Source organism: Mchenga conophoros, linkage group LG19, assembly GCF_057382185.1.
Source record: "Mchenga conophoros isolate Kocher_MC1m ecotype Shallow Benthic linkage group LG19, M_conophoros_male_GT1.1, whole genome shotgun sequence".
In the NCBI taxonomy this organism is placed as follows: domain Eukaryota; kingdom Metazoa; phylum Chordata; class Actinopteri; order Cichliformes; family Cichlidae; genus Mchenga; species Mchenga conophoros.
This window is the reverse complement of record NC_140544.1, coordinates 10,330,774-10,401,606: the sequence shown is the minus strand read 5'-3', so window position 1 is coordinate 10,401,606 and position 70,833 is coordinate 10,330,774. Positions and strand designations below refer to the sequence as shown.

At 41.7% G+C, this 70,833-nt stretch overlaps 5 protein-coding genes across 5 annotated transcripts; 2 read left to right on the top strand and 3 right to left on the bottom strand.

The window, feature by feature from the left end:
* Positions 1-684: 684 nt before the first annotated feature.
* Positions 685-18,521, top strand: LOC146551774 (uncharacterized). The gene is made up of 7 exons (XM_085258273.1): positions 685-1,858; positions 2,054-2,151; positions 2,392-2,710; positions 2,819-2,897; positions 2,973-3,120; positions 17,279-17,337; positions 18,416-18,521. Exons 1-7 carry the CDS (start codon positions 685-687, stop codon positions 18,519-18,521), a joined length of 1,983 nt encoding a protein of 660 aa, XP_085114399.1.
* Positions 18,522-23,068: 4,547 nt separating this feature from the next.
* Positions 23,069-25,339, bottom strand: LOC146551773 (interferon-inducible GTPase 5-like). Its single transcript, XM_085257283.1, has 3 exons — positions 25,246-25,339; positions 24,579-25,143; positions 23,069-23,887 (listed from the first exon to the last, which is right to left on the bottom strand). The coding sequence occupies exons 1-3, from the start codon at positions 25,306-25,308 to the stop codon at positions 23,268-23,270; spliced, it is 1,248 nt and encodes a 415-aa protein (XP_085113409.1). The 5' UTR covers positions 25,309-25,339; the 3' UTR covers positions 23,069-23,267.
* A 13,178-nt stretch (positions 25,340-38,517) lies between these two features.
* LOC146551772 (interferon-inducible GTPase 5-like) lies at positions 38,518-40,868 on the bottom strand. Its single transcript, XM_085256987.1, has 3 exons — positions 40,819-40,868; positions 39,713-40,240; positions 38,518-39,608 (listed from the first exon to the last, which is right to left on the bottom strand). The coding sequence occupies exons 2-3, from the start codon at positions 40,188-40,190 to the stop codon at positions 38,980-38,982; spliced, it is 1,107 nt and encodes a 368-aa protein (XP_085113113.1). The 5' UTR covers positions 40,191-40,240; positions 40,819-40,868; the 3' UTR covers positions 38,518-38,979.
* A 3,701-nt stretch (positions 40,869-44,569) lies between these two features.
* LOC146551771 (interferon-inducible GTPase 5-like) lies at positions 44,570-48,366 on the top strand. Its single transcript, XM_085257178.1, has 3 exons — positions 44,570-44,779; positions 46,183-46,733; positions 47,276-48,366. Exons 2-3 carry the CDS (start codon positions 46,190-46,192, stop codon positions 47,902-47,904), a joined length of 1,173 nt encoding a protein of 390 aa, XP_085113304.1. The 5' UTR covers positions 44,570-44,779; positions 46,183-46,189; the 3' UTR covers positions 47,905-48,366.
* A 16,518-nt stretch (positions 48,367-64,884) lies between these two features.
* Positions 64,885-67,823, bottom strand: LOC146551770 (ladderlectin-like). The gene is made up of 8 exons (XM_085257375.1): positions 67,717-67,823; positions 67,574-67,631; positions 67,422-67,451; positions 66,786-66,818; positions 66,279-66,370; positions 65,900-66,025; positions 65,645-65,744; positions 64,885-65,175 (listed from the first exon to the last, which is right to left on the bottom strand). Exons 2-8 carry the CDS (start codon positions 67,620-67,622, stop codon positions 65,105-65,107), a joined length of 501 nt encoding a protein of 166 aa, XP_085113501.1. The 5' UTR covers positions 67,623-67,631; positions 67,717-67,823; the 3' UTR covers positions 64,885-65,104.
* Positions 67,824-70,833: the final 3,010 nt, after the last annotated feature.

The following is a 70,833-nucleotide window of genomic DNA, read 5'->3' as shown; positions in this document are numbered from 1 at the left end:
AAATTTAGCCTCAGACAGTCAGAAATATTATAATTCTGTTAGGATGCCTGGGTCGTTGACCAAGGGGTTTTGAGTTTATTGTATTATTTATACTTTCTAGTCTTTGGTTTCTTTGAGTTCTGTCTTATGGTTTATGTCTGTCTTCTCTAGTTGTTCTGTCTCCCCTGTCACCTGTATCCCCTTGTCTAGTTCGCGTCTCTGTGTATCCTTAGTTCCTATATCCCCGTGTCCAGTCAGTGTTTGTGTCTGCCCTGGTCCCACGTCTCTGTTCCCTCTGTAGTGCCTGCATGTGAGTCTGTGTCTTTGTTCAGTCTGTGTTATGTGTTTCCTGCTTTACTTTGAAGGTCTCTGTCTTATCTCAGTGTGTTCAATTTACGCTTCTTTGCTCTCGTCAGTTCCGATTTGTCCCAGCTGTGTTTCCCTCCTGTTACTCATTCCCTGATTGCTCCCTCTGTGTATTTAAGCCCTGTGTTTCTCTGTGTCTGTGTCGTGATCTACCGTTTATTTTGCTGTGTGTTTTGTCAATCCGCCGGTGCTAGTTTATTTTTGACCTTTTTCCAGTTATGTTATGTTTGAGTTCAGCATTAAAGCTGTTTTGGTTTAAGTTTCTCTCTGGAGTCTGCATCTTGGGTCCTATCCCTGTCCGCACACAGCCGTCACCTAACAGAAGATCGCGACCATACTATGGACCCAGCAGACATTGAACGACGCCGAGCAGCCTTTGCCCAGCTGGAGGAGGAACTCCGCTGGAAGCCATGGCTCACCCCTGACGTCGGGCGCATTTTCCATGGCACTCGGCTGGCTCTCGGTGGTCCCCGGAGCTGTCAGAAGTCTCCACCTGTTGCTCCGCTGGCACTCAAGATGCAGCCGCTTCAGTTGGGAGTCCTCCGTGTGGCTTCAGGCGCTCACGCTCCATCCTCAGCGTCACCGTTCTGTGCACCGGAGGCTCAGTTGCTCACACCGCCAGCTACCTCTGCCCAAAGGAAACGGCGCTCACGTCGCCGTCATATGGACACGTCTGAGCAACCTCCGGTGGTGAGTCAAAAGGACTACACTTTCCAAACTCCACCTGAGCCGTTAAACGGTAAAGACTATGAACTCACCTCAGACACTTTTGGGATTTCTTTTCTCGACAAGGATTTGGATTGGGAGGCCAGTTTTGGTTTGAATCCTCCCGCGCTAGTTCATCACAATAAGCATTCGTCTGGGATTTTTAGTTCGAGGTCTGCTCGTTGGAGTGGGAACAAGCTAAAACCCAAGTTTGCCGAGTCTGTTTTTTCTGAGACTGTGAACACTGCTAAACCTAAGACTGTACGGACTGTTAAACGTGGTGGGAAAGGGTCGTCACCTATTTTTGATGAACCAGTTTTCAGTGAGCCTGCTCCTTTGCCTTCCGGTGCTCCTCCGCCCAGGGCAGCTGCGGTCCAGCCGTCTCCTGCACCTGTATCAATTCCTCGGGTGAGGGGGGCTAGGGCCCAGTTTGTCCCTGCTCCAGTTTCCAGGCTGGCTGAGGCTCCGCTAGTCTCTGCGCCCGTGCCTATTCCGTGGGTGGGAGCGGCTACTGCCCAGCAGGCCCCTGCACCGGTTTCTGTCCTCGCTGGAGGCTCAGGTGAGCCCGTCCAGCAGTTTTCCGTAGGCTCGGAAGACATAGCTCAGCTTAGTGCTCATCCACCACCTCACCCACCATTACTACCATCGTTACAACAGTCAATACAACTTAAACTTCTCTCCATAGCTCAAACATTAGCTCACCTGTCAGCTCAGTCACCTGCTCAGTTCTCACCTCAGTCATTCACTCCACCGTCTGTTCCCGCTGGGGGTTCTGGAGAACCGCTTCAGCCGTCTCTTCCTGCTGGGGGTTCTGGAGAACTGCTTCAGCCACCTGTCTCTGCTGGAGGGTCCGAGGGGCCCGTTCAGCCACCTGTCTCTGCTGGAGGGTCCGAGGAACCGCTTCAGCCGTCTCTTCCTGCTGGAGGGTCCGAGGGGCCCGTTCAGCCACCCGTCTCCGCTGGAGGGTCCGAGGGGCCCGTTCAGCCACCTGTCTCCGCTGGAGGGTCCGAGGGGCCCGTTCAGCCGTCTCTTCCTGCTGGAGGGTCCGAGGGGCCCGTTCAGCCACCCGTCTCCGCTGGAGGGTCCGAGGGGCCCGTTCAGCCACCTGTCTCCGCTGGAGGGTCCGAGGGGCCCGTTCAGCCGTCTCTTCCTGCTGGAGGGTCCGAGGGGCCCGTTCAGCCACCCGTCTCCGCTGGAGGGTCCGAGGGGCCCGTTCAGCCACCTGTCTCCGCTGGAGGGTCCGAGGGGCCCGTTCAGCCTCTTGCCTCGTCAGCTGGGGGTCCGGGAGGACCCAGCCAGCACGTCCCAGTGTCTGCTGATGGTTCTGGCGAGGCTGATCAGCCACCACCGGCTCCACCGCCTGGTCCGGCCTCCGAGTCTGCAGCTCCGCCTGGTCCTGCCTCTGCTGCTCCGCCTGGTCCGGCCTCCGAGTCTGCAGCTCCGCCTGGTCCGGCCTCCGAGTCTGCAGCTCCGTCTGGTCCGGCCTCCGAGTCTGTAGCTCCGCCTGGTCCGCCCCCAGCCTCTGCAGCTCCGCCTGGTCCGACCTCAGCCTCTGCAGCTCCGCCTGGTCCAGCCTCAGCCTCTGCAGCTCCGCCTGGTCCAGCCTCCGAGTGTTCAGCTTCGTCTGCTCCTGAGGTCTCCACGCTGTCTGTTCCTGCACATCTTGTCCGGTCTGCTCGGCCTGCACGTCCTGCACGTCCCGTCCGGCCTGCACGTCCTGCACATCCCGTCCGGCCTGCACGTCCTGCACGTCCCGTCCGGCCTGCACGTCCTGCACATCCTGTCCGGCCTGCTCGTCCTGTCCGGCCGATGACTGGACGTCGTTGCCATCATGGACAACCCCCTGAACTACGCCGCCGTCATGGACGGCCCCCTGAACTACGCCGCCGCCAGTGCCTCCCGCCCGGCCGGCCTCCTGACCTACTCCGTCGCCGCCGGTGTCTCCTGCCTGCCCGGCCCCCTGAACTGTTTTCTGGGCTCTTGGGCCGTCAGCCTCCGGGCCGCCCCCCTGAACTGCCCGGGTTTGGACTATCGTGCTGTCAGCCTCCGGGCCGGCCCCCTGAACTTTGTGTGAACTGTTTTTCCTGGCCGCCTGCGCCTGTCCTGAGCCTGTGTTTTGTTATGTTGCTTTCCGGGCTCCCTTGTTTGCACTTTTTTTGTTTCTGGCTCCTTGTGTTTGGCTTGTTTCAGGCCCTCCTTCCTGTTTCCCCCACCGCCCACCCTGGTTGGGTTGTTTTTTTTTGTTTTGGTGTTTTGGTTTGGGCTGTCTGGAAGCCAGCCCTTGAGGGGGGGGGTACTGTTAGGATGCCTGGGTCGTTGACCAAGGGGTTTTGAGTTTATTGTATTATTTATACTTTCTAGTCTTTGGTTTCTTTGAGTTCTGTCTTATGGTTTATGTCTGTCTTCTCTAGTTGTTCTGTCTCCCCTGTCACCTGTATCCCCTTGTCTAGTTCGCGTCTCTGTGTATCCTTAGTTCCTATATCCCCGTGTCCAGTCAGTGTTTGTGTCTGCCCTGGTCCCACGTCTCTGTTCCCTCTGTAGTGCCTGCATGTGAGTCTGTGTCTTTGTTCAGTCTGTGTTATGTGTTTCCTGCTTTACTTTGAAGGTCTCTGTCTTATCTCAGTGTGTTCAATTTACGCTTCTTTGCTCTCGTCAGTTCCGATTTGTCCCAGCTGTGTTTCCCTCCTGTTACTCATTCCCTGATTGCTCCCTCTGTGTATTTAAGCCCTGTGTTTCTCTGTGTCTGTGTCGCGATCTACCGTTTATTTTGCTGTGTGTTTTGTCAATCCGCCGGTGCTAGTTTATTTTTGACCTTTTTCCAGTTATGTTATGTTTGAGTTCAGCATTAAAGCTGTTTTGGTTTAAGTTTCTCTCTGGAGTCTGCATCTTGGGTCCTATCCCTGTCCGCACACAGCCGTCACCTAACAAATTCAGATCATTCAGTAAATTTACATCTTTTTATATCCATAAAAAGAAAGCTGACACTTGTGAGACTTTATCAAAGGGGTGAGCATCACAGCAGAGGCCTTTGTGTCAAAGTAGTTTTGCAATTTTGCATAATTTTAAAAAGTTTCAATTTGTTCAGTATTGAACTGCAGAAATGAGGCTTTTTTGGAAGTAAGTAAAAGGAAAAAAAAACAGCGGCCGACAGGCTGTAAACAACGGTAGACTTGTGCGTAACAAGCAAGCGAATAATGCAGAAAACAGATTTTTAGACAGGAAACTGTTGTTGAAGTACAGAGAGAGAGAGAGCTGTGCATGAAGTGTGATTTTATTGTGGTGGAAGTAAAACAGCAAAGGTCAGTGAATTAATGACGATGTTTACGTGAAGCGTAGTGTGGATCTTTTGCTGCTGGTTCAGTCAATATTGTTTGTTTTGTTTGGAAGCTGACACAGTCTCTAACAGATGGGGTGTTTGGTGATAACAAGAGATTAGAAGCTGCAGCTATGCTATCACAAAGTCATATTTGTTTTGCAAGATGTTTCACAAAAGGAAAGTACATATGTGGTGGGGCGTGGACTGCGGTGCGGTGCGGACGCACCTGCACGGCATCCGCAATCACGCCCGCTGTGTTGAAACACGGAATCGGTGAAAACTTAAATGTGTTTTGATCCAGAAAGAGGGACGAGGATCATTAGTGAGAGGTGAACCTAGACATAACATAGTGAAAGCATGTGGGAAAATTTGATCGAAAATTGAGACTGAACTCATGGAGGTTCAGGAATGTCCACCACATCACAACAAAGAGGTAAAAAAAGAAAAAAGAAAAAGAAGAAAAAAAGAAAAATAGAGAGATAAAAAAATAAATAAACTAACTAACAATTACATTAATGAATAGAAAACACACATATACAAATTGTTACATGTGAAATTATATTTGGAGAGAATCAGAAGTGAGACAGTTTGAATCCACAGCTCAGTGCAAAGATGCATGAATTAAACCTGATTATAAAACACATATGCAATGAAGAATCAGCTTACACTCAATATTAATATGAACACATAACAACAACACAATGAAGACATGCTTACATTCATGAATGTGAATACATGACAGAAATGCTAGATTCAACATACTTAAAGCTTGAAGTGAGGAATAACTCAGGAAAGTTCCACGACAATAGAGTGACTTTGGCGAAAATGAAAAGTGATGAAAAGCATAAAGTAGTTTTAAAATAGTGAATTGGAAGTGCTTTTGTGTCGATTGAGCTAAACAAGTGATTACTCTAGGAAGAAAATAAAATAATTTAATAATGTGGTAATGTTTAAATATGTATTTCTCTTGTCATGGCAACTTCTTGAGATATGAAAAGAAAAAGGAGAACTTGGGTTTCCTGTCTGACCAGATGAGTGAAGCTTGCACTGAAAGAGACACTGTGACTGTGAGAAGAAAGGCTTGGTAACATACAGGATAATTAAATAAAGTGGTCAGGTCTGTGACTAAGTGCAGTAGTGCAGATTTGGAAAATACATTTAGAATTTAGTGATGACACATTGTTATAACATCTTTAGAAAGGGCTTAATGAGAATATCAATGGTGTGCAAACTGTGCGGCTTTTAACAAGATTTTCTGTGTATTTAGCAGGTGAAATTATGTCAGTTGACCTCAGATTGTCAGGACGCTGAAGAACCTGAGGCCACTGAAATATGATGTGGGGAAAATAAACAGAGGGAGTGATTTTAAGTCTGAGTTCAGACTATGTAAGTATTAATTTAACCAAGAGTAGGGCAAAACCTTTGTGGCCCTGAAGTTCTAATCTCCATAACATATTGATTAGTGAGCAAAACTTTTCTGTGATTAAGATTTTTGGGGCTGTTGTTTTAGTGATGGATTTTGACAGTTAGGTTTGGGTTGTTTTCTTATTTTAATAGAGTTTTATTAATCATTAGAACTGGGCCCTTTAAAATTGTAACAGTGCACTTAGAGAAATCCTGTCAGGATTGTGTTTTGATGAGCTAATAATCAGCTCTCTTTGTCTCATTTTTGTTTTAAGCAGGCCTGCAAGATTGATTTAACAGTGCTGTAAAAATTTTCGGGTGAGTAAATATAAGGTGAGCTTTTCCAGATTATAATGGGCCGAGGAGAAGCCATCTGTGGGAACTGATGAGCAATTGAGTTCCTGTTTAAAAGGATTGCAGCGAGTCAATCCAGTTAAAGATTATAAAGAACTTTTTTCTAGAAAATAAAACAAATGAATGAGCTCATGTTGCTGAGGGTGGAGAATCTGATTATTTGCGCGGGAGTCTCCACTATCAGCAATATATGGTGTGAATGCGAGTGATGTGGGTGACTGAACTGCGATGGACTGACGACGTGGACTAAAGGTTAGACTGACTTGACACTGAGACTGGACCAAGGTTAGGATGAATAAAGGTTGACAAACAATTCACCACGTAGGGGAGAGAGGGAGACTGGAGGTTTACATAAGTTTGGAGCTGCAGACTTTTTTGGGTTGCTGATGTTTCCTTTAAGGACATTTTGTGTTATTGACTGGGTGTAGATTATGGTAGTACATTATATTGTGGGGAAAATGGTAAATGCTGAAGGGGAGAAAATTTTTGATGTTACTCATGTTACCAGTAACAAAAGCAGGCCACTGTAGAAGTCAATTACATTCTATAGAGGAAAATAATTACAACCAAAGTAATATTTGTCCAAGTGACCAAGGTTTTTCCTTTAAAACAGTAAATTATTAAAAGAGCTGGTACTGGCATGCATATATATATATATATATATATATATATATATATATATATATATATAAAAATATATATATATATAAAAATATATATAAAAATATATATAAAAATAAAACACCCAGCACGCCCCTGCGGGCGGTTTATCCTTCAAGCTCGGGTCCTCTACCAGAGGCCTGGGAGCTTGAGGGTCCTGCGCAGTATCTTAGCTGTTCCCAGGACTGCGCTCCTCTGGACAGAGATCTCCGATGTTATTCCCGGGATCTGCTGGAGCCACTCGCCTAGCTTGGGAAATCGATTTTTTTAATATAAATTTATTTTGCCCGAAATGCCAGAATCTCAGGTGAAAGATCACAAAATTTCAACAACCACCAAACAGCTAAGACAGTAAATGAGAGGAGGAACACGGCTTCTGCACAAAGGTGTAAACACACAGTGCAGACCCGCAGATCAGAATCAGTGAGATGTCGCCTTTCTCTGCTGACGCTCGGGGCTGGAAGCCGACAGCTGCAAAAGAAGCTCAACTAACTACTCAAACTACACTTCACATAAACATCGTCATGAATTCCCTCTGACTTTTGCTATTTTGCTTCACCACGATAAAATCACACTTCATGCACAGCTCTCTCTCTCTCTCTCTCTCTCTCTCTCTCTCTCTCTCCCTGTCTGTCTGTTTTCTGCATTATTCGCTTGCTTGTTACGCACAAGTCTACCGTTGTTTACAGCGCTGTCGGCCGACGTTTTTTTTTTCGTTTTACATACTTCTGAAAAAAGAATCTAATTTCTGCCGTTCAATATTGAACAAATTTAAACTTTTTAAAATTATGCAAAACGCTTTAGCTGTGTCTCTAATAAAACCGCTGTAACTTCATAGGTAACATTCATGTGTTGATTAATGGTTTTCTTTCGTTTTTGATGTACTGCAGAATTTTTTTTTATGACTCAAACTTTATTAGATTTTAATATACAAAAAAAAAAAAAAAACCCAGAACCCCCCCCCCCCCCCCCCAAAAAAAAACCACCCAAAAACTAGCAGAATGGACATTCCCAGTAACAACAGAACAAATTGAGCATCAGTGCATATTTCCATCCCCCCCCCCAAAAAAAGTGATGCCAACATTCCACTTAGACCAGATTACAGCTATCCTATTTAGTCCGAACTTAACTACTTTAGCCGGATACGTCACTGACCTGTATGTAAAAAGTAATTAGCCCACTTATCATTATAGTCGTCCAGTCTATTTAGCAGTCTATATGATAATCTTTCGTAAGCTGCCACTTGTCCCAAAGAGATATACCACTGAGATAAGGTAGGAGTCGATGAGGCCTCCCACTCTTTCACCAGCAGCTTCCTCCCCAGCATAATCGTTGTTTGTACCCAATGAGCAAGAGAAGTGGATAAGTGACTCAAAGCTGAAGGGTCTCCTAATACATAAAGATCCAGGCCAGGAAAATCACCTTCATGTGTTTCTGTGTTTTATCTTCAGCTACTTTGACACAAAGGCATCTGCTGTGATGCTCACACCTTTGATAAAGTCTTGTGTGTGTCAGCTTCCTTTTTATAGATACAAAAATATGTAAATGTACTGGTCTGAATTATAATATTATTGACTGTCAAAATCTCCCAGATTCAAATCGAATTGAATCGAATCGAATTAAATCAAATCGTGGATCGAATCGATTCGGTACCTTGTGAATCGGAATTGAATCGATTCTAGAAATCAGTGACGATACCCAGCCCTAGTTCTGCCTCCATCAGTTTAACAGGACTTTTCCCTCAACAGTGGAACTATATGAGTAATTATTTTGTGAGTTTGAGGTGCAGCAGGAGCTCCGTGAAATCCTGACATCCTGTTTCTACAGCCTGATGTATGAAGACAGTTTAGATGCTTTTCATATTTTAGATTATGAATCTATGAAGCGCCTTGAGGCGACTTTTGTTGTGATTTGGCGATATATAAATAAAATTGAATTGAACTGAATAGATTATATAACAGAAAGACATGATCCAAATGAAAACCAGTCAGCGTCTTTGTGTGGGCAGCAGTGTGTGTAAAGCAGCTGATTTACAAGAAGTGCAGAGTGAAGAGCAGAGCTAAATCTCTTAACACACTGCGCCCTCTGCTGGAGAAAACTGTAGTGTTCACTTAGTGTTTATTTAACCTGACAGCTAACTTTCACTGTTTACTTCAAATAACAACTCCAATAGCAGTTTTTCACATCATCTTTACCTTTCAGCCAGACTGATGTTTGGATTGATTCATTACAGCAGCTGTTGGCTGTGAGCTCATCACTCCCTGCTGATATCAAACACAGAAAGTGGAGAGTGATAGTAAATATACCTGATGCAGTCATGGATGGAGGTGTCAGGACAACAATGTGGACAGTAACATGTCAGAGGAACAGATGAGAAATGTGGCACTTGTATTGACCACCATGTGGGGAAAAGTCATTATTCACACCCTGATGAAATTAAAAAAAAAAAAATCTATTAATTAGTTATGAGGGGTTCTTTACATGCGATCCACAGAGTCAGATTAGATTCATTACATTCTTGTTTGTTGAAGCACAAACATGTCTTCATTTTACCGTCCTTGTTTTTCATAAAACAGGATCACAACACCAACAAAAAGAACACAATCTGCCCTCCCTGAATAACATTCCCAACATTCATAACAAACTGACATTCTTCCTAAAAGCATACACTGTGACAGTAGTAGTAATCATCATAATAATAATAATAATCATAATAATCATCATAATAATAATAATAATCTAAATGAAAAAGTGCACTATCAGTGATTTAATATTCATTGTAACTACTTCAAAAGCTGAAATCCTCAAAATCATTCAAACAAAATGTACATATGCTATAATGCCTTCCAGTCTGTTTTTACTTAAAACTATTGTGTCTCTCAAATATTAAAGTAAAAAACATAATTTGTTATTGTGACCCCATTAAGGACCTGAGACACTCAGTGTGCTTGTAATGAGGTTTTATTTACAAAATGTTCATTTTTTTTAGTTTCTCAGTTTCTTGGCCTGACAGTTTCCTGCTGTGTACACATGTCCTCCTTTCTTCCAGGTCCCAGCATCACTGCATAATTACAGGTATGGCCCAGTAAAATGGACCATATAGTAATGTGGTTACTTCAAACTTCAGAGGACAAAAACAGGGAGCAGAAACACCCCTGTGTGCTCTGAGGGCCTGTAACCTTTTATCAGTATGGAGGTCTCAGCTCATCTGCCTGCTATGCAACATTATTTATTTAATGTACAGATAAATAACAATTTTAATAATACTGCATTCTGACAGGGTCAGATTGAAGGCACATTAATCTCAAATGAAACGTTCATATTCTTTAGGAAAAAATGGAAACGGTCAGGTGAAAATCTAAATATTCCTGTCCTCACTAAGCTCTTTGAGGATGCTAACATTCCTCTGATGTTCCTTGCAGGGAGTCTCTGCAGACTGCCAATCTTTCCATCACAGCAGGAGGCTTGCACTTGGCTAACCACAGGTCTGGTGTGTGTGGTTGGTTTTTCCCTGTCTTCTTCCTGCAGTCCAGAGACTGTGGTAGCTGTGTGGTAGACTAGCCTCCCTGGGGTGCACCCCACCTTTGAGCCTACGACAGGAATAGGCTCCAACACCCCCTCGACACACCAGCCAGCCTGAGACCCTGAACTGGATAAGTGGAAGAAAGCAAACAGATCATTATTTATATTGTGACAAGTGTCATTTCCTTATTGCACTTTTACCCCTAGAAACAACACGAGTCCCACTGCTCGATTGGTTTCAGAGTGATCTACATGCAAACTACAGATTCTGGGTGTCGTCTTGGTAACGTCTGATCTTTGAGCTGCAGCGATGTGTGCGGGATCATTTGTCATCCTCTTTATGTTTCATTACACACATGCAACAAACTTTATATTAACATTTTTTAACTGCTGCTTCTTGATGATAAAGTTAAACTCTGAATCATGTTATGTCTCTTTTATAACAGCACTCAGAGATTTCCATCCAACGACTTCTCTCTCCTGCATGAGAACCTAGAGAGAGAACTTCCTGAGGTCCAGAGAGATGCTCTGCTGTTTGCCACTTCCAGCATCAACAAGCACAAAGAAAGTTTGACGTCCAACATAAAGAAAGTATTTGAAAGGCTTTGGATGTGAAGCAGTAAGTAACCGACAGTGTGACTCAGTGATGCATTTAAAGCTGCTGTATACAAAAGAGCTTCGTAGCATTGTTCACTTCCTCTGATCAGAGCAGAAACAACAGCAACCTCTCCCAGCTTCACACACTGAAACTTTCCTCTTCATCGCGTCAATACAGCAACAAATGTGATCTTAGTGTCAGTAAATAAATACATTTCAAGACAGTGAGTGCAGTGGTACAGGCCAGGTACACAGAGAGACAGAAGTCAGATTTAAATAATTTAAAGTGTGTCAGGAAAACATGAAGAAACAAGTAAAAACGTAAAATGAGCATCTGTCTGTGCTTCAGGGAAATGCCGAGTGCATTTTAAAAAAAAAAAGTATAATATTAGGAGGATAAAGTGATCCCAGTTTTAATTTCAGCCATTTCCCACTGTGGAGGACAAAATGTGGCAAACTTCACTGGTAGCAGTAAATCCATAAAAACAAGACTTTTATGAAAACACTGAATAAAAATTGTTTTCTTGAAAAAGACCAAACGTACAGTTCAGTGAATATTAGATAAACTATATGTATTTTTTTTTAAAGGCACAGATACAGAAATGCCTGCATGCAGCAGAGCCACAGTCAGTGTCTGAATGAGTCTCACCAGCCTGGATGTGAGCGTGAAGCTGTTTATAATAATTATAAATTATAATAATTCTCTGATCTGCTGCTCACCACAAACAAGCACACACAGATATTTTGGACTTGAGTTTTACAGCTTTTCCTACTGATAAAAACGTCCCTTATGGCCCTTCATACTACACACAGTAATTCAGCTAAAAACAATGAAATGACAAAGTTTGTTTTTTTCTTTCTGCTATAGAATTTTTTTTTTTTTTTTTTTTTTACAGACTCCAAAAAAGAACAGTAAGAAAAACTGGATAGTGTGGACAGTGAGCTAGCAGAACATTTTCTGTCATTCCATTTCTTACAGTTTCAGTCCAGAGAGTCGTGCTGACAGATTTTTTTGTCACAGCAGCTTTTTCCTCATCCTGTAGAAAAACAGTTCAGTCTGTGACTTCTTCACACTGACAGAACATTTCACTGGTCCGGCCAACTTAAGGACCCTATTTGGCCTGTAATGTAAAAAAAAGTTTGAGACCCCTAATTTAGACAATATATAATGTAGAAGAACTACAGAAATGATGTGATGCTGTTTTTGTAGTTCTTTGTTAACATCAGCACTTTGGGCTAATCAGCTGAAATGATGAGACTGGAGTTATTATTTTGTAGCTTTCAGCATAATAACCTCTTTTGATGCAGACTGTATGGTTTAAGGTAACACGTAGAAGTGTGTAGCACAGAAACTAGATTGTGATGAGTGGTCACTGCCCTCCAGTGGTCACAGTGAGGAACTGCAACACAAATGATTTATATATGATTTATAACTTTTATCTCCATCATTGTTGATAACATTTTATTGGTACACATTTATTTTCTATGAGTTTGTCTTAAAATATTCAGATGCTCCATGTCATTCATGGTGAATAATAAATACTCAGCAGAACATGCAGGAGAGGACTTGATGCACAGACTGGATCGATCATGCAGCTGATGAGGCTGTCATCAGGACATCAGCAACACATTGCTGACTAAGAAGAATATTGATAGATACATATGAACTAAATTAAAAAGTCAGATTTGGAAAAACCCCTCACTGCTCAAAATAATAAAGTCTTATGTTGACCTGAAGTCTGAGTGTGGAGCAAAATATCCTGGTCAAAAACAAGTTTCCTCACAGCGTTTCTGGAGGCCAAGGTAATGCCATCCAGAGTAAGAATCTGGTTAGATACCATATTTCTAAGATTTTCAGGGCTGAGTACAATAACCTCAGTTTGATCTGAATTAAGAAGCAGAAAGTTAGCGGCCATCCAGGTCTTTATGTCTTTAAGACATCCCTGCAGTTTAACTTATTGGTGTGTGTTATCTGGCTTCATGGACAGATAGAGCTGGGTGTCATCTGCATAGCAGTGTAAATGTATGCTATGTCTTCTAATGATACTGCCTAAGGGAAGCATGTATAATGTAAACAGAATTGGTCCTACCACTGAACCCTGTGGAACTCCATAATTAACCTCAGTGTGTGAAGAGGACTCTCCATTTACATGCACAAACTGGAGTCTATTGACAATGACAATAAAGTTTCTGATTCTATTAGATAGATATGATACAAACCACTGCAGCACAGTACCTGTAACACCTACACAGCATGTTCTAATCGCTCTAATAGGATATTATGGTCGACAGTATCGAACGCTGCACTGAGGTCTAGCAGGACAAGCACAGAGATGAGTCCACTGTCAGAGGCCATAAGAAGATCATTTGTAACCTTCACTAAAGCTGTTTCTGTGCTGTGATGAGCTCTGAAACCTGACTGAAACTCTTCAAATAAACCATTCCTCTGCAGATGATCTGTTAGCTGTTTGACAACTACTTTTTCAAGGATTTTTGATATGAAAGGAAGGTTGGAGATTGGCCTATAATTAGCTAAGACTGCTGGGTCTAGAGATGTTTTTTGAGTAAAGGTTTAACTACAGCCAGCTTGAAGGCCTGTGGTACATAGCCGATTATTAGAGATAGGTTGATCATATTTAAGATCGAAGAATTAATTAATGGCAGGACTTCTTTGAGCAGTTTTGTAGGAATGGGGTCTAAAAGACACGTTGATAGTTTGGAGGAAGTAATTATTGAAGTTAACTCAGAAAGATCAGAGAGAAAGAGTCTAAAATATCAGCAGTTATCAAATTTGGGATTATTTTTCAGTAATGGTTACATTTTATTTGTAAAGGAGTTCATGAAATCATTACTAGTCAAAGCAGGGGTGGGGAACTCCAGGTACCAGGGCCCGGTGTGCTGCAAGTTTTAGATAACACGCCCTGGGTCAGCACACCCGAATCAGATGATTAGTTCATTAGCAGGCCTCTGGAGAACTTTACAGTTTTTCTCAGTTGCTTTGGTGCATTTCTCACAACAGAATTAAACTTTTCACAATAGTTAGTTCAACCTCCACAACATGTAGTCATTTTGGCACAACCTTGTGGCGGTTTCATGTTCATTTCGGCAAATGCCTTTGAACATGCAGGGCTCTAGAGTGCGACCAATTTGGTCGCAAATGCGACCAAATTTTTCAGTGGTGCGACTAAAAAATATATATTTGGTTGCACCTGTGCGACCAACTGTTCGGGTAGCAAAAAAAAAAAATCTGCAACCTTCCCTGTGGTCAACAACAGACACACATTTTGCCCCTATCGTGGACTAAACCAATCAGATAGTAAGGGGCGGGACCTCTCTGATTGGCCATGGTCCAGTTGAAAGTGCAGGTGGAAGTGGGAGGTGAGTAGCTTGAATAAAGCGATAACAATTCATTAAATCCTGAATCGACTTTTAAATATAACCGTTTTGCCAGAAACGCCAGATTCTCAGATTAAAGCTCACAAAACCATTTCAACAACAACCAAACAGCAAATGAGAGCAGGTACACGGACTCCACACAAAGACGTAAACACAGAACGACCCGACGCATCAGAATCAGCTTTGTCTTTCTCGGCTTTCTCACCCGACGGCCCGTAGACGGACACGCTGTCGGAGCTTAGCGATCCTGATGCGTCTGGTCCGCGCTGTGATTACGTCGTTTTGCGCTGATTCTGAGCTGCAGGTTTTGTCTCTCTCCAACCAAAATTCACCGAGCAAGCAGCAAAAGAAGCAGCAAACTGCGCTTCACATTTGATCAATGTCGTCATGAATTTTGCTGTTTTGCTTCCACGACTATTAAAATCACACTTCATGCACAGCTAGCTCTCTCTGTACTTCAAGAACAGTTTCCCGTCTCCAATCTCTGTTTTCTGTATTATTCATTCGCTTATTACCCACCAGTCTACCGTTGTTTACAGCGCTGCTGTCTTTTTCTTTTCATTTTTTCACTTAAATGACCTCGGACAAGAAAGCCTATTTTTTCTGTTGTTCAATACTGAAGAAATTTAAACTTTATATACAGAACATTGTAGAATATTTTTAAGGTTATCTGCTATAAAAAGCCAGACCAGGAAAATCTCCTTCATGTTTTTCTGTGTTTTATTCTCAGTTACTTTCACACTAAGGCATCTGCTGTGATGTTCACAATTCTGATGAAGTCAGTACTGATAAATGATCAGAATTATAATATTTCTGACTCTTCTGGCTAAGTTGAATCGAATCGGGACTTTGAAAACCAGAATCGAATGGATTATAGAAATCAGTGATGATACCCAGCCCTAGTGAGCAGCCTAGGCACGACAGAAGTGGATGTAGCTGTAATAGGAAAAGAACTATTGCTAACTTTTCTGTTAAGTTAAGGCCTGATCCTTCTGAAATTCATAGCCAGTGCTCTGACACGGTGTCATCAATCTTTGAATGCTGAAAAAGCACAGTGTATCCAGAAAAACACATATTATATAAATTATTATAAAATTTGTGTGCGCCTAACTTTTGTGCTGGTACGCCTACCTTAAAAAAGTTAGGCGTACCGGTACGCCCATGGCAAAAAGTTAGTCTAGAGCCCTGACATGAAGCAGTTAAGTACAAATATCTAAAGAATGGTCACTTTTGACTTGCTATTCATCACTATCACTGTCTTCATTTCATTGCTTGTGTCAGTGCACTCAAAATTGTTGAACATCTTGTCAAACAATTTGTACACCCATTTTGAAAACCCTATTTTTAAGGAGTTTCCATGAAAATCTCCATAAATTACTTTTCTTAGGTGAACCTTATCTCACACTAATGAAAATTGGTGTGTGTTACTCTTACTTGCAACCAATGAAAAGCCTCTTCTACCCAGTCACAGGTGAATCGCATTACAGTATCCCCTACTCTACAAGTATATATATAATGTAAACCAACAGACAGGATTGGCATGAGGTGCATACTGAATCTACAAAACTGCAGAACATGGAACGTCAGCCTTGTGGAAGAGGGGTGAGGATTGGTGGAGGATGAGGACAAAACCGGGTAAGAAGAGGCCAACCACATAGACACGTTCCTGACGAAATCAGGGCAACACTTGTGGATCATGTGATAAACCATGGCCTCACAATGGCCGAGGCTGGTCGATGGGTGCAGCCAAATGTTGGGAGAACTACTGTAAGTTCTATTATTCAGACATTTTGTCGGGAAAACAGGTGAGCATACTGTAATGTAGTTATTCAGCACAAACTAATTTGCTCTGCACTTTCATAGTCATACAGGAGACTTGCATTAGGACATGACCTCATAGATCTTTACATAAAGACGTATTGTAACTGAAGCGCAGACTTGGCCCAGGTGTGGCATAGTGTGCTGTAGTACAATACAGTAATGCTGTAAAGAAAGGAGTTTTGAATGATAGTCCTGTAACAATTACTGTAAGCATGTTTGCGCTTATTTATGTTTGTGTTTTTTCATCTGCATCTCAAAAAGGACTGCCAGGCAACCTAGAAGAGGTGGAAGAGGTCCACTTTTGACTCCGCAGCAAGAGGAAAGAATTTGTGCAATGGTGGCTGCAAACAACGCTTTGAGACTGAGAGAAATACAAAGAACTGTCGTAGAAGATGACACCATCTTCGGAAATATTCAGTCAATATCAATTTCCACCATAGACACGCATTGTGTTGCTCGCGCTCTCAACATTTCTGCCTGTGCGCGCTCAGCTCTTTCTGTACACCATGTAAATATGTAAAAATTGTGTATTTTTCTGTTCTTTGTCTTGTGTACTGTTTGTATAAAAAGACATTTGTATATGTGTCTTTCTTGCTGCTGTTACACTCAAATTTCCCCCTTGTGGGACAATTAAAGGATTATTCTATTCTGGAAGAAAAAAAAAAGGGATTTTACCCTTTAAAGCACTGAGAGCCATCTCACACAGCCCATTAATAAAATCCATGTTAGACATTACTAATAATATTCCTCCATATACGAGGCAGGGATTTATACAACTCCTCCAGCAGTGCAAAGTTTTTCCACATCCGTGAAGACGACATCCTTTTTTACCTCTTTAACAACTTGACAGTCTGATAACAAATTGGTTCCAAGTCTTAAATAGTCAGGCATTCTCGATTTATAATCTATTAGAAAATACCTGTATGAGGTAGATGTGTCATCATTAAAAGCTTCTAAGTAGTATTTTGTACTACGTGGAAACATCCGTCTACCTAAAATTGAGATTTGGTATTTATCTGTAGGGTTAATAAACAGAATTAAGTAACTAGTGCTCAGTGAAATTGTTCTACTGGATTTTCCCTGCCTAAACCAATTCTGAACTAAACACATGCAGCCCACGTTCCTCTGATGAACGTATTGTGTGAACATGTTTTGAAGTTCTACGCTGTTAGAAGCTGTAACATCGTTGATAATGAGCAAGTTGCTCTTATCGGGAGGTAAAAGGTCATCGTCACGCAGAGATTCTGGTACAGCATTCACAAAGGTGATTTTTCTTATCTGGAGAAGCATTTTAAAGGCTGCCAGCAGGAGTAGATGTAAACAATATTATCAGTTTTGGTTGAAATAATGCTGGACGCATTTTCAATGACGCTTTTGACAAAGAAAGTGATAGGTTCAAGCTACAAACCTATCCGCTGGAACGTTGAAGACAATATAATTACACAGCAAAGCAAGACATGAGTAGGCAAAGTTCTTCATGTTTCTCGTGCACGGGAGAGAACCGGACAAACGCTGTTCCTTCGCTTGACCCCAGTTGCTCTCGTCCGTTCCCCCGTAACACTGCTCTTTTATTGAGGTTGCATGAATATCCATAGGTTCATTAACATATGACGTCTACATAAACACAAAGAGTACCTTGCCTGTGTGTGTGTGTGTGTGTGTGTTGTGATTTGTGTGAGGTCAAGATGTTACCCTGTGAAGACTCCCCAAAGCTGGTGCCAGGAGTCTAGCGGGTCCATCTGAACAAAAGGCTCTTATACTTAAAGAGATATACGTGTGTTTGCTATACCATATATCAACAAAGAGAAGATAGGACCTCTCTGATGTTCCTAGGCTGTGGGTGTGCATTCTAGTGTGGAATACACACCAAGCCTTTGCAGCCTGCTAAAGATCACAGTCCTATCACTACACAATTGATTATACACCTCTAAGCATATATGGTTAAATATTTCTAAGCATAAATGACAATCAACAATACAAAACCTAACAGAAAGTCTATCTACAATTACTCAGCCCACTAATAACCAGACTAAATGGGTGCTGAAGCGTTCCATCAAAGGCTTGATCCTGCTCAGTATCCATGAGGGAGCGTTGTATAATCAGGCAGCACCTTCCCTTGTTATAGACCACCTGACCTGATGGTGTCAGACACAGCAACTAAATGTGCATCCCCTGTTGGCCACAAATACCCGGACTAAGCCTTTCAATGATTCGGGGGTAACGACTTTAGAGTTAACAGCACTGAGTGTTACACCTTTACACTTAACCTGAGTCTTATCCTTTTTTGTGCTAAAGCATAGGCTTTTGGACCACCGGAGACAAACCCTGTACTGTGATCATCCTCCTCTCCAGACCCACCATCACTGAGCTCATCAGTCAGCTCGCCGAGATATGGGCCTAATGGAAGCACCCACTCACTGGGATGAGAGGTGAAGACTAACAAGCCATACAACACGAGCCTTGCATTAGCTGTTGTCATTGCACTGACAAAGACATTCACATCCTTCACCAGCAACCCTCTACCATCAGCGTGACACCACTGGACCATCATCAGAGATGAAACAAAGCTGATGGCATTTCTGCTCACATGGAGAACCGCAGTTTATTACAACTGCTGATTTGTGTTTAAAGAAAAAAAAAAAACTCAATCTTAGTGGGGTCTGATGTCCTTTCTCTTCAGACTTCTGCTGTTTCTCAGCTGCTTTCACATTTTTTGGGTAACCAGATGCCTGCTGCTTAAATTTCAAAAATGTTTTGACATATGGCTGTGAAGGTTCTCAGTCATCCAGGTCATCGTAGTCAAAGGAGCTTGCATTTGACCTTAGAACTGAAGAAGCTTCTCGGATGAGAGGTGAAACGTCTTCAAGCAACTTAGAGAAGTCCAGACCCATTCTTTGCAAGCTCCTTTGACTACGTTTTGACATATGGTTTAAACAGTGTGTCAGTCTCGTTCTCAGAGCAACCACCTTCTCACTCGCGTAATACAGCTCACCATATCAGAGCTTAGGGTTAGGGTACATGCACGAGCAGAGGTAGCAAAGCTGAGGTCTGCTGTGTTGGTGTTTATTATGGAAAGTTAGTTGTAGTAGCTCAGCCTTCACCCACAGCCCAGAGTCTGAACAGCAGTAACAAGAAATCAGGTTACAGAATCATTAATGACCCTTTACAGAAAGGACACCGAGGGAGTCTAACAAACAGTAATGTTTGCCTAAAGCTCATGCAAAGCTACTTTAATACATTAAAAAACGAAAAAGAAAATCTGCTGTTATCAGCCTAAAATATATCAAGAAAGGATCAGCAAGCGAAGAGGAGCCAAACCAATAATTGTAATTTGTGTTGAGTGTAAAAACCACTGGGGAAAAAAAAAAAAAAAAAAAAAAGCTGCATCGCCATCATTAGGAAGAGGGCCATTGTCTTCCAGGGGGACGCATCCCAGAAAACATCCCAAAATTTGTCTCACTCTGAAATACATGATCACATAGGAAACTCACCTTCCTATAGGAAGTCTCCTCTTTGCTTGAGTCTCTTTCTTTTCTCAGCTTGTATATTGTTGTCAATCTTTGAGCGAACGAAGCAGAACAGTTCTTGTGAGCATGCTCACAAAAACAAATGTTATGATATTCTTGTGAATATCATAACATTTTAAAACTTAGCATACTCTGCTTAATGTGTCACAATTAAGTTAATAAAAATGAAATGAAAAACAAACATTTGATCTATGCTGAAGTGAAATTCTGCAGATACAAAATTTAAAAAAGAAAAAAGAACAATATTAAGTAGAGCACTGATATAATTTTAGTTAAATGAAAATAATATTTCAGTTAAATTCATTTCTCATTGAGTCAAATGTCTTCATTCACAAACAGTGCTGTCTTACACGCCACACGTCTGAACATCAGACTCATCGTTTGGCTGAATGTAGTGTGAGTCCTCTTATCTCTGTGTTTATTATTCTCCTGTTTCAGAGTTGTTGATTTGATTGTTGTTAATTACATTCACCTGCGTCTCCTCCCCCTCCTGCGTCTAATCTACAATCATTTACTTCTGCATGAAATGATTCGAGTGCCGCCTCCTCCAATGAGAAATGACGATAAAACAGTGATTAAAAATCTCTGAAGAACTGCAGCAACTAAAAAGACAAAGGATGAATGCTGCAGAAATAAAGGTTGATTCTGTTCATCTGAATGTGAACCTTTTGCGATTTACTTACCTGGATGACTGAGCATCCATCAAGACCTTCATTGAAGGAATCAGATTTCTAATTTTGTTCACATTTATTTTATGCTCCTTTTGCAACCTTTCAATTTTATTTCCCAAAGACTCTGCAGTGAGTTTGACATTGTGTTTTGCAGCCAGACCCTCAAATGCTTCAAGTTTTTGGAGACTTTTCTAGTCATTCTGACTTTAGAAAAATCCCTGACTCAGCTTATTACAGATGATTCAAACCACATTTTGACAAATCAGTCATTTCAAATTCATAATGAACGCGATAAGTTACACGTCTTTAATGCATCATAAACAGCTCAGCAGACTTTTCACCAGTGGACACGTCACAAATAACCGCTGCAATCAGTGTTTTCTTCCATACACAGCCGTTTATTGCATGTCTGGCTTTATGTTTCCACAGCTGAGATTCTGTGTGTACAATTACAGTTTCAGTGCAGCGTGAGTCTGTTCACACTGAAGTGATTCCATTTCTCAATGACCTCTGGAAATCCATAAAAGCAAATAACTGCAGTATTTCAATGTGGATGAAGTGACTTGATATCAATGAATCCACTCCAAGGATGAAGTAGGGAATGCTGCTTTGCTGTTTTTAATCAGTCTCCAAACATTTTCCACTGAGCATTTATCGAATATTTCAGCAATCCATCCACATCGCAGTCAAACCCGAGCACGTACAAACTACTTGAAGGCTCGAGACAAGACAAGACGACTGACACGCACAAGCGAACACGGTCAACAAAAACCACACTGTCCCTACTCACCCATTCTCAAGGCCGCCCGACCGGTAACCAGGTGAATGTATTTCCCACTCGTTCATTAAGAAATTCACACTGAAATTTTAAAATTAAAAAAAAAAAAAAATCTTTTGACAAGTTTGGTTATATTCCACTGAACACAGTGAGGCATGAGGGTTAAACACCTCCCACGTGACAAAGAAGCTAACCGTAATCTCTGGAATAGACAAGCAACACCATACACACAACACTTTATCACCACAAAGTCCATATGGCTCCAACACTGTGTTTGGAAAGTATTTGTTTTTCTAAATTTTAACAAAAAAAGATTTTCAAAGATATATTGCAGCAATGCAAAGTTTGTACAAGGGTTTTTTTTTGCAAATGTTGATATTTTACCTACAAATTGATGTGAAATATGATGTCTGCAAAGACCTAAGTTGTGGATTTTAGCTAGAACAGCATAATTAATATCTGTATTATTCCTCAGACCCTTTCTGCTGACAGGTCCTCTGGTGCTGAGGTGGACTCCTCCTGTGATTTAGCCCACTTACTTACAGAGACAGAGAGACTGATTCCCTTCTTTTCCACTGTCTCATCCACACTTTCACACACAGCTGGTGATGCTTAAGACCACTGACTCACATTTTTGGATTCTTATTTTCTTTTGAACCCAGAGATTTTTGGACTCTACCCTTCAGATAAGTTTTTATTTGGGTCTGTGTACAATAAGCTGCTGTGAGGGATGTTCTCTTTGTGTGAGTGATGTTTGGGATTTTCATGGAAATTCAACTTATGTAATCAGATTTTTCTAGAAGCGTTTCAAAGTCAGGTTACCAGGGTGCGCCCGACATTGAGACCTGAGGACTAACACGTGGCTAAGTCTTTATGCTGGTAGTTTTATGTATTAAAATGTTTTTTGTAATTTTCTTTTTCATCATTGTGGCATAAACCTGTGGTTGTCAAATCTGTGGTTCGGTTCACTAAAGCTGGTTTGTTCTTTAAATTTGCATCCCTGCCTCTGTGTCTCATTTAAACACACGGCTGTGCTCCTGTAATCAAACCTGTTGGTCCATTAATATAATCTATTCAATAATTGTCACCACTGTGTGACAAGAATAAAACAACATCCTCCAAACCTGCAGCAGGAGAATAAAAACTGTTCAGGGTTCTTGATGTTTAAGATCAGATTTTTGAAACTAGATGAAAACACGAGGAATGTTTAATTTTCCTGTAAATCTTTCCTCTATTTATTGTCCTTATATAGTTTGCTATTATTAATACACACAGCATCACAAATAATTGTTAAATTTAAAAACTGCAGTCACAGTTTCTCATTATTTCAGACCATTATAATGAGAAATTTATTTTTATTTTATTTTATCCATTTTATTCTACTGCTGACCCTCATCCACCTTTTACCAGCTTGTCCTTCATTTTCTTTTTGTATTTCCAGCCTATAAAATTTCTTCCCGTCTTGTTTTGTGTGTTTGCTCCTTGAATTGAGAGCTCTGACCTTCTGTCCTCTCTGCTGTGTTTCTGTCACAGCCACTTCTCTCTGACTGGGATTGGCTGCTCAGCCTGAAATGTTCTGCAGGAAAACCAAGACTCATATTTCTGATGACTGTAAAATGACGGTAGGTTGATTTTTTTTTAGAACAAGTTACTGAAGGTCGCTCAGTTTAGTTTCAGATTATAATTATAGATCTGTATACATGTACCAAATAAATCATTGCGTTATGGAGTAAATGGGGACCTCTATATTACATTTACCCATAATGATCCATTTTAATGAAGCTGAGAGTTCAGTGATTCACCAGGTTTACTTATCCCCCCCAAGTTTAGGAGGATATTATGAAATACGCTAAAATACATTTTATTAATACCAGACAGGAATGATGAAGATGAACATTACTGTTCATAGTGTTGAAACTCATTACACACACAAAAAAAACCAACAACAACAATAACACTATTCAGCAGCTCTTCTATATATTACAAAGTTTATAATGTTGACACAGTTCATATCTGAGTAATAAGATCACATTTGTTCCTGTGTTGATGTGAGGAAGAGGAAACTTTCAGTGTGTGAAGCTGGGAGAAGTTAATCTGTTTCTGCTCTGATCAGAGGAAATGAGACCTGCTGAAGCCCCTGACACACTGATCAGCTTCATTGTCTTTTATCTTTACAGACCCAGAGCTTTTTCAAACACCCTCTGAGCATCATCAGCGAGCTGATTGAGGATAACATTCAGAATTTTATAAGTTGTAGTGAAAGAGAAACCCATGGCTATTGGGATTCCAATTAATGGAATAAATCTGGATACTTCCTCTGCTGCCATTAATGAAGCTGTGCATCCCAGTTGGGTCATCACCTTCAAGAGGAGCTCTATAGTTATTTCTGCTGCAGCCAGTGGTGAAATGATGACAGCACACAAATCAGCGTAGGGCACACCTGTTCTGGCAGAAAGTCTCTTCAGAGACAGGATATCGAGACCAAACGCATGAACAAAATGTGTGACAGCACCAACCAGCAAAGCAGGATCAACAGCACTAGAAAGACCAGGAACTTGAACAGCTGCTCCAAGTGCAGACAGAGTGGCCCAGTATGTTAATTTGGACTGAAAAGCTTTTTTCTTCTTGATGATGGTCTCTGGGTTGATGTTGAGCATGGCACACAGCAGAGCATCTCTCTTCTTCATAGGAAGTTCTCTCTCTAAGGTCTCTTGTAAAAGAGAGAAATCACACCAGTGCTGCTTAAAACTCGACACCAGGAAGACCTGTGGAGACTCGATGTCTTGTAGACCTGTGTAATAGAGAAACATGTTGACATGGTTAGATTTATAAAATAATATCATAGGATCCTGTGTGGAAGGAAGTGTCGTGGATCCAATATGCAGGACTCAAGAGAAGCTTTGATGCTGGATTTACAGGTCACAAGATAAACTACAGCGGAAACCTAAGAATATTAATCAGGGAACTCTCCAAACAGAGCTCACAGCTGGAGCAAATATGATGACAACATGACAAAGAACAGTGGGAGAAATAGTAACTACAGTAGTTAACTGATGATACAGGAAGTTAACACACATGAGGGCACACACATGAGACTGTCAAAATAAAACAGGAAATAACACACCGACTCTGACAAAGACACGTGAGCTTGACACTGGGACTGGGAATGAACAGACATGGAGACACATGACAGACTGGGTAGCCAAAGGATGAAACACAGAGAGAAGAACATGGGAACAGGAAAGGGAGAAACAAAGAGTAGGACTAGAGACGTACTAACAAGACAAGAGAGGGAACACGGAGACACAAGGACACACCTGAGGAGACCACGACCACAAAGGGAACAAACACCCACGGAACTCATACAAACTCAAAACACTGTGTCACTGACCCAGGAACCAAGACAAAGAATAAATAATTTAAAACTAGGATATGTTTAAAAAGTGAATCCAGATCTCACTCAGCTGTGATCAGACACTCACTGTGAACGCAGTCGTCTCTGATTACTTTAAGAGTCCTCTCTGCACTGAAGTCTCTCTTTCTCCTCTCAGCATTTATATCGTTGTCGATCTTTGATCGAACAAAGCAGAACTTTTTCTTCATCCTCTGAATCTCCTGAGCGAGTTTCACGTCATTTTCTGTGAAGCGAGTGTCTGAGATGATGAAGAAGTCAAACTTCTCAAATCCAAGAAGCTTCAGGTACTTCTTAGCTGGAAACTTGGTGGTGCCGAATCCAGGAAGATCCCACAAAGTAACACTGGAATAGTTGGGATGGGGGTACAGTGTGACCTCTGAGGTGGTTTGTTTCACACCAGTAGGAGCAGCTCCCTCCTCATCATCACTCACACCTCTGAAGGAATTAACAAAGCTGGATTTACCAGAACCAGATTCTCCTGTGATGGCGATATTTAGTGGAATATTATCTTGTTTTTCTAAATGTTGTTGAATCTCTGCAGCTGCTGCAGCAATGTCTTTGTGCTGCAGGGCTTCTTTATGTCCAGGAATTTCTTCTGATTCATTGAATCCTCTGGCTCCTCCGTGCTGATCCTAAACAAAAGAAAAATAAGGAAAATTCAAATTTTATGTTAGAATGAAGAATTTGTAAATATTTCATATCTTCAGTTTATTTTCTTTATAAAGATAACTTACTGCTGCCTCGTAGTGCGTTCCATTCTCAGTTGTGTTAAAAAGCTGGTCTTCAGTGGTCTTCATGCTTCTTATCAGGATCCAGGTCTGCTTTCTGGCCAGGACCTCCAGTTTTCTGTACACTACAACTTCAGGTGTGTTCTTGACACTGAAAGCAAAGTTCTCACTGAGGAGGGCGTTCCACAGGTCCTGAATTTTGGTTCTGAGCTGTGAGAGAGTGATCCCAGCAAACTTTGAAGCTTTAGAGAGGATGGTGTTCTTCACTTCTTGGAGGCTCTCGCTGTAAGCTGGTTCAGGAGCAGCCATGGGTGGACTGCCCTCCCACAGCTGCCCACAGTATTTCACATCTTCCTGAACATCAAATTCAATGACATCACTGAAGCGCTCAGCATCACAAAGCTCCTCTTCAGCTGCTAGTTTGGTCATCTGGTCCAGATGTTCCTGCAGGCGTCTCTTTCCGTCCATGTTCTTCTTTGCTGCTGCAACATCTGGAACATCCTGAACAAACACACATCTGGGAGAAAGCTGAACTTTCTTCATCCTCATCAAAGCCTGAACAACAATCTGCAGAATATCTTGGATCTTCAACAGATCATCTCCAAAGATGCTGATCAGTGTCACGTTTCCCAGACCAACGACAAATGTCGCCAGTTCGTTGTCACGGTAACAAGTCTTGTTACCGTCCAGCTCAGGAGCCTGCAGACCTTCAGTGTCCACCACTAGAACATAGTCAAACTTAAAGTCTGTCTTCATCTCCTCTGATACTTTGAGCAGCTGCATGAAGGGACCCTTGGTACTCCTGCGAGCACCTACTGCAGGTTACATTTTATTTGTAAAGAAGTTCATTAAGTCATTACTAGTCAAAGCAGGGGTGGGGAACTCCAGGTACCAGGTACCAGGGCCCGGTGTGCTGCAGGTTTTAGATAACACGCCCTGGGTCAGCACACCTGAATCAAATGATTAGTTCATTAGCAGGCCTCTGGAGAACTTTAAGACATGTTGAGGTGGTAATTTAGCCATTTAAATCAGCTGTGTTGGATCAAGGACACATCTAAAGCCTTCGGGACCTGAGGCCTGGAGTTCCCCCACCTCTGTGTTAAAGGGATGGTTGACTCAACAGAGCTCTGACTGTTTGTCAGCCTGGCTACAGAGCTGAAGAGAAACCTGGGGTTGGGGTTGTTTCTCCAGGCTAAATGATGATCCTCTAAATTTGTGACACGCCATTTCCTCTCCAGCTTACGAGTCATCTGCTTTAGGGTACGTGTTTGAGAATTATACCACGGAGTCAGGTACTTCTGATTTGAGGCCTTAGTTTTCACAGGAGCTACAGTATCCAGAGTCGTACGTAGTGAGGAGGTAAAATTATTAACAAGATAATCGACCTCTGTTGGAGTAGCGTTCAGATAGCTGCTCTGCTCTGTGTTGGTACAGGGCATTGAAGATGATAACAGTGGGTGGATTATATTCTTAAACTTAGTTACAGCACTTTCAGAAAGACATCTACTGTGATAAAGTCTACTCTCCACCGCTGTGTAATCAATTATTGTAAATGTAAATGTTATCAGGAAATGATCAGACAGGAGAGGGTTTTCAGGAAACACTGTTAAATGTTCAGTTTCTATGCCATATGTTAAAACAAGATCTAGAGTGTGATTAAAGTGGTGGGTGGGTTCTTTTACATTTTGACAGAACATGAACTCAACCTGGCTCAAGCTGCACCTGGGAGCCTCTCTGACAGCCAATGTTGCCTCTAAGCTGCGCGCGTGCGCAATTGCGCACTGCTGGCACGGTCTCTGCACACAGTAAATGTGTGTTGCGCACAAAAAAAAATCTAACTTGAATTTAAATGTTATTAAAATAAATACCTTAACAATTGTCTGTCTGTTGTCTGTCCCTGTGTGTTAGCCCTGCGACAGGCTGGCGACCTGTCCAGGTTGTACCCCGCCTTTCGCCCTATGACAGCTGGGATAGCCTCCAGGGCCCCCCGCGACCCTGAAAAGGATAAGCGGAAGCGAATGGATGGATGGATGGACCTTAACAATTCTGTTTTGCAGAGTTACAGACCTATCTTCCAGACCACAGACTCATAATACAAGTCAGAGCTTTATTTTTAAAAACAAGAAAGTTGTGTTTTCAAAATTGGAGTTCAAGTTATTTTTACTTCCAATAGTGTTAACATCCTACACAGGTCATGAACAAGATTTTTTTTTAATTTTCATTGTAAGTGGGCTAAAGCAGTTAATTAAAAGTAGTCTAACATAAATGTAAATGCTGTAGTTTGATAACTTTTATGAACCATGTAACTTGGATGGATTCGATGCTGGCGTGACCACAGTGCACACGTCTGCTCTTGCTCACAGTGGTCCAAGGGACGCTCAGGGAGTTTGTGTGTTCGCTCAGACACATGAAACATTAGAGGGAACATTGCTGCCAGCCTACACTGCCAAACGTAGTGCACTGGCCTATACAGCAGGAGGACTGGGCACACCTGAGGACGCTCCTGGGCTACCTTAATTGCCCAAAGGCAGGGAAAACCCTTCCTTAGTGGATATAGTACTCCTGGCTCCAAAGCTGGGAAAGTTGTCAGGAGGATTGATTGTTATTACCCTGCAGTTGGCTTGATATCTGCAATTTTGCGGGCTTTTGGACTCACTTTGGCCAAAAACTGTCAGAGGGACACCATTAAAAATGATGGACGACAGCGTGTGAGAACAGCGCCCAGAAAGTCCTGGAGTAGTGCCAGAATGTTATGTAACCTGAGCGACGGAGATTAAAGAAAATGTACAAAGTGCAAGTAGGATAACTGATTAGGGCAAAGTACTGACAAACGTTTTACATTGATAAAGGGAGTGATATTGAGATTTGTAAAGTTAAGGGAAAACTTGATAGTTTGAATTTAAGACGGACAGGGAATGGAAAACTATCAAGCAGGAGGAGGGGTCACTGACCCGATAAAAAGATGGGTCAGATGCGCCCTGGGTAGCTTTTTGGCTGCTGTTCGTCTGTTTGTTTTTGATCTGGATGTTCTTACGGCGAACACCCCGGGGGAGCTTTTTGCTTCTTCTGATCTTTTGCTGAATTTGATCTTTCAATAAACAGCTGGCACAGAACTCTGCTCTTCACCTGTGATCATTTTGTTTTTGATTTTTAATTGGAATGTCGACACAGAAATCAACTCCTTCTAACCTGAGCGGTACTTGGTCTCTAAAATTTGCGACTCAACAATTAGATTGATTCTGCCAGTTAGGTTTGGGTTGTTTTCTCCTTCTGAGAGAGGGACAGTGTTTTTCATACTTGGGACATGTCTGGAACTGGGCCTAATATTTTTGTAACAGTGGACTTAGAGAAAAGCTGTCAGGGGTCATCCCTCCGGTGATGATATTTTCTGTGTTGATGATTTAATAATCATCTCTCTTTTAAGCAGGTGTTAAGGTTCAAATATTGAGGAAGGAGAGTACAAACAACTATGGTCCAGAAGAGCTTGGTCAAACAATTGATTTTAATGAATACACGCGTGGGGGGACCAGCTCTGTTCGCAGACAGCGCTGATCTCCAACTACTCAAAGCATAAGCAGATATTTTATACCATCAGGGTTTGAATTTAATGACGCCCCTTCATGCGTCCTCAGACAGAATATATGCATACGTCAAATCAAAGCCACAATGACTTTTAACACAGTTTAAAAAGAACATTGTCTCCGTCTTCACGGCAGGTGTTTCCTGTCCCTTCTGACTTTCACTTCTCGTCTTGAACACAAGGCACACATCCTGCAAGAAACTGTTCCTCTTTTTGCAGAGACAAACATGACTAACCTCTCACCTATAAATGCGTCTATCTACTGTGTATGTGTGTGTATGTGTGTATGTGTCGACCTTACATGTTCTCTCATTTCACCCATTGCACTTCTGACCTTTTACCAGAACAGAGGCTCATCCTTATGTGTAACAACCTAACTGAAACTGTATGTACTATGTTGAATAAATGTTTTAATCAAGAACCTCTACTGAAAGCTTAATCAAAGAATGTAAAAGTATAAAAGACAATTTGAATAACCTGGTTATTCAAATAGCCTCGTCTAACCAGCTCCTCAGAATAACCTGCACTTAGACTCTGCTCTCGGTTTCACTTCTACAAAAGCACGCTCTGCAAACCTGCAATTTCCTGTCAGCCTGCAACTTAGTCTTTCTGAAAGACACACACTGTTTAAACATCTGAATGCAATATCAATGCTGTAGATTATATTATCAATGCAATGGTAAGGATGATGATTATTAACAATAGCAGCAAAATAATTTCCCTGCTCTCCACACAGGCCTCCAAGATTGGAATTAAAAGTGCTATGAAATATTTCACTGAGAGCAGGTACAAGGTGAGCTTCTTCAGATTACAATGGGCTTAGCAGAGGTACACCTGTCTGGGACACTGACCACATCCAATGGGTCTAAAAGGATTGTAGCGATTCAATCCATAACAAAATCATAAAGAATTGTTTTTATTTAATTTCTTTTTTAGATCAGATTGCTGTCAGTGGATACTCAAATGAGTGCGCGGGTTTCCACTGTCAGCAATAATTGGTATAAATGCATGTGACTGGACTGTGATGGACTGAAGGTTTGACTGACTTCAAATGGAGATTAAAGACTTGACTTATTTTAGGATTAGAGACTTCATTTCTAGTGCCTAATTCACCCAAATAGTGCAAAAAGGGTGGATGGATGTCTTTTATTTGCAGGAGCAGGAGAATGACACAGACCCAAGAGGAGAGAGATTCTAAGTTCACATGAGTGTGTGGACCTGCAGACTTAACCCTTTAGCTGCCACTTTTCTGTGTTACTGATTTTGTTTTTGTTTTTTTTGTTTTTTGCCTGTCCCATTTGGTTCTTTAGCCATCAGAATTGTTGTCTGAAGACCAACAAGGATACCCAATGGATTTACTTTGCCAAATGGATCTTCGTGGCATTGCCGTATTGGTCCATTTGGTCGATCTTTGTTTTTATTATTTATTATATTTTATTTTCAGATGTTACAGACGGGACAGACATCAGTGAGGGATAGGAAAGGGAGAAAGAAAGAGGAAGGAAAGGAAAAACAGAAGGGGAGAGGGACAGTGAGAAAGGGGGGGAGAAAAAAAAAATCTCCTGGATCACCTGTTGAGAGAAGAATAGAAAACAAGCAAAAAAACAAAAAAAACAAAGCAACATACTAAACACAACACCATCGCATTAATCTAGCTAAGTGTAAACAGCAGTAAATACTAAATATTCAATGTTGTTGTGCAGCACGCAGGACAGATGTGCTTCAAAGTAGTAGCCAAGAAGGGTGTAATTTAAGTCTACGAGCAGTGAACACCCGTGTGCATACCTGTGTGGATCAGCGTGCTTGTATTCCAAAGGTTTCTCCATGTAACGATCTGCTAGGGAGTGTGGGGGGGCCACAGCCCCGTCCTCCAGGGTATGAAGCAGGTATGGAGGAGATCAAAACTCCAGACATCCAGAGGCCCCCAGAACGCAAGAGACCATGGAAAACCAACAGAGGGGCAGCCGCGCCACTGTCCCAGCAAGAGCTGAGGAGGTTACTGATTTTGTTTGAAGGACACTGTTTTTATTGGCTGTGTGTTGGTTATGGTATCACACTGTATTTTTGAGAAATGTTAGATGTTACACGGAGGAAAATGTGTATTCAATGTGAAAATATACTGTGTTGAAACGAGTGTCACTCCTTTCACAGCAGCAGGTTGCTGACGACATGATTTATAGCAGCACCTCTGGAATCTGTTTGATCCAGGCCCGACCTGCGAGGATACTCGACTGGCTAATGTTTGTTTTCATCTAATGGTCTCTGTGGAGGATTTAGCATCACACAGATAGACATGAGTGAAAATAAAGTAGGATGTGCAGTGATCGCAGGAAACTTTAGTGTGGAGCTCATAGAGTGAAAACAAGGGAGTGACTTATTTAAACAACTAACTCAAACCCAGCAAACTCAAAGATCAGGAAAGGAGTAAAGGAATAAAGGTCAGACACAAATACTTTTAATCACCTTTCTTCACTGTGAGTACTGAAAACTGTTCCAGTCATTCTGTGAGATGTACTGTAATACTATACTGTAGGTACTTGTTCTTTTGTGTTTAACAAAGCCATCGGTTGACAACTGATATTTTAAAGAGGATGTTAGTTCATGCAACATGATCTGTTCTGCTTTTTCAGGCAGCAACGCCCACTGTTCTATGAAAACACCTGTGCTTCAGTACATCTTCTTTGCAAACAATGTAGGAACTGTGTGCTCTCCCACACAACACAGAGACCAAAGACCAGGAAACACAACACGCAAATAAGATGAGTGAGAAAAAACTGGTTCCACATCTCTGAGGCTGTTTGTTTAGCTGGGTTTGGTTTTCTATCTGTCTGGGTTCAGATTCAGACCTGCATGGTCAGAGGACTGGAATGGACAGATTTTAACTGGGAAATATGAAAAGAGTTGTGGGTATTTGTGTGCCTGGGTAGCCTTAGGTCGACAGTCACATAGCTGATTATTGTTTCGATTTCAAATGGACCAGTAGAGTTGGGAGACGTGTTGACACATGCTCAATCATAATGCTTAGCAATTGGCAGAAAGCAGATGCTGTTTATCTGCACATTGAGTGTTTCTTCCTCAGTCACTATGTGTCATAGACCTCTCTGAACTAAATATTTGTTATAAATCTCTGGCTCTCATCCACAGCATGTCTTTTATCCCCTCTTCTTTCCCTCATCAACCGGTCGTAGCACATTCAATTCAATTCAATCCAAATTTATTTACACAGCGCCAAATCACAACAACAGTCACCTCAAGATGCTTCATATTGTAAGGTCGACCCTACAATAATACATACAGAGAAAAACCCAACAATCATATGACCCTCTGTGACCAAAGACTATATTACCCATGGCTCTATGAAGGTCCTTCCACAGGAATTATGTCCATTTATTCTTTAATTCCTCTCACAGATTTATTACTTTTATCAGCTTACTGGATCTGAAATGATCGTAGTCAGTAGATCAGATGAAAAATGAAATTATTCGACTGAAACAGCAGTTTAATTACCTTTAACATTAGAGTTGTAAGTCTGAGTGTTAAGAGAGCTTCAGGCTCACATTTCCATGACTTATATCACTGATATAATGAATAATAGTTGAGTATGAGAGTGTTTTGCCATGTCAGGGACATCTTCTCAGACACTATATTACAGTATTACTGGATACTAACAGATACCAAAAGAAAACTTCTCACACAATTATTCACTTACTTGAAAAGGTTTTCTAATTACAGCATCCTCATAGAACTTCCTGATTTCCCAGCAGTATTTACTACTAGGATATATTGAGTTTCAGCCTTTTTAAGCTTCGTTCCTGCTTTGATTTCATCACTGTTCCTGCTTGTGTTTCTAGGATTGTGACCCACTACCATACGTTAGCATTTGGCTTTTGTCTGGTTGGTTCTGCAGCACCTGCTTGTCTGTATGGAACAAGAAGTCCCATAGCTGCTCAACTCTGTTGTCCTCATCAACCTTTGGTAGAGTCTCCCATCAGGATGTAACGTTGGGTTGTGTTCAGTGGTTGAGAGGAGGCGGTAGAAACCTTAGCAGGATAGTAGGAAGAATACACGATCACACTGGTACTGGGAATTCCACAACATGTCCTTTAATGCACATTCTCTTCATCAACCATACGAGGCCCGGTTGAACGGCTGCTGCTTATCAAACATGACATACAGTGTTCATAACGTTACAAAGGTTTCTGGAGAGGTAAATCATATAAAGTCTGTCTCTCTCCATGTATTCGCGTGCAAGTACATTGCTCCCATAACTCACAGAGAGGGCAGTGGCCAGTGTTGGTCAACTTACTTGAAAAAAGTAATCAGTAACTAATTACTGATTACTTATTTTCAAAAGTAATTAATTACTCAGTTACTTAGTTACTTTTTAAAAACATGATTTACAACCTGAATATGTGATAAAGCGATAGATCTTTCAGCCCAATTCTACTTTTTCTGCATAATCCATCATAAAAATGTAATCAAATGGAAACGTTTAACATTTAAACCTATTTTCTGCATATTCCAGCACATAAAATAAAATTGTTTTTTGTGTTTACACTCACTCTTTTAAATAGATGCAAGTAAAACACAGCAGAAAATAAATAAAATCAAAGACTCAGCGGTCCTGTTGCTCTATTTTCACCTGTAAAGCAGGAGTGGGGCAGGCGGAGGTTTGCCCTGGTGCAGGTGTGCTGCAGTGGTGGAAGAATCCGCAAGTTTCTCTGTGAATTTCCCATTACGTGGTAGCAGACTCGGAGGTTTAGGGGTTTTGTCGCTGTAAAAAGAAGTTTTCGTCCCACGCAGTGAACAACAGACACAAATGTTTTTGTCACTTTTTAACGGAATCAAACTCAAAGTAAGGTCAGTACTTCCACGCTTTAAACGCTGCACGGGCATACTCTCTCCGCACTCGATATACTGTATTATCCAGTGTTGAAGTAACGTGTTACTGCCCATCTCTGGCAGTGGCACACACTAATGACATCATAAACCCTCGACTTATGTTACATTAAAGAGACACCATTGTGAGTGTTACAAGGACTTGTATGGAAGCCCGTTTCCACCACTTAGAAAAAAGAAAAAGGATCCATAACTAGAAATTTCAAGTTATTTTCTCAAAATTTTGAGAAAAGCAACGAGTTAGTGCTGCCAATCAATAATGTACGTGAATGACGTCATTTCCTTGTTACCCGGAAGCTGAAGCCCTCAGCTACAAACGCTACAGCTAAGCTACCGGTATTATATCCAGTCATGAATGCACAGATTGCTGAGTATTTTCAGCGTGGCTTCAAAACTGATGAAATCCTTGTCTTATTAGCTGAATCACATGGTGTTACTATCAGAAACGTACTCACGAAAGCGCCAATTTGTTGCGATACGGTTTTGAGTGCACGTTACTCTGCGCCATATGCTTCCAGGTAACAAGAAAGTGACCTAATTCACGTAGATTACTGATTGGCAGAGCTAACTCGAAATTTGGTGAAAAGTAACTCGAAATTTCGAGTTATGTTTCTCCAAATTTCGAGTTATTAACTTGGAATTTGGAGAAACATAAGTCGAAATTTCAAGAAAATAACTCGAAATTTCGAGTCATGGAAACAGGCTTCCATAGACGTGGGTGCTTCCAGTCCATATGTGACACAGATGTTCCTCTACACTATCCCAGCCACTTGGTGGTGCCTCTCACTGTACGCTGTCCTAGCTTGCATCTGACATCCTGTTTATTTGTCCTGGATAGTCTCCAGAGCACCTTTGCATCTTCGGTCCTGTTGGCCTCTTGGCGTCTTGGCTCTGTGGATCAGAACATCTGTGCGGTCTTTTTTCATGAGGTTAGTCACATCTTCCATCCTCCATCCTTTTTGGAGCCTGGTCTTCCATGATAGTTCCTCCTCCAGAAGTCAAACCTGTCAAACTCAACATATTCCAGGTACTTATGAGCCAGAAACTTTAGGGTGCTACCTCCAGGAAAATTCCATACAGTGACATTGGAATACTCTGGATGGGTGGATGGTATAGGTATCTCTGAGGATTCTACAGCATCAGTAGGAGCAACTCCCTCATCTCCATCACCTGTTCCTCTGAAGGCATTAAGAAATTTCGATTTCCCAGAACCAGATTCTCCTGTGATGGCAATATTTAGTGGAATATCATGTGGTTTTTCTAAAACTCTTAAATATCTTCAAATCCTTGCTACTGCTGCAGTAGTGTCATTGTTCTTCAGATTATTTTTAACTGAAGCAGATAAAGCCTCCATGAGGACTCTTAAATAGAAGAAAAAGCTGTTCACTGTGTGAGATGAGGGAGAATCTCCCGTGCAGTATGTTCTGTTCTCTTTGTAATCAGAAAAGCAAGGCCATGATTCTCTGCAAACACTATTTCTGTATAAATCAGCAGAATAATGCATCACAAAACACTGTAATATTCCATTCCTGTTTTTTCTCAAAATAAACAATCAATTAATTTTATTACATGTACATGGGGATTTTAACAGCTTAGCATCCAACATCAAAATCCGCTGGGGCAGTCCCAGAAGCACATATTGATACATAGAAATCAACAACCTTTGTCTCTCAAAACTAGATGCCTGCTAATGCCCTCTCTATCTCCTGCCTCCCTATCTCGTGTCCTTTCTGCCCACTTCTTCGCACACTATGTTCTCCTTGCTTTGGCTTACCAACTCCTTATCCCACTAACGGCAGCTCTGTCGTCTCTGCTTCTCACATGCACCTCTGACCTATTCTCCCAGTTCTATGTGCTCTATGTGTGAATGTTTAGCAACTTGACCTATGACCTACTTAACTGAATAATGAATATAATGCCTTAAAATCATTAATACAACTAAATAGCTAATACTACGATAATGTATTCATACATGACTTATTTTATTTATTTGTTTTTCTATATTTTACTCCATCTTTGTTGTGCATTTTATTTATTTTAGTGGCATTTTACATTGTTAAGCACTTTGTGCAGCATGGACAGTTTGGAAATATATATGAATAAGCTTGACCTTGAACTAGTTTTTCAGCGTCACTCTGAGACAGGATATTTCTAACTTTAGAGATGTTGCACAAATGGAAGAAAGCAGTCTTACATATTTGTTTAATATGTGCATTGAAGGACATGTCCTGGTCAAAAATGACTCCAAGGTTCCTCACAGCGTTACTGGAGGCCAAGGTAATGCCATCCAGAGGAAGAATCTGCTTAGATACCATATTTCTAAGATTTTCAGGGCCGAGTACAATAACCTCAGTTTGATCTGAATTAAGAAGCAGAAAGTTAGCGACCATCCAGGTCTTTATGTCTTTAAGACATTCCTGCAGTTTAACTCATTGGTGTCTGTTATCTGGCTTCATGGACAGATAGAGCTGGGTGTCATCTGCATAATACTACAAATGCCTTGTGAGCCTTCCAATAATACTGCCTAAAGGAAGCATGTAAAACTAACTGTTTGTGATGTCAGTGAAGAGCATCAGTTGTAGCCGCAAACAGCAGCAGAATAAGAGAAATGATGAGAAAGAAAAGAGGAGAAGATGGATGTTAGGTCTGCACTCGTAGGCCCTGCTGATTCAGAGACTTATCCCCATGAGTGATACAAGACAGAGCTCGATCGGTTTCAAACTTGGAGGGAAGCCGGTTGGATCAGCATCTTGGCGCTGAAAGCTCTTCACCTGATCCCAGCCAACTTCAAAAAAACATTGTTTATGTGACTTCCTGCTGATCACAAAGGGGTCATCTCCCCTCACCCACGTATATGGCTCAACTTCTTTAACGGTCCACCTTATACAAGCGCAGGTGAGCCCATAAATGGCAGGAATTACATTCTTTACCAAATAAGGAAACCAGAACCTTACATAGAATGTGCCTGCACTTAAACACTATAACTAATTGCATGCCCCACCATCCTAGATGTGGGGGATGGACAGAAAAATATCTGAATATGCAGTTCAGGACAAGGTTTACAGTTTTAAGTACAACAATGACAACAATTTTTATCACAATCAATCTACCAATGGACTGCAAGGTGGATTTACGCAGTGAACAGGAGAAAATACTGAAGGACAACTGAAACACGAACATAAAGTCATAGGGTCATGTATTGTGCCTTGTAATATTTATGTATATACAACACGTGCTCACTCAGGCACATGAAGTGGAAATATTGTTTGTGTAATGTGGGTAGTGAGGGGTATGACATCTCTGTGCTTCCTGTAACTGGTACTCTGAGAATAAACACTTTGTTTCTACCACAAACTGGACTGCAGTGAGCCAAATAAACTTATGATATTTTAAATACACAAACCTGAATATTTTCAGATACTACCAACTGAGTTTGGAACACCTGTAGGAATTCGTAGCACCTGCTGGTATAGGTGCCTTTCCCTTTACCCATACCAGTGCCTCAGGTTCAATTCAATTAAATTCAATTCACTTTTATTTATATAGTGCCAAATTACATCAACAGTCGCCTCAAGGTGCCTTATATTGCACAGTAGATTGTTAATACAAACAGAGAAAAACCCAACAATCATATGACCCCTATGAGCAGCACTTTGGCGACAGTGGGAAGGAAAAACTCCCTTTTAACAGGAAGAAACCTCCGGCAGAACCAGGCTCAGGGAGGGGTGGGGCCATCTGCTGTGATTGGTTGGGGTGAGAGAAGGAAGACAGGATGAACAAACCGGAGCCATCAGATCTGTTTTGATTTCTTTGAGGCCAGCCACAACAGCTGTGATGAAGATAGGAAGGATCATTTTCATGTGTTATTCTTTCTCAAATATTTGGTTTACATCACATCAAAAATCAGCAGCACAATCTTTTATATTTTTCATCCATTTAACATTTTTCCCTAATAATTTCAAGCTGCAGACCTGACAATGTGTCACCAAAGTGTCTCTCTTTGCATCTGGCTAAATCTCCATAGTAATAATGTTGCATACCTGGTTGGGAGCCAGCTAACACAAAGGACGTGTGGCTGTGTTGAACTTCATAGTCACACCCTTCAGGACTCCTTGTGTCCAACAATCTCAGACCAAACTGAAAACATGATATTTAATGCAAACCTGCTCTGTGAGCGAGTTAAATAAAGCCAGGATCTCTTTCAATAATCTGGATTCACTCAACATCGACTATCAGGATAAGCTGTCACCAAAACGGCTCATCAACTGGCCAAGGTCAGATGTCATACCTGTTGAGCTCTAATCTGGAACCTAATCTGCTCCACCTTTCCCTCCAGGTGTGCTGCTCTCCATGTTGGAACCATTCCAGAGAGTGCCACACCTGGCCTGTAACTACTGATCATGTGACAGTGAAACGAGGAAGTTGGTCATGTCTGTTGTCCAGATATTGGCAGTTAATCATGTCAGATCCTGCTAACAAGCCTTTTAATTCAGCCATTGTGCATTTGCAGAACTAATATTAAGCCATAAGAAATGATGGGGAAAGTTTTTTCTCAGAATACTTATTTGTACTTTTGACACTTTTATGTCCAGTTTTCCAGTAATACAGTTTTGTGTGTATGGAGGTGTTTTCATGGTTTTACTGCTTCTGTTCCTGAATGGTTTGTAAATTCACTCCACCACCATTGGTTGTTTAATTATTCTCACATATTTATTACCTTAATCAGTTTACTGGATTTGAAATGATCATAGTCAGTAGATGATATTAAAAATTAAATGATTAAACTGAAACGGCAGTTAAATAACCTTTAACATTAGAGTTTTATTAGAGTCTAAATTACAGTATTTTTGGACACTAACAGAAACCACAAGAAAACTTCTCACACAAGTAGCTTCACTCACTGGAGCAGGTTTTCTAATTACAGCATCGTCATTTTAAGGAGAAAGAAAGAGAAAGTAAAGGAAGGATCCACAGGGTGGAACGTGTCTACAATTCCTTTAGTTTGGATTTCCATTTTGATTTCTTTACAATTCTGATATAGTGGGTTGGAACTAGAGGTCTTATATATAACCCTGTTGTCCTCAACCACCCATCTGTGTCTCCCTTTGGGTACTTGGGGGTTTCCAGTCCCTCTGTGGCACAGATGAGGAGGAAAGTTTGAGAGCATGAAGCTGTGAAGAATTACTCTGTTCTTGTTGCTTTGACCAGAGAAAATGAGATCTGCTGTAGACTGAACACAGGATCACATTATCATTTACTTACTAGTTCAGACCCAGAGCCTTTTCAAAAACCCTCTGAGCATCATCGGCAAGTGTGTTGAGGAAAGAATTCAGAGCTTTGTAGGTTACAACAAAAGACAGACCAGCTGATGCTACAAGTCCGACTACTGGAATCCATCTAACACTTTCTTCTGCTGTCATACATGCAGCTATGCATGGTAGTTGGGTCGACACCTTCGTGAGGAGCTCTGGAGTTGTTTCTACTCCAGCCAGTGGTGACCTGACAACAGCGCAAAGATCAGCATGCTGCACATTTGTTCTCTCAGCAAGTTTTTCCAGTGATGACTTATCAAGACTGAAATCAGTTACATAACTTTTAACAACACTAACCATCAACCCAATATCAACAGCAACAGAAAGGCCAGGAACTGGAACAGCTGCTACAGTTCCAGACAAACCAGCCCAGTATTTTATTCTGGACTGAAAAGCTTTTTTCTTCTTGATGATGATCTCTGGGTTGATGTTGGCCATGATGAACAGCAGAGTGTCCCTCTTGTTTTTAGGAAGGTCTCTGTCTAAGGTCTGCTGTAAGAGAGAGAAGTCGTAAAGGTTTGGCTCAAAGCTGGACACCAGGAAGACCTGTGGAGACACGATGCCTTGGTCTCGAAGACCTGTGTGATAAAGAAATATAAAGAAACCATATCTTTCACAGTTAAAGTAAATAAGTCCCAACTTTGGGATAATAAAGTGTTTACTTAACAAAACAGAAACTCACCTTGAACACAGTTTTCCCTCATTTCTCTAAGACTCCTCTCTGCACTGAAGTCTTCATTTCTTCTCTCATCACGCATAAACTTGTCAATCTTTGAGCGAACAAAGTAGCACTTTTTGTTTATCTTCTGAATCTCCTGAGCGAGTTTCACATCATTTTCTCTGCAACCAGTGTCTGAGACGATGATGAAGAAGTCAAACCTGTCAAATTTAACAAGTTCCAAGTACTTATGAGCCGGATACTTCATGGTGCCAACACCAGGAAGATCCCATAAAGTGACATTGGGATAGCCTGGATGGAAGTATGGTATAGGTTCCTTTGAGCGTTCTACAGCACCAGTAGGAGCGGCCCCTTCATCTCCATTACGTAGTCCTCTGACAGCGTTAACAAATGTCGATTTACCAGAACCAGATTCTCCTGTGATGGCAATATGTAGTGAAATATCACATGTTTCTTCTCGCTGCTGCTGCAGAAGTATCATTGTTCATCAGATCCTTTCTAACTGAAGCAGATAAAGGCTCTATGTGGACTCTTAAATAAAAGGAAAAGTTGTTATATTCACTGCACTCTCATCTCTGAATACAGACTATAAAAATCCAGCATCATCACATAATCTTGAAAGTTTCTTCACAATGTCAGACTCAAGACAAAGAAATTATCAAACAGATCAAACATAAAACTCAGAATTTAAGCAGCTAATCTTTGATTTCTTTGGCATTAGAGTCAGTCTAAGGAGAATCAGTAAGTGTTTAAATTAGCTATGAATAAGGATTCAATAATGACTGTGCTTAGAAAATTATCTAAAAAGAACAAACAATTTTTGAGTCTTTGGCTCTGTGCTCTGATTCACCTGCTGCTTGCAAAAATTAAAGTCTTGAAAACACACATACATTTCCACTTGGCTCACTCACAGAACATAAACAAGTCTTTACAGAGAGAAGTATGACTGGAGAGCTGCTGCTCGAAAGACAGAAAGGGCAAAACTATGAAACACCATCAACTTAACACCAGCATGCAAAAGGTAAAGAACAGGTGACTGGAGAGGTTCACTGGTTGGAATTTGAGTGAATTGAACTTTATAGACAGAACTCATTTAATCAAAGGTTTACCTGCGTGCTGAGCTGTTGGAGTGATGAAAAGTTCTGCATGAAGCAGTCAGTCTGATGATAGATGAGCTGGTGGAGGGTAAATATCTCTAACCACACCCTGTGAAAAACAGCAGTCAAACTGGTTTGACCACAGAGCTGTGGTCATTTGTTTGAGCAGGGATCAGCTGATCCCTGCTCAAACAAATGACCTTCTCATTTGTTTGTGTTTCTCTACACGCTGCTGAGTAAAGAAATGTTTATGTTTTTCATATTTTAGATTATGACCTCAACCAGTGATCAAACCAGGCAATGTGTCTTTGTGTGGGTCACAGCACTGACTGTAAACCAGCTGATTTAAGTATAGATCACACTTGTATTCACAGCAGAGCACAAAGTCGTTACACACTGCTCCTTCTGCAGGAGAGAACTGTAAAGGAACTTTTAAATAAGTGCACGTATCGTATAATGTTTGTATCCCATGACAATAATATTTCATTAAGGCAAAATATATTTGGACGGATCTATTACTGCATATGTGCTCTGATCCGTCACTCTTTCATATCTGCTCACATATATTAATGCCTCTCAGGACATTAATACGTGTGAGAGCTACACTCTCTGATGACATCAGTATTTAATAGAATATTATTCAATAACCATGAACGTCTTTTTCCATATGGCTTCTGTCCATTGATTCTTTAATTCTTCTCACAGATTTATTACTTTTATCAGCTGGATTTGAAATGATCGTAGTCATTAGATGATATGACAAATGAAATGATTCGACTGAAACAGCAGTTAAATAACCTTTAACATTAGAGTTGTAAGTCTGAGTGTTAAGAGAGCTTCAGGCTCACATTTCCATGGCTTATCTCACTGATATAATGAATGAATACGTGAGTGTTTGCTGTATCAGGCACATCTTCTCAGACACTATATTACAGTATTATTGGACACTAGCAGATACCCGAAGAAAACACAATTAGAAAATCTGTTCCAGCAAGTGAAAATAATTACTGCATCCTCATTTTAAGGACTTTGTTATTTCTGATAGAACTTCCTGATTTCCCAGCAGGCCTCTACAGTTCGGTTTGTATTTACTATTAGGATATAATGAGTTTTAGCCTTTTTGAGCTTCATTCCTGCTTTGATTTCCCTGCTTGTGTTTCTAGGACTCACAGCCACTGCCGTTTGTTAGCATTTGCCTTTTGTCTGGTTGGTTCTGCAGCACCTGCTTGTTTGTGTGGAACTAGAAGCCCCATAGGTGCTCAGCCCTGTTGTCCTCATCCACCTTTGTCTCCCATCAGCACTTGGGTGCTTCCAGTCCATATGCGACACAGATGTTCTTCTACACTATCCCAGCCACTTGGTGGTGCCTCTCAGTGTACGCTGTCCTAGCTTGCATTTTACATCCTGTTTATTTGTCCTGGATAGTCTCCAGGGCACCTTTGCATCTTTGGTCCTGGTGCCTTGGTAGACTCCTGCCTCTGTGGATCAGAAAATCTGTGCTGTCTTTTTACTTGAGGTTAGCCACTTCTTCTATTTTCCATCCATTTTGGAGCCTGGTCTTCCATGATAGTTCCTCCTGCAGTTCCTTATCACCATCTGTCTGCAGTGGACTGAGGCATTTTAGGAGCAGTAGCTCTAAGTTAAGGTTAATGAGGGAGTCAGTTAATTAGGTTAACTCATAAAATTATATGAGTTAAAAAGGGGTAGCTGTTAAAGAATAAATATATATTCTTAGTGCTTATTTTCTGATTATATTGTTTTATGTACTTTAATAATAAAGGCCTGTATAAAGCTTTGACTCATAAACCAAGTGTTCAGCCAGACTAATATACAGGAAGTGCAGAGCTGCAGAGGCAATATATTAAGAACAGGAAACCAGACAGAAAAAGCAGAACTACGTCACACACACACACACACACACACACACACACACACACACCAAGTCAGGTCAGGAGGAGTTGTGTAAAGGACCAAAATAACACCTATATGATACACATTTTGGCTTCTAATGCTAGAGATCTACAACTGGCATTTGAGCTGTGCAGGGGTCTCTCTCTTCCGGAAGATGATAGAATAAAAAGAAATATAAATGTTTTAACACACTATGAGTCTGTTTTCTCTGTTCTATCATGGGGACAAAAGAATCGGGGTTAATATTTGGTGTTTCCGCGCGGTTCTTCGTGTGACAGAAAGAACAAATGTGGCCGAAGGTTGGATCTGATATGAGGCGAACAGAAGACCGGTCTAAAGAGATTTAAAGGTAGGCACAAACCTGTTCAAAAAGCTAATTTGTGCAGATTGGCTGAATTTTAAATTATCTGTTCGCTGAGTGGATGAGCTTAACTATCAAATTGGCTCAGTAGTGGTAAAACTAAATTCTTGAGAATAAAGTGAAGCTTTGAAGTAAGGATAATGAAACTGTGAGAAAAAGACAGTACTGAGATAAAAGTAACATGAGATGTTATGTTAAGAGAGAAAAGAGACCAATGTGTGTTTAGGAAAACACAGGTTTTCAGTGGTTGTTGATCAATGGTCATGAGAATTTGCATAATTAAGATTAAGGAACTGACCTCACAGCCCATTGTTCCTTCAGTGGGCTGGTTTCAGTCATTATGCAAATGTACTGTTTATAAGATTGAAACCTGCAGTCAGCTGAGACTGAAGACGTCACCTGGATGATGATGAAATGTTTCTCCCACAAAACGCTACGTCCCGAATCAACTTTTGGAGATAAGTGCTTAAAGTTTTAAAAACATGTTGCATGTTATCTTGTCCCTGTCACGGTCTGTGGGGCAGACCGAGTGGAGGTGGACGCAGGAGCAGACAGAGGCGAGGAGACGGAACTTGAGTCGCAAACCAAAAGCGAGCCTTTATTGTGGCTGAAACATCAATACAACTCAAACGAAGGCAAACATGGGAGAGAGCTAACTGAAAACCTACACTGGGAAAAACTGAGAAAAGTGAGCCAACAGAGACAATACAGAGGAACTATGATAACTATGAATGCATGAAAGGAGGAAACACAGACAACGCAACGCTGAACACAGGAAGACTGAGGACTTAAATACACACGAGGTGATCAGGAGAAGTGGCGACACATGAGGACACAGCTGACTCGAATGAAACATAATGACAATACAGGGGAGAGTAACACTGGACACAATAATATGAGACACGGACCTTCAAAGTAAAACAGGAAGCATAACCACCACAGACTAGACCCTGAACTAAACCTAAGAACAAACTATTAACCAGGAAAACACAGGATTTTTGCTTCAGCACCCCCAAAATGATTCAAAGCACCCCCAAAATGGGCTAAAATCACCCCTGGTGAAGACAAGAAAATATGGTTGAAATATACTGTCTCTTTATAGTCCCTGTCATGACTCTCTCAGCAGCATTTTTGATCCATTAATATTAAACAATTATTGATGCAGCGGATTGAGATGAAACTTGGCACAGAGGTACAGTAGGTATCCAGGAGGAGGATTGTGTTGAAAGTTGGACATCAACTATCAAGAATGATTTTTAATGAATTTTTGAATATGCAACCAGACTCTCCCGATGGCTGTATTGGGCTGCCCCAAAGCGTTGTACGCGAGGGCGTGCATGTGTGAGTGCGCGCGCGCGTGTACTTGTGCGCGGGTCTATGCTTTTGATCGGGAAATAAGGAGAAAAGGCGCTGCCGTAAAGGGCGGTGTAGAAGCGCAAAAAAATTAATGCGGCTGAAAAGAGGCGGCTGGCTTGACTGCGGTCCTGCTTGAGAGGAGGCGTTTCCACAGGCATGCTTCCGGGAGCAAAGAAGTGAGTTTCCAGGAGATAAACAGTCCTATCGTGTTACTATCGATCCGATACCAATACGAGCGTTGGCACTGGTACGATCGACGTTTGGATGACTCCGCCCACCACGAATACAAGGCTGCACTACTGCTGCATTCTGCACTCATCATCGCTCCAACATCGTCACACGCAGGTAAACCTCCACCACTGTATCAAACTTTCTGTCTGCAAAATTAAATTCACTCAAATTTCAGCCTGTGGTGTTTTTTTTTCACCTTTCCTTAATCTGAACACATCGGTGCTACAGTTTTTGTTGGGTTTCTTTGTTTTGGTTTTTGAGTTTGTGAGCTGTGAATCTCTGCAGTCATACTCGACTCTACATGGACGACTTCCGCGATCGGTCAAAGAAAACACCTGCACACCTGTTACGGATCTAGATGCACCTGAAGGATGAATATGAAGCTTTTCACACAACAATGAGAGTGACGCGAACCATGGGGCTCTTATTACTGTAGCAAAATCTTGCGCGTTTGTAGTAATGTTTATAAATGTGTAGAGAAACACAAGTAATAAGCACTAACTGATTGTCCTTGGACTGACCCTGCACACATAGGATTTCCAACTGTTAAATTATTAAATAAGGGACACACTGGCATACCAGAAGCACAATGCACAACCAGCTCAGCATAGTGTAAATATGCACTGTGACATTGCAGGTAACGGTCAATATGTGACAATTGGTCACATATATGACGAACCAGTTTTGCTCATTTTACAGGATGTCCCGGTTAAAACGACGGGACAGTTGGAAACCCTAGTGTCATATCAAACATTGTTTCTTTTGAAATAACTTGAAACTATTTATTAATCAAGTGAAAATCTTCAGATTTCTGGTCAGCTCCCTGGGGGGGGGGGGGGGTCACAGTACGCATAAAGTACCTTTCCATCACATCAGGAGGCTCACCTGTATGGAGGGCCAGGAGTGGTGTATTAAATTAAATAGTTAATTAAATGTGTCAGTAATTAATTAAAATGCGAAAAAATAAATAATTAAATGTTTCAATAATTAATCATTATAAAATTAAATGTATATAATTAAATTCATTAAATAACATTGGAAATAAATAATTTAAATGTTTTAAATGACATGAATGAGCATTTAATTCATTAAATAAATTTAAATAATGAATTAATTCCAAATTTAATATGTTAATGAAACATAAAGGCGTATTTAATTAATTTTGTCACTCCTTGCAATCCATACACACTGGGGTAACCACATGTATCAGGTCAAACGCACAGATTCATGGTCCCATGCTCTCTGGTCTCCATTTAAATATAAAGTCTGAGTTAGGACTGAGTTTCTGCTCCACTGATCAGTTTCTGGAAGAAATCAAAGATCAGCTGTTTAAATTCAGAGTGTCATGTTTGATTTGTTTCATACTTTCTTTGCCTGTGAGTCTGAAAATGTGACAGAGCAGCTGGAAACAAAGACGAAGAAATTTTCAAGATTATATGGTGATGAAGGATTTATGATATCATCTGTATTCAGAGATGAGAGTGCAGTGATTCTAACTGCTTTTTCTTTTATTTAAGGGTCCACATGGAGGCTGTACTTGCTTCAGTTAAACATGATCTGACCAATGACACTGCTGCAGCAGTAGAAAAGATTCAAAGATATTCAAAAGAACCAAATAATATTCCACTAAAAATCGCCATCACAGGAGAATCTAAATCTGGTAAATCCACCTTTGTTAGTGCCTTAAGAGGCATAAAGAGCATTGGTGATGAAGATGAGGGCGCTGCACCCACTGGTGTTGTGGAAACCACCTCAGAGGTCACAGAGTACCTCCATCCAAACTATCCCAATGTTACTTTATGGGATCTTCCTGGAATCGGCACCACCAAGTTTCCAGCTAAGAAGTACCTGGAGCTTGTTGGATTTGAGAACTTTGACGTCTTCATCATCGTCTCAGCTGATCGCTTCAGAGAAAATGACGTGAAACTTGCAAAGGAGATTCAGAAGATGAAGAAAAAGTTCTACTTTGTTCGCTCAAAGATCGACAACAACATACGTGATGAGGAAAGAAAGAGAGACTTCAGTAAAGAGGGGACTCTTAGAAAAATCAGAGACGACTCTGTTCAAGGTGAGTTTCTTATCTAATCATTTTTACCAAAGTAATATCACTTTGTGAATTTACTATTTAAAAATATTCAGAACTTAGTTTGATTTTTTTCCCCCTCATGTTAGCATGTATTTTCTGTAAAACAGGACTCAGATGTAGACATCAAGTCTTCACATGTTTTCCTGGTGTGCAGCTTTGAGCCTCACTATTATGAATTCTCTAAATTAGTGGGTCAGCGACCCTCTTAGGGACATTCCCAATAAGGCATAACAATCTGGGACTCTCCATCAATTTGCCCTGAAAAGGCTTCTCAGATGAAACATCTTCAAGAAACCTAAAGAAGTCCATACCCTTTTCTTACCAAGCTCCTTAGAGTACCATGACCTGGATGACTGAGAGCCTTCACAGAACTCTGTCTTACCTTGTATTTGTTTAAATAATTTTTTTTTTCATTCTCTCTTCTTTATACCTCAGTGCAAACAAGTGTGAACATCATTCTTTGTTTATTAAGTTAGTAAAGTTAAACTCTGAGCCTTTTTTGTTTTTTATCTTTTATAACACAGGTCTTCAGAAAGAAGGTTTTGAGTCTCCACAGGTCTTCCTGGTGTCCAGCTTTGAGCCTCACATTTATGAATTCTCTGAATTACAACAGACCTTAGAGAGAGAACTTCCTGCACACCAGAGTGATGCTCTGCTGCGTGCCATGTCCAACATCAACCAGGAGATTATCAACAAGAAGAAAGATTTTCAGTCCAGAATAAAATACTACTCTACTCTGTCTGCAGCTGGAGCAGCTGTTCCAGTTCCTGAGCTGTCTGTTAATGTTGATGACAGCATGATGCTTTCAGTTGTCACAGATTATGTAACTGGGTTTGGTCTTGATAAGCAGTCTCTGAAGAAACTTGCTGCCAGCTCAGGTGTGTCATATGATGATTTGTGTGCTGTCATCAAGTCAGAACTGGCTAAAATACCTGCAGAGTTCTTCATGAAAACGTTTATCTCAGTTCAAGGTAAAGCTGCATTAATGGAAGCAGGGAAAGTATCCAGAAATTCTTTCCTATTTGTAACTGCAGCATCAATGAGCCTCTCTTTTACAACAACCTACTTCACTCTGAGTTATTTCCTTAACCAGCTTGCTGATGATGCTCAGAGGGTGTTTAACAGAGCTCTGGGTGTGAACATATCAGTGTGATTACTATAAAGTAAAGTAGCTACTAGTTACATTTTAAGCTGCAGTGTGCAAACAAGCTTTGATATTTTTTTTAAACAATTACAGAATCATTCACTGATTTCAATTTGACTGATTTCAGTGAACAGCATCCTGGTACAGCTGATCTGTGTACCAGATGCCTCAGCAAGACTCATTTCCTCTCATCAGAGCAGAAACAACATAGTAACTGTTTTCCCCTCATCACATTAATACAGAAACAAGTGTGATCTTATTTTTCATAAACTGTGTACTGTGGAGAAGAGCTACTGGATTGATGCTATGATGCTTTTTAATTATTTGGTTAATTTTTAATGTCAACATTTTGTGCAAATCAGATCAAATAATGAAATTGGTTTTGCTATATTATATCACCATGCCGTATCTTCCACCATAATAAATACTGAGTTATGCAGAATGTATGATGTCATGTGATAAGCAGAGAAACTGCTCTGTGGTGTTTGTGTTGACTGTATATTGTGTTCACTGCCCTCCAGTGGTCGAAGTGAGGAGCTACAACAATAATAATACAGTTATGAACTCTGTTTATCACCATCATTCTGTTATTATTATTAATAAAATGCAGCATTAGCATTATTTATGACCCTTAAAAAACAGATTCCAATGTACTAAACAACACATAACACCGGGTGAGTTATTCTAGTCTCTGTATATGTGTAGTAGACAAAATATTAGAAACACTGGTGAGCACCTAAACACTGAGCTTCATCATGATTGGGTTAAAAGTAAAACACAAACGTCCCCACACCAATTTCTTAATTTGTCAGAATGCATGTGGATAATACAAATCTATAACAACTGAAAACTAAACTGAATGACTTTAAGAGCTTGTTCAGAAAATGATTTAAGTCATTTTTCACTGTTAAAAATTTGTCACCCTGCAGAGCCAGCACCCATATACAGGAACCAATGTGGGTGAGAGGACTCGCCCAGCTCAAACTGCTGCAAGGCCATCCAGGTGTCTTTCCTGCCTCTGATATGGAAATGGTGGTCCTGAGAGCAGGTGCAGTTTATGTCTGCCACACCTGTTCCCTTCTAGATAATTTACCAGTTTAGCAGTTAATTACAGGGTTCATTTTAGTGGCCTGGACAGTCGGCCCCAAGAGGCTTATATTTTAAAATGCTGGAGTAACATCTAAGAGCTATTTACACTACAACTAATACTATTAAGTTAAAAACTGAATGTTCACAATTTAGACCTTAATAGCAGGATATTTTATTAAAGCAGTTTAGCAAACCAGAATAAAAAAATAATAATAAAGTAAAATGATTATAATAACTTGAATTATACTTAACTAACCTACTCTGAGCTAATGCTGATTTTATTCACATCGTTGGAGAGAAAAGGCACACTAGATCTGAAACTGTCAACAGTGAAACTCTTAGAGCCATTCTTCAGTGTTTTTTTATTTAACCAGGAAGATCCCATTGATCCCCTTTTTCAAGGGATATCTGGTCAAGATAGGCAGCAGCACGGTTACAAAAATTATACAGTTAAACACAGGCAGCAACAGAACACATGCAAAATAAAAAAATAAAAAAAAAATTCAATTAAAATGATAATCTATTTGAAACTGTCACGGTTTGCGATGCAAGCCGTGTGGGAATTATTGAAGGACCCAAGATGCAGACACTTCTGGTGTGAGTGAGCTTTATTGAGGAGAATGACATACAACAAAAGGCGAGGGTGGCGAGAACAGAACTGACAAAACCTAAACAGGGAAATCTAAGCATAAAACATATCTGAAACCTTAAGATACGAACGGAGATGCAGGGGAACCACACAGACGAAACGACAACGAACAGTAGAAAATAGAGGGCTTAAATACACACAGGGCAATCAGGGACTGGGAGACAGGAGGGAGACACAGCTGGGGGAAATCAGAGCTGACGATACTGAGGGAAGTAAAACAGAATACAATAACCTGAGACACTGACCTTCAAAATAAAACAGGGACTGACACATGCAAAGACACAGACTGAGAAACTCAGACTTTACACAGAGGAACACATATGCAGGAATGACTAAACACCAAACTGAGGAAGAACAGAACCAAAGAGCTTGAAAACCACAACCAACATCACAATAATAGAAAACACAAAACACTGGGTCAAAAGACAGTTGCATGTTATGGACTTGGCCTAGTTTTGAATTAAAATCACTTAATGAAATGAATTCAGTCATTTTCCAGTTGTTCTGCAGTTCTCTCCAAGCCAAGGGTACTAAACCTGTAATGCTGCACATGTTTCATGCTGTACATGCTCATACCTTTTTTTTTACCATCACATGTAAAAATGTTGTAGCAACAACTTCTTTGTATTAAAAGAAAAACAGAACTTATTTTGAAAATAAAATCTCAGTTTTAACTTCAGTTTCTTCATGAGTTTCTTTACATGTGGTTTGAAGGTGAGCGAGTCATCAATCAAGATACTCAGATATTTATATGTGTAAACCAATGATTCTACGATTATTACCCTCAAGAGGGGTTACTGAAGGAATGTGTGTTCATCTCGCAGGAGACAACAGAGAAGAAACCTGAAACTCTTTGTCATGGTCCTGAGGCTGAGGACTCAGTGTTTTGTGTTTCCTTATGCTTTTGTTCATTCCGAGTGTGTATTTTGTTGTGATTTTGCCATTTGTTAGGTTTCTGTTCTTTGCCTGCCTGCTCCCACTTCTCTGTGTTCCCTCTGTCTGTCCATGGTGTTATTGAGTCTGCCTGTCAAGTTCAGTGTCCTGTCTGGTTCTCTGTGTCTGTTAGTTTCCTGTTTTATTCTGAAAGTTAATGTCTTATGTCAGTGTGTTCAGTTTTACCTCTCCCCTGTTTCGTTAGCCTAATTGCTCCCAGCTGTGTCTCCCCTCTGTGCTCTGTTCAGGTCCCTGCGTTTTTGTTGCAAAACAGTCTGTGTGTTTCCGGTTTTACTTTGTAGGTCTGCTTCTCATCATGTCCATTAGTGTCAGCTGTGTCCACCCCTGCATGTCATCTCCTCATTACCTAGCGTGTATTTATAGTGTGTGTTGGCTTCTGTTCATCGTTGGATTGTCTGTGTTTCTCGGTGTATCGACGGCTCTCTGCATTCTCAGCTCTTGGTTCATGCTTAGGTTTGTCATTTAGTTTTTCCAGTCTAGGTTTTTTTCAGTCATTTGTCTTTTCTCACTGCCTGTTCGGTCGCTCCTCTTCTGTAAATAAATCATCGCTCTCATCACAAGTCCACTGCCTGCATTTTGGGTCCTTTTTCTCCTACACCACACGGCTCACCCCGCCAGCCGTGACAGTACGATCCGACCACTATGGACCCAGCAGCAGTCAACCCGCCCGAGGAGCGGGTTGACTCCTCGGGCGAGGACATTATTTACTCGGTAGACAAATTAATTAACTTATGGCTGGAGCATGAGGGGAGAGAATTCCGCCAAGGCATAGCTGTTCGGCTACAGCGCTTAGTTTCTGGTCTCCCCTGGTTGCTCAGCTCACTTCACCCGCTCACACAGAATTTTGTTCTGAACGAGCTTCATCTTCTCCCCCTTGCTACCACCCACCCTGCAACTCATGCTTCACTTCCTGACCCGACGGAGAGTGTTCTGCCCGGCCCGTCGGTCCAGCCTTCGAATAGGAAACGGCACTCACGCCGTCGACGCCCCTCGCCACAGTCGGACCCCGGGACATCAGAGCGGCCGACTGTGGTGAGTAAAAAGGATAACAGCTCCGATTTGAACTTTGAGACTTTTTCTTCTGGGGTTGTTCGGGGTGTGTCAGTGGGAGCTAATTCGCAAAGCTTACCTACCTTTGTGGTAACCGATCTCTCCCAGGTTGGCATTTTTAAGACTTCAGCGAAAGCAAAGGGCTGTTGTTCTTCTGTTTCTTCTGAACCTGTTAAACCCATGTCAGCTAACCCAGGGTCTGCTAAAACTGTGGCATATATCCCAGAGACAATTAACACCAGCTCTGATAATACCAGGACTGTTTATTCTTTTGAACTGCAGCCTCAAGCTCAGTTAGCCGCCCGGCCTCAAGCTCAGTTAGCCGCCCGGCCTCAAGCTCAGTCTCCAATTCCACCACCGTCGTCATCCCAACCATTGTTTCAGTCACCCTCAGTTCAGCCTCCTGTTCAGCAGCCACTAGCCCTGCATCCCGTGTCACTTGCTACTCCGGTACAACAAGCTCAGTCAAATCGATCTGTAAGGAACTGTGTTTCATCCATTTGTTCTAAGCAGAGAGACAAACCTAATGATAAATTAAATGATAAACTCTTTTCTTGCTGCGTCACGACTGACTTTTTAGCTAACGTAAGCTAAAGTGGCAGTTTCTGTTTTTGTTTTTGACGCTGTCGCCGGTACGAGATTCCGGAATGGCACCACTTACCTCAACATCCAGCTGTGAAAGCTGCATCAACCTGAGCCAAAAAGTGATCGAGCTGGAACAAAGGATATCCACGCTATACCAAATCCAGGGGGCTGAATGCGAACTTGACACGATCCTCCTTGGCAAAGCTCAAACCACCGCTACTAGCGCTGAGCTAGCCGACACAGTGCACCATCCAGCTGCTGTGTCCCAAGATCCCGCCAACAGTCAACACAGGCTCTCAACTTGCGTCGCTGGTGCTTCTGCCAAGGACGAGAACTCCTGGTTTCAGCTAGGGGCCAGACCCAAGGCTCTGGTCAGCTCCACTCCACCATGGACCACGGTTGAGACGCATGGTGGCTGCAGAGGGGGCAGGAGGATCCGTCTCTCGCACCCTCACCCCTCCGGTGCGGTAGTATTGGAGAATAAATTCAATGTCCTGGATCCTGTGGACTTTCCTCCTCTGACTGCTAGCCCTCGCCATCCCGCTGTGTCGCTGAGGTCTGCGCCATCTCCACCACTACGCCCCCGGAGCCGCGGCGGGCAACCCGACGCTGTGGTGCAAACTCACCGCGGAGAGCTGTGCTTTACCCCGGCTCCTCGGAGAAGAGGACCCACGGCGCGGCCACCTGGGAGTCACTCACGCAGTCCGCCTGGCGCATCTCCATCTGAACACCCCCGGTGTCGCGGCGCGGGCGTCTCAGATGGCCAACAGCCCCCGGTGGCACCTCCTCTCTCCACGCTGGTCCTCGGGGATTCCATCGTCAGGAACGTGCGGATGATGGGGGCGCTCACGCTGTCGTTCCCGGGAGCCACTGTTGTTGACATAGTGGACAGAATTCCCAACATTCTGGCATCCCATCCACAGGTTAACCGGCTCATCATCCACATCGGCACCAATGACATCCCCAAACAGCAATCTGAGCTGCTGAAGTTGGACTTCCTCCAACTCTTCAGCCTCCTTGGTCAGTTGCAGGTGAGTGCTTTTATCTCTGGGCCCACCCCCACCTGTGGCAGAGGGATAGGCCGTTTCAGCCGGCTGCTCAGCCTTAACACCTGGCTTTCCTCCGCCTGTGTCTCCCACGGCTTGGGTTTTATTAACAACTTTGATGCCTTCTGGGAGAGGAGGCATCTTTTTGGGGCAGACGGGCTCCACCTCAACGCCTGGGGACGCCGTTTGCTGTCCGCCAATTTGGCATTTGGCGTACAGCACTCCCGCACATCGCCCTGTCACTACCCCAAACCGACATTACCTGCTGATCTGTCTGCCACTGACTGATGTTCCCCTGGTCCCAGCTCCTATATTTGTTCCACTTTTAACAGTAATACACAAAACTCTGGACTCGGACCTCTCTCTCCCACAGTCAACACAATACCCGTCATAATCACAAACAGAGAGCAACAGAATTATCATAAATCCAGTAACTCCAAAAACATTAATAACCTCCGGCCTCTTCAAAAATATCAACATCCATTCAACTCTATTGTCAAAAATCCACCAGTCTCAATCAGTATGGCACTTTTAAATGTACGCTCTCTGTCGAACAAGTCTTTTATTATTAATGATTTAATTTTAGATAATAAACTTGACTGTTTATTTTTAACTGAAACATGGCTGGGTTCGGATGCACCAGTTGTTCTCACTGAGGCCTCCCCACCAAATTTTAATTTCTCTTTTTCTATTAGAAGTGGTAAGAGAGGTGGTGGGACTGCATCTTTAGCCAACAACACACTCACCACCAAACAAATTTTATTTGATCATTTTACCACTTTTGAATTCCATGCTATTGTTTTCAGCAGCCCTCCAGTTTTATCTGTCACAGTTTACAGACCACCTAAAGACAGCGCTGCTTTTATCAAGGAATTCACAGAATTTTTAACAAACATACATTCAAACTATAATATGATAATTTTAACCGGTGATTTTAACCTGCACATAGATAATCCTTCTGACCCTGCAGCAAAAGAATTCTTAAACATTCTTCACTGTTTGGATTTTACCCAGCACGTCACACAGCCGACTCACAACAGAGGACACACTCTGGACCTGGTCATCACCCATGGGCTGTCCACCAGCGTGTCCTCTGTTGTTGACTTGGCTGTCTCTGACCACTACTGTGTGTTTTTTAACATCACCGGTTTTATTCAGCGGGAGACCTCGGTGCGAACTGTGAGGAGGCGCTATCTAACCTCTGAAGTGGCTGCAAATTTTACCAGGGTTTTAGACGAATGCCCCCCTGTGATTTTACCTGCACCCTGCGATTTGATTTTTAATTATTTCAACAGCAAACTGAAGAAAAGCCTTGACTCCGTTGCTCCACTCACCACCAAAAAGATTAACGTAAAACATGCATCACCCTGGAGAAACGAAGAAGTCAAAAAACTCAAAAGAAATTGCAGGGCAGCAGAAAGGAGATGGAGGAAAAATAAAAATACTATCAACCATCAAATATTTTGCGAGCAACTTAAAATGTACAATAATACATTAAGGAAGTCAAGAAATTCATACTTCGCCAAAATAATCAGTATTAACAAAAATAATCCCAAGGTCCTCTTTTCCACCATAGATCATTTATTTAACCCTGATTTTAAAAGCTCCAAAAGAACCCCCACAGACTCGCTCTGTGAGCAGTTTGCAGACCACTTCAGGGGAAAAGTCAGCACCATCAGATCTGATATTTTATCTTCTCACGATATGATTGTAAACACATCTGAGGGCTCGATTGTACCTGAGGAGACACTGGACAGCTTTGTCCTGGTTAATGCTGAGAACCTTCAGAAAGTTTTCTCCACAGTGAGACCCACCACATGTCTTTTAGATCCAATCCCTTCTTCACTCTTTAAAACACTTTATGGATTCATTGAGGCTGAGCTTTTATACATGATGAATTGCTCTCTTCAGTTGGGTGTCTTCCCTGCTGCCTTTAAAACGGCGGTGGTGAGGCCCCTTCTGAAGAAGAGCAATTTGGATTGTAATGATTTTAATAACTACAGACCTGTATCCAACTTACCATTTTTAAGTAAAGTCTTAGAAAAACTTGTTTTTACTCAGATTACTGATTTTCTCAATGATAGACAGATCCTGGAGATATTCCAGTCTGGATTTAGGGTGAACCACAGCACAGAGACTGCTCTCCTAAAGGTTTTAAATGATCTTAGATGTAACTGGGACTCCCAAAAGCTCTCAGTCCTGGTGCTGCTGGATCTAAGCGCAGCCTTTGATACAGTAGACCACGCTATTCTTTTAAACAGATTGAAACACATGGTGGGCCTCTCTGGTGCTGTACACAACTGGTTCACTTCCTATCTCTCTGACAGATCTTTTATGGTGAGTATGGATACATGCTCCTCTAAGATCCATAAAATGACATGTGGTGTGCCTCAAGGGTCGGTTCTAGGCCCTGTACTTTTTAATTTGTATATGCTCCCTCTTGGCAGTGTCATCAGGAGGCATGGAGTGAACTTCCACAGTTACGCTGATGACACGCAGCTGTACATCTCCGTGTCTCCTGATGACACCAGACCAATGGATGCCCTTTTTAACTGTATCTTAGATATACGATCTTGGATGGCAGAAAACTTTTTACAGCTTAACCAGGACAAGACTGAAGTTTTAATCGTCGGTCCTGAGGCTCAGAGAGAGAAACTCTTGTTTAAATTAGAGGCATTTTCACTATGTCCTTCGCTACAAGTGGAAAAACCTGGGTGTTATTTTCGACTCTGAGCTTGGTTTTATCCCACATATTAAACATGTAACCAAAATTGGATTTTTTCATTTTAAAAATATAGCCAGAGTCCGCCCTATTCTCTCTCGGGCCAACACGGAGATGCTGATGCATGCTTTTATTACCAGTCGCATTGATTACTGTAATGCCCTGCTCTCTGGTCTTCCTAAGAAGAATATTTCAACTTTACAACTTTTGCAAAACTCGGCAGCTCGTGTGCTGACGAAGACCAGAGGGCGGGCCCACATTACACCGGTTTTAGAATCGCTGCACTGGCTCCCCGTGTGTTTCAGGATCGATTTTAAAGTTCTTTTATTGGTTTTTAAATGTCTTAATGGTCTTGGGCCTTCTTATCTCTCAGATCTGCTTTTACCATATGAACCCTCGCGGACCCTGAGGTCCTCTGGTACTGGCCTTTTGATTGTCCCTAAAGTCAGGACACATACTCACGGAGAGGCAGCTTTTCAGTGGTATGGTCCTCGTCTGTGGAACAGCCTGCCGGAGGAGCTCAGGGCCGCAGAGAACGTACATGTTTTTAAGAACAGGCTCAAGACCCACCTTTTTAATTTAGCTTTTACTTAGCGTTTATTTATTTTATGCTTATTTATTCTATCCTGTTATTCTATTATTAATTTAGGATTTACCTAATATTTTTGATTTTATTCTTATTCATTTTTTATCTTCTTACTCTATTTATATTTATATTGTATCCTGTTCTTATTTATTTTATCATTTTACCCTGTATATATCGTATTGTGTCATATCTCCAGTGTTTCCTCAGAGGGCGCTCTCTGCACCGGGGCTGTGATTGACCGTGGCTGCTGGGTCTCTGGGGGTTCTCTCAGCCTGGCTGGGGGGCTCCTTTGCCTCCCTCCTGCTGTGTGCCCAGCCTGGAGGCTGCGGTCTGTGACCGGCTCTCGGTGCAGACGGCTCCCTGTTATAGTGTTTCCTCACTTGGCTCATGCAAGCCCAGCCCAATTTTTACTCTTTAAGTGTGCGCGTGTGTGTATGTGTGTGTGTGTGGGGGGGGGGATATATGTGTATTGAGAGTGTGGGGAGTGAGTTCGAGGGTGGGGTGGGCTGCTTTTAACTATGTAAAGCACTTTGTGCTACATTTTTTTTGTATGAAAAGTGCTTTATAAATAAAGATTGATTGATTGATTGATAATGTAATCAGTCCTAAAAAACTGGCTAGTTCAGAGACTGGGACAGGGCCTCCCCAGAGGCTGAGTTTCAGCCCTCAGCACACTCTGGACCCCTGGAGGCTGGGAACCCAGCTGAGGACTGCACCCGGCTGTCACTGCCTGAGCAGAGTCAATGCTCTGGGCAGCTGCAGCCTGCTATGTGTTTGCCAGGGGCCACTGTGCCTGCTGGTTCTGCTCTGTCCCTGCCAGAGGTCCCCGCGCCTGCTGGTTCTGCTCTGTCCCTGCCAGAGATCCCCGCACCTGCTGGTTCTGCTCTGTGTGTGCCAGGGGCTCCAGTGCCCACTGGTTCTGAGACTGTTTTCGCTGGGGGGCCCGAGGGGTCCGTCCAGCCTCCTGCCTCGTCAGCTGGAGGGCCCGAGGAGCCCGTCCAGCCCCAAGACTCATCAGCTGGAGGTTCAGGAGAACCTAGCCAGCTTCCTGCCTCGTCAGCTGGAGGGCCCGAGGAGCCCGTCCAGCCCCAAGACTCGTCAGCTGGAGGTTCAGGAGAACCAAGCCAGCTTCCTGCTTTGGCAGCTGGAGGGCCCGAGGAGCCCGTCCAGTTGCCAGCTGCAGCCTCGTTATCCTCGCCTGCAGCAGCCTCCTCATCAGCTTCAGCTTCACCCACGCCGTCGCCTGGTCCAGCTTCACCTTCACCCACGCCGTCGCCTGGTCCAGCTTCAGCGTCACCATCAGCTTCATCCTCGCCTGGTCCAGCTTCAGCGTCCTCATCAGCGTCGCCTGGTCCAGCCTCCGCATCCTCATCAGCGTCGCCTGGCCCAGCCTCCGCATCTTCATCATCTTTGTCTGGTCCAGCCTCCGCAGCTTCATCAGCGTCGCCTGGTCCAGCCTCCGCATCTTCATCATCTTCGTCTGGTCCAGCCTCCGCAGCTTCATCAGCGTCGCCTGGCCCAGCCTCTGCCTCAGCTTCATCATCTTCTGCCTCGCCTGGCCCAGCCTCTGCCTCAGCTTCATCATCTTCTGCCTTGCCTGGTCCAGCCTCCGCCTCAGCTTCATCATCTTCTGCCTCGCCTGGTCCAGCCTCCGCCTCGCCTGGTGCCGCAGGGATCACGCCACCTTCAGGTCCCAAACTACCGCCGCAACATCTTCGAGCATTTGTCAGGCCGCTTGTTGGGCATCATCACCACCGTGGCCGCCCTCCGGACTTTTGTTGCCACCCCCGCCTTCTGCGTGGACGACCTCCTGCACGCCGCCACTGCCTTCCGCATTGCCGGCCTCCAGGACCGCTGTTGCCGTCCGCACGGTCGGCCCCCGGACCTGCTTCCTCGTTGCCGTCCGCACGGTCGGCCCCCGGAACTGTTTCCTCGCCGTTGCTGCCGTCCGCACGGTCGGCCCCCGGAACTGTTTCCTCGCCGTTGCTGTCGGCCTCCGGGTCGGCCCCCTGAACTTGTCCATCTGGGCCTTTTTGGACTATGTCCCTCCATCCTGGACCCTCACCGCCCGCCCTGGTCGGGTCGTTTTCTGTTTTTTGGTTTTTTGGGGGGGTTTTTTTGGGCGGTTTTTGTGTTTCTGTTGGGCTGTCTGGAGAAACGAAGAAGTCAAAAAACTCAAAAGAAATTGCAGGGCAGCAGAAAGGAGATGGAGGAAAAATAAAAATACTATCAACCATCAAATATTTTGCGAGCAACTTAAAATGTACAATAATACATTAAGGAAGTCAAGAAATTCATACTTCGCCAAAATAATCAGTATTAACAAAAATAATCCCAAGGTCCTCTTTTCCACCATAGATCATTTATTTAACCCTGATTTTAAAAGCTCCAAAAGAACCCCCACAGACTCGCTCTGTGAGCAGTTTGCAGACCACTTCAGGGGAAAAGTCAGCACCATCAGATCTGACGTCAGCGCGAACTTTTGCATGTCCGCCATTACCTGCCCGAAACCGGAAGTGACGTCATTTTGCGGAAATGTAGTCTTTTTTACCATCAGGGCCTCAGGGCCTATACTGCTCTTTTTAAAAGTTATGTTTGACTTCATGACTTTCTGTGTCGTTTCTGGGATGCTTAGGACTCATATTGCACTGCTGGAAATAGTTTATTTTGATGCATATGCTGCTTTTTTGCAAATTTGCAGTATAATATTTATTTTCGTTTTTCCTGCAGTGTATAAAAATTGGTGTATTTCAAAAATAAAACTGTGAAGACACTCAAAATAAATTTCCTGTGGTGGGAAACTATTTTGTGCAACTTTTTTGTATTTACAGTTTTGAGGGATAAGCCTCTTAAATTTCTCTAACTAGAAATATATGTTAAAAAAGCAAAAACGATTTTCAATTTTTTTGTAGTTTATTGCACTTTTTTGCAATTTATGTAATTACTATGCACTTAATGAATACATATTATTAAAATCTGGGCTATAATTGTTGTATTGATGTATAGCAACTTGAAATGCTCCCAAAAATGGCACCACAGCATGTAAAAATATAATATAAGCTCTGGCGGACTTGGTTCTATGGTAGGTCTTAAAGGGTTAAACAGTGTGCATATTCTAAACCAGCTGGCGAGTCCTGCGTTTGGGTCCTTTCTCTCCTTATTCCACACACTGAACGTGACACAAATTTAACACTGTGGAGACAAGCATCAATATTCTGGTTAGATAAGAGAAGCTTGGAAAGAAAACAACTGGACTTCTTTAAGATGCTTGAAGACATTTCACTTCTCAGCTGAGAAGCTTCTTCAGTTCTAAAACCAAATGGTGGAGAGTCCCAGGGATTGAAATCCTAGCGGGGGTTGTCCCTTACGTTCTGAACGACCATCCTCAAACAGAGGCTGTGACAACAGCTTTCTGCCACCTTCAATGCAGTTTTGACATCCTTCCCAGGTCCCAAAACCCCCACTCACATTTTGTGTCAAATGATCTCAATGGATCATATGATAGGGTGAGGCAAGGTTTCGCAATGGTTTAACCCCAAACTTCTATCGAAAATGAACTACTCCTTTTTTCACACCTTGTGATAAGGCACATAATCAACAGTGGGTCAGCAACCCTCTTAAGGGACAACTCCCACTAGGGCTTAAATACCTGGGACATTACCTGCCAGGTATTACATATCTAGGACCGCTCGCCCCTGCGGGCGGTCAGTCCTCCAAGCTCGGGTCCTCTACGAGAGGCTCGGGAGCTTGAGGGTCCTGTGCAGTATCTTAGCTGTTCCCAAGACTGCACTCTTCTGGACAGAGATCTAAATAATAATAATAATGGATTGCATTTATATAGCACTATTCATTCACTCTCACATTCACACACTGGTGGAGGTAGCTACAGTTGTAGCCACAGCTGCCCTGGGGCAGACTGACAGAGGCGAGGCTGCCATATCGCACCATCGGCCCCTCTGGCCATCACCAGTAGGCGGTAGGTGAAGTGTCTTGCCCAAGGACACAACGACCGAGACTGTCCGAGCCGGGGCTCGAACCGGCAACCTTCCGATTACAAGACTCTCTAGACTCTCTCTCTCTCTCTCTCTCTCTCTCTCTCTATATATATATATATATATATATATATTATGAGCTGGAATGTGCAGAAAATAGGTTTAAATATTAAACAAATTTCTTCCAGTCAGAGAATGTTGCATATAATTACATTTTTGCTTGATGCATAAAGTTAAAAGATTAAAACTAATAAAACAAGTTTTAAAAAGATACTTTTCCATTTGATTACATTTTGTATGATGGATTATGCAGAAAAAGTAGAATTGGGCTGAAAGATCTATCACTTTATCACCTATTCAGGTTGTAAATCGTGTTTTTAAAAAGTAACTAATAAGTAATTAATTACTTTTGAAAATAAGTAATCAGTAAAGTAACGGGATCACTTTTTTGGGGAAGTAATCAGTATTTAGCTACTGATTAATTTTTTCAAGTAACTTGACCAACACTGTTAATTAGTCATTGTCAATTGTTGATTTCTCCTGTTCTCATTGTATGACGTATTTTGATAGCTGTTTTGTAGCCGTTTGCATACAATGCATACTCTCTCTCTCTCTTCATATGTGTGTGTGTTTCTCTGGTGAAATTCAGTATGGTTCCGACAACAGTTTTAGCTTTATGTTAATGTACAATCCTTAATATGTTTTATGTGTGTGTCTGTGTGTGCACCAGAGGGAGTGTTCGCCCAGGGCGCCAAACAGGCTAGGACCACCACTGGTTATCCAAATAACTGTAATTCATTTGTGTAACATCACACTTTGAATATCTTCACATTGGACTACAACCCTTTATAATCAACCTGTCTACTAATCAGTCAGAAATAGACTATGGCTTCATTTTTGAAATATTTCAAAATTTTACCTGTGTATCAAGTTGAGCCCAGACCTAAACAAAATGCCCTTATTGATCTTTGATCCACTGCTGAAAAAAACTAAGACTAACATAGGGAAGCGAGGGAAGTAAAATCTGATCCGTGACAAAGTAAATCTTAAAAAAAATAATGATATCCCTAAAGATTAACTATGTATCCATTACACAGCATACCTGATTGTATACTAAAACAATACCACAATCTCATTAAAGAATTTCTCTGGGCAGGGAGGAAGCCTAAAGTGGGCCACCATAGAAAAGATTCTTGTCACATCCTTTCACCCTATACAGATGTCATCACAACAATCCAGTGGTAAAGAGACACAATTACTGAACACTCTCAGGAGGTTTGGGCAAAGGCTACAAAATGTACAAACTCTCCGATTACAAACAGCAATATGCGTCACTTTGGTATAGCCCAGCATTAAAAATAGAGAAACAAATATTATTTTGAAAAAGAACTCTTGGTAATGGAATTCATACAATTAGTGACTTCTATAAAGATGGTATTCTTAAATCTTTTGTTGAGTTAGTTCAAGAGTACAACCTATGAGATAGGGGTGACTTCTGGAAGTATTTTGTGGGATTATAATATTATTTTATGCCATGTTAGACCCCTAATTAAAGATTGTGAATTATTATGTAGTTTTAGTTTGCATTATTCTCCTGAATTAGAAGAAGGTGATAGCTATTGCATTTGTTAAACTGATTTGCATTACATTAGACTGCTGATTTATTGTGAATGAATGATATTGTTTTATGATGCATTATACTGCTGAGTTGTAAGAAATACTGTTTGCAGAAAGTCATCGCCTTATTTGTCTGATTAGAAGAGAACAGAACATACTGGAGTTTTCTGCCCCATCTCAGCAGGAGCAGATAAACAGGGAGCCAAGGTCGTAGCTTAGGCGCCGTGTGAGAGAAAGAAGGTGAATGTTTAGGCTTTTATGATAAGGTGGGGGCCACTAGAGGTTATAAGAGTTTGATCAATGCTCCACCATTTTGAGATCTGATGCTGTCTGCGTACGGTGTCCATCTCCCACGCGCGTGATCATTAAAATCATTGTTTGACTCAACCCGGCAGGACCAGTGTTGTTATTGTGGTTTTTCCTCTTGTCTCCATCCCCAATTTTTGAACCCGTAACAATTTGCAGATTAGACATTGCATAGAAAATTGTCAGCCAAACAAAGCAGATAATTCAGTAGTTAACCCAACCCCATCTAATCACAAGGCATTACTATTCCACAGTAACTCAATTCACATGACCACCAGCACATGTGACAATCTAAGAATTATCTAGTAGAGAGAAATAGAATTGTGAAATAGATACCTGGGAATATATCTTGGCTGATAATGGTAAAAGTAACAGACATGTTAGACATAACATCATGGACATCATGCAGGCTTTTTAGAACAGGATTTATAAATAAAAATGTCTGTTGTAAATGTGAAAAGGAAACTGCCACCTTTCTGTATTTGTGACAGGTTGAAGGACTACTGCATATAAAACTGTTCAGTTAATACTAATTCATATCAGTTGATATAAGGATGAAAATAATGTAAATATGGTAAGAAAATGGTTAAGAGTTTATTATTTTTCATGTTATATTAATGGCTTTCATGTTACTTAAGAGAACTACAATCTATACATCAGTGATCGGCTAGTGAGCCTTTTTTGGGATTGATTAGTAGTGTCTCTATTCTCCACTAGGGGGCTTTCGCGCGTTCTCCTCACTGCAATAAACGACTGCATGAGAGACGCAAGTCATAATCACTCTCGTGATTCTTTTCTCCCTGTTTTGAGGGGTGTAACACATTTCATATTGGAATGTGCCAATGTTAAGCTATTTTGGCATAGAATATAAAGCTCCAAGAGAAATGAGTAAGACTAAGCCACTGTCCCTATGTTTAGGTCTTCTACGAGATAAAACAGTAATTCCACCACTGCAAAAATGGTGCACAGTCAGGTTTGTCTCTGCAGCCAGAATTATACTGAGACATTGCCCACAAACCCAACATTCCAAGAGTGGAAAGTTCTAATGTGTGAGACTGTCATATCAGGCTATTCTGACTGGATTGAGGGGCAAAGGGCCTGTGGTACTAGAGAGTTGGGATTGCTTTGCATGGTACCTCACCCCTACTAGTGTCTGACTGTGATCTCTACTAGAAAAACTTTAAGGAACACATTAAGGAACACAGGGGAGATAAAATAAACAGAAAATTCAAGGACCTAAATATAGCCTATGATGAAAACTCAAAAGTTGATGGAAAATACAATACTCAAACAACCATAAATTTTACAGAACTCAAAAAAACTGGGTCAGAGACCCAGGATTATGACATTTACTCAGGCGCCACCGGGTCAGAGGGCCCGGTGGCGCCATTGTCCGGCAGCCTCGCCTCTGTCAGTGCGCCCCAGGGCAGCTGTGGGTACAATGTAGCTTGCTATCGCCAGTGTGTGAATGTGTGTGTGAATGGGTGAATGACTGAATGTAGTGTAAAGCACTTTGGGGTCCTTAAGGACTAGAAAAGCGCTATACAAATGCAGGCCATTTACCATTTTACCATAAACAATTCTTGACCTAGTAGGGGTGCTAAAAGATGTTCTTAGAGTGACTGCACATTTCTGTTTTTTGGGGGGTTTGTTTTCTTTTTTGTTGTTGTTATTTGTTTGGTTTTTTTTAACAATTATTTTATTACGCAATGATTCAATTTTCACAGGCCAAAACATGTGCTGTAATCAAAATGCTGATAGGACAGATATCACATTGGAAAAACATTTGGAGTAATTTTGGCCCACGTGTCTTTGGGGGGTTTTTGAGCATGAATCGCTTTCATAAGTTCATGCCACAGCATCTTAAACGAATTCAGGTCAGGACTTTGACTAGACCACTCCAAAGGTTTCATTTTGTTTTTGTTAATGTGATTTTGCACAAAGTAAATAAACTTGAAAACTGAAATGAATTACCATCTTATAATCTGATTGTCCTTTATGCACACCAATGTCATGCTGCCTAGCTGTTGTTCTGGATTTCTGCTCTGGTTCATGCTCATTTGTGTTTCCTCTGTATTTTAGACTTTAAATAAACCTCCTAAACAGTTCCTGCCTGCCTGGGTATTTCAACCCAGATCCTCTTTCCTGTTATCAGTGAACATCCCTGATGGTGTTTCTGCACTTGCATGCATGTGTTCATCTATTAATTTAACCAAATCTCTCACACAAAACAACCTAGATTCATAAGGAGCATTACAGACCAGAGGCAAATCACATAAATCTAATTTTGGGATGTATGGCTTTACTGCCCCTTTAATTTCTGGTATTGGTATTGTTTATTGTTATTTGGGTTTGAAAGAATTTTAAGGAGACTTACAAGAGGTACAAGAAAGGAAATTACACATTGTCTTTATTATAGAAAAGAAATTGTTACACTGACCAACAAAGTTTAAAATTTACTAGCACTTCATTATTTAAGTCTTTGAAGAATACATTTTTAGAAATTAAAAAAAAATCTCCCATTCAATAACACATACAACAGAGTTTATGCTTTTAAACAGAAAAAAAATACAATGTGGTCCACCCACAGGCCTCAGATGTTTAGCATAAATGTTAACAACCAAATGGATTCTTAGAGCAGATGAAAGAATAACTGGAAGTACACAGAGTGTTACCCCAACCATCTGGAATTAGAAAGAGACAAATCAAAATTAACACTAAATTAATCAAGGCAGTGGTTTTTATCAGCAATTAACAGCATTTAAATAGAGGTCAGCACCTATTGATTCTTATTTAAAAATATATTCATTTCATCCAAGTTGAAATATTTCACCTAGATTAACACCCCACCTGCAGTTACCCTGTGCCCCAGCAGTTTGGCATTCTCTGCAGCAGACTGACAAATTCTGCACCGTTATTCCCAGTAAACAAACCCTTATGTGTTTGGGCACAATAATACACTTTACTGACACACTGTATATCAGATTTAACAAAATGGCATACATTTAAACACAGGGTGTGTCAGTCTCATAGCTTGAAAGAAGCCATGTATCAAATTTGATCTGAACTGACATATCAAGGTTAACTCTACAGGCAATGCTCTATGTAAGAAAAGAAAATAATATAACATTTTCAGATGCTGATATTACTCACAGGTGGATCGTAGGAAGAGGCAAGGGTAGCTGCTGGAAGAGGACTGGCTGTACCAGTTGGTGTAATAGAAACCCTCACGGTCAATCCAAAGCCACTGGTTCTGAGATGCAAAGAACATATGTGTGAGGGAGTGTTGACTTAGTCTCTTCATTTATTCTCATATCCATTCTGTGTAAGTCTAGACCCACTTCCGACCAGGACCAAAGTTTGATCTGGACTGACTGAGGTGGTGTTTCTTTTTTTCTAAAACTCTACCTGCAGGCTGAAACCTCCCAGCCAAGCAGTAGTCTGACCCGCTGTCTGTGTCATCTGTTGGAGGAAGCTGTACTCTCTGAGGTTGGTAACTGAGGCCAGATTGCCACCCAGACTATTGCAGTACTCCTATTGGATAGATGAACATAAAGAGATGTATCATTAAGCTGCAGTGTGAACTTAAAGCTCTGTGAGTCATGTGGGAGACTGACTGTCCTACAAATATATACAATCACCAAAGCTTTAGTTCAGGTGAAGCAGAGACCGCCATTTCTATGATTTCCATGAAAGGGTGTTTCTAAAAATTTGCTCAGCTAATTCAAAAACCATGGAACATCTCATTGTTCAGGTGTAAATGTATAGTTGAGCTCAATGACAGTACCTCAGCAGAGAACCAGGACCTGGGACTATTGATGAACTTGAAGCAGTGAGGACCATAGCTGAACCAGCCATCTGGACAGAAGCTAAAACGAGCTGCAGGCAGACAGTGATGAATACTTCATTATTGTGTCTACTTTTGTTTCTTTACTTTTGATCATGCTTTTATAGCATGTTTAACAGCCTCAAAAACCATATTAAAATGACATTTTAATGGGAGAGAAAATGTATTTAAAGTAAAGTAAAGTAAGTAAAGACATTTGACAAAAGGTAAAATTCCTATTGCTCATCAGTTTCACCACAGCATTCTTTCCAATCAATCCTTAGTTGGGGTGCCAAAAATATGGGCACTATATTTAATAAGCTTACACATTCATACATATCCAAACTTCTCTACTGTGGCCTGCAGAGAGAGGTGTTTGAATTTGATTTGACTATTTGTTGCTGTTAATTAAAAGCTTATTTACCAGTGAACTAAACAAGGTCAAAAAGGGAAGTGAAAGAGTCTTACCTTGAGGTTTGGCTGCTCCTTCAAACTCCTGGGCTGCACAAAAACAAATTAACACAATCAGTGATAAAAAGGAAGATATATATCATTTTAAGAATGTTCTCATTGGTTCCTACACACAACATGTGAAGCACTTTACAATGTGACTGACTCTAAACTAGATATGTTAGCTGACTGTGAGCACGTGTGACTTCAAAGACTACGTCAGGCACCATCACCTTATTTATTGTGAATGATTTCAGCTGCCTTCATGAGAAACTGAAATTGCATACAGGTCATTTATGTGCCTTGTAATGAGGCCAAGTTAAATATGTGTGAGTTGGTTAAGGATGCACATTGCTAACCTTCAAACTGTGTAACAGTGAAATTCAAAGCAACATTCAAGTTGTAACTGTACTGAAGATACTACACTTGAAATTTGAGATCATATTGAAGTCTAAGGTTGTGGTGCTGAAACGCTGGTTGAACTGTAGTCAGACTGTTTTGATTATTTATTGTGTGTTCTCTTGTCTGTCACAGTGCAGGCTAAGTATGACACAAAAGCCAACAGCGAAGGGGACACTGACCACACGTGTGTTGGTGTTAGATTCTGTTCTCACTGTCTTTGTACGTCTTAAAAGAAACACTTTCAACACTCACCTGAAGTCTGCTGATTGTCTTCAGCTGGAACTGCAGAGAAAAATGACACAGTCAGTAAAAATGGTGCATTAGTGAGTCTCCCATCACTTCTTCAGGGTTGGCTGATTTACTGATGAGCAGGTTTGTTTGAGTCTGTGTGTGCTGAATATTACCTGCCAGTGCAGCATAGAGGAGAGCGGAGAGGAGCAGGACAGTCTTCATGTTGATCCTCTGTTATGAAATAAACAAAAACAGCCAATGAATATCCAGAAAGAGCACAGGCATGAAGTCAGTGAATGAAAAGTAGGATTCTTACCTGTCAGGTAAAGATGTTGTTCAAGTATCAGCTGAGTGATGCAGTAATGACGGGGAACTTCTCTGGTCTTTATATACGTAAACTGAGTCACATCAGGTCACGTTCCTGTGGGCGTATGCAGGCCAGGAAGATATTTGCAGAGTGCACATAAAGGTATGTACTTGAACTCTGATCTGTTTGGTAAACAGGAAGTTATTGATGTGTAAATTGTATCTGGCACATGTATTGTGATACATGACCTCATGTTGTTTTGACTTGGTGCAATACAAAAGCAGTGAACTGAAATCTATTGAACATTAACAGTGGTCGTCAAAAAATGACACACTTCATGGTCTTGAAAATGTATTTCCACCTGTTAGTTTGTACATGATAGGCATGTAACAATACTTGATTCAAACAAGCAAGTAAATGAAAACAAGGACAAAACAATGAATGACGGTTCTTGTGATATATTCAAAATATACACAAGCTATGACATATGAACAGGACTGACTACCAAATAAAAAAATAACATTAGCCAAATAATATTAACAGAGCAATCACAAGGCAAGTGGTATAAATTTAAAAGTTGTCTTTAAAGTTTTAAAACTTGTCTGAGTGTTAATGCTAAAGTTTAGACATGATACTCAAACATCATGTTTTCTTGAAGCACAATGATTCATTTATGAAACACTGTTAACGGACATTTAAGCAGTAAAACCAGATAAATAAACCGTCTTATTTCCTTATGACTGTATTTAATTGAAGTCCTTGCTGATGCAATACTTCAGTTAGGAAATCCGTTAATGATTTATTGGAACCATAAAGAGACCTGATGAATGTAAAAACAAAGAACTATTGTTTTACCTGATCTTGCTCTGTGAGGGCCTGATATACACATATGAGGACATTCGTTTCAAATTTTGATAGAACAGTGGCAGTATAATGTCCTTGTAAGTGGATATCAGGCCCTCACAGAGCAAAATTTAGTAATGTGGTCTAGACAACCCAAAATGTGGTCTCCACATATGTGGACGCCAGGTCCTAGGAGGTTAAAGGACAATTTTTGGCAAGCTGATTTACACAAATTCAACTAGACAATAACATGAAAATATAATCTCATATTAACTGTTTAACTGTTAATATGAGATTAACAATTAATATCATGTTAACTGTTCTGCTGGGATTTGGTTTCAAATAATGAAACCAAATCCCAGCAGAACAGGAATAGAAATCATTAAGAAACTCTAAGAATTCAGCTCCTTGACTGGCAACAAGCAAAATGGCAGCAGAAAAGTGGCTCAGAAAGTTAAAAGTAGCTACCAATTTGTAGTGATCTAGCCTAAATTAGTTAACATTTTTGACACAGTCTCCACACTATAGGAACAGTTTACACTTGTGCTATATTTCAGGTAAATTTTTAAATCTGCACCACTAATTTAATGACAAATAAGTCATGAAATGACTCTGCCATCTTCTTTCTGGTGCAGTAGCAAAAATTGTGCTTGAAGTAAACAAAATTGAACTGAGATGAACTGAACATTAATAGTGGTCGCCAGTTAATGACACCCTAAACCTTTCTTTTTTTTTTTTTTTTTTTTTTTGCCTGTCCCGTTTGGCTCTTTTGCCATCAGAATTGTTGTCTAAAGGCAAAGAAAGATGCCCAACGGATTTACTTTACCAAACTGACCATCCCAGCCTTGCCGTAATGGTCCATTTGATTCACCTTTTATTGTTTATTTTATTTTCACTTACTGAATACGGGACAGACTTGACTGGGGGAAAGAAGGGGAGAAAGAAAGAGGGAAAGAGAAACAGCTGAGAAGAGGGACGGGGGAGAAGGGCAAAAAACAAAAACCAACAGAACGGGCAGAGAAAAAAAAAATGCATATATCAATCACCTGGATCACCTGCTGAGAAAGAAAAAAGAAAGCAAGCAGAAGAGAACAAGAGTAATAGAATAAACAACATCACAATGATATATGGGAATATGACAGTAAATACTAAATGTTAAACATTATTGTGCAGCACATAAGATCAACAGAACACAGTGTGCTTTGAGGTAGGAGCCAAAAAGGGTGTAGTTTGTGGGTGTGATCACCCGTGTGTACACCTGTGAGCATGGACGCGCTTGTTTTTTGTTTTTTAAAAGGTTCGTTCATGTAATAATCTGCTAGAGGGTGTGGGGGGGCCACAGCCCCGTCCTCCAGGGCGTGAAGCAGGTGTGGAGGAGATCAAAACTCCAGACATCCAGAGGCCCCCAGAACACAAGAGACCAAGGAAGACCAACAGAGGGGCAGCTGCGCCACTGTCCCGGAAAGAGCTGAGGAGAGTCCCAGATGAGGGCTCACTCAGCAGCCGCGGAGCAGAAGCCAGGGGGGGTTGCAGTGACGCGCCCGTGAGCTCCGCCGGCAGCCAGCTGCGCCTGAGTGACCGAGCCCCAGGCCGAGAGGCCGGGGGCACCCCACCTCCGAAGTGGCCCGAGCGAGCCCCAGGCTCCAGGCCCCGATAAGCGGCCGCCAAGGAGTGAGCCGGTGTGTACCTGGACACCCATCCCCGGACACAAAGAACCACCAACGCACCGATCAGATAGATCTGTCAAAACAAAAACAAACAAACAGAACAACAATGAATTATGGTTCTTCAAAATATACACAAGCTATGACATATGAAGAGGACTAGTTACCAAATAACATTAGTGGAACAGTTGCAAAACCAGTGGTCTAAATCTGAAGCTAAACTTGGTCTTAGTGCTAACTCTAAACTTTAGACATGATACTCAAACATCAAATTTACTTGGAGCACAATGATCTGTTTATGAAAAACATAATCTGTTTCTGGGTTCATGGACATTTAAGCAGTAAAACCAGTCAAATAAACTGTGTGTTATTTCCTTTTGACTGGATTTCGCAGAAGTCATTTTTTCCTTGGCAGTGATGCAATGTTTCAGTTAGGAAATCCATTGCTGATTGACTGGAACTATAAAGACATTCTATCATAGAATGATTAATCATAACCAACGGCAAAGAATAACATCACCTGAAACAATAACTTTTATTACTGTCAGGGCTCTGTGTGCGGGCAGGCAGAGAGGAGGATCCAAACGCAGGACTCGAACACAGAATTGTAAATCAGAAT

Excerpts from the sequence above, each read along its gene's own strand:
- LOC146551774 (XM_085258273.1), top strand. The coding sequence starts at position 685 with ATGGACCCAGCAGACATTGAACGACGCCGAGCAGCCTTTGCCCAGCTG. Across the intron at positions 3,121-17,278 it reads GCCGGCCCCCTGAACTTTGT|TTCTACGCTGTTAGAAGCTG; the intron begins GTGAACTGTTTT and ends CATGTTTTGAAG. Across the intron at positions 17,338-18,415 it reads CAAGTTGCTCTTATCGGGAG|CATAGGCTTTTGGACCACCG; the intron begins GTAAAAGGTCAT and ends TTTGTGCTAAAG.
- LOC146551773 (XM_085257283.1), bottom strand. The coding sequence starts at position 25,308 with ATGAAGACCACTGAAGACCAGCTTTTTAACACAACTGAGAATGGAACG. Across the intron at positions 25,144-25,245 it reads GAACGCACTACGAGGCAGCA|GATCAGCACGGAGGAGCCAG; the intron begins GTAAGTTATCTT and ends TCTTTTGTTTAG. Across the intron at positions 23,888-24,578 it reads CAGAGACGACTGCGTTCACA|GTCTACAAGACATCGAGTCT; the intron begins GTGAGTGTCTGA and ends TCTATTACACAG.
- LOC146551772 (XM_085256987.1), bottom strand. The coding sequence starts at position 40,190 with ATGATACTTCTGCAGCAGCAGCGAGAAGAAACATGTGATATTTCACTA. Across the intron at positions 39,609-39,712 it reads GAGGGAAAACTGTGTTCAAG|GTCTTCGAGACCAAGGCATC; the intron begins GTGAGTTTCTGT and ends TTTATCACACAG.
- LOC146551771 (XM_085257178.1), top strand. The coding sequence starts at position 46,190 with ATGGAGGCTGTACTTGCTTCAGTTAAACATGATCTGACCAATGACACT. Across the intron at positions 46,734-47,275 it reads CAGAGACGACTCTGTTCAAG|GTCTTCAGAAAGAAGGTTTT; the intron begins GTGAGTTTCTTA and ends TTTATAACACAG.
- LOC146551770 (XM_085257375.1), bottom strand. The coding sequence starts at position 67,622 with ATGAAGACTGTCCTGCTCCTCTCCGCTCTCCTCTATGCTGCACTGGCA. Across the intron at positions 66,371-66,785 it reads AGGAGCAGCCAAACCTCAAG|CTCGTTTTAGCTTCTGTCCA; the intron begins GTAAGACTCTTT and ends GTCTGCCTGCAG. Across the intron at positions 65,176-65,644 it reads CCTCTTCCTACGATCCACCT|ATGGTTGGGGTAACACTCTG; the intron begins GTGAGTAATATC and ends TTCTAATTCCAG.